The sequence below is a fragment of the Melanostigma gelatinosum genome (genome assembly GCF_949748355.1).
Source record: "Melanostigma gelatinosum genome assembly, chromosome: 9".
NCBI classification, from domain to species: domain Eukaryota; kingdom Metazoa; phylum Chordata; class Actinopteri; order Perciformes; family Zoarcidae; genus Melanostigma; species Melanostigma gelatinosum.
This window is the reverse complement of record NC_136642.1, coordinates 4,686,080-4,751,941: the sequence shown is the minus strand read 5'-3', so window position 1 is coordinate 4,751,941 and position 65,862 is coordinate 4,686,080. Positions and strand designations below refer to the sequence as shown.

The 65,862-nt window shown below is 46.3% G+C and overlaps 1 protein-coding gene across 1 annotated transcript; it reads right to left on the bottom strand.

The window, feature by feature from the left end:
• Positions 1-10,001: 10,001 nt before the first annotated feature.
• satb1b (SATB homeobox 1b) lies at positions 10,002-55,138 on the bottom strand. Its single transcript, XM_079275055.1, has 13 exons — positions 55,085-55,138; positions 53,681-53,919; positions 50,761-50,937; positions 49,733-49,859; positions 45,682-45,730; positions 39,152-39,263; positions 37,973-38,050; positions 34,729-35,225; positions 32,433-32,645; positions 29,311-29,385; positions 28,647-28,802; positions 14,357-14,566; positions 10,002-12,700 (listed from the first exon to the last, which is right to left on the bottom strand). Exons 2-13 carry the CDS (start codon positions 53,892-53,894, stop codon positions 12,086-12,088), a joined length of 2,523 nt encoding a protein of 840 aa, XP_079131181.1. The 5' UTR covers positions 53,895-53,919; positions 55,085-55,138; the 3' UTR covers positions 10,002-12,085.
• Positions 55,139-65,862: the final 10,724 nt, after the last annotated feature.

The following is a 65,862-nucleotide window of genomic DNA, read 5'->3' as shown; positions in this document are numbered from 1 at the left end:
GATCTGAATGCTGTGAAAGTTGGCGTGCACGCAGAGGTCAGGTCGGTTTTAGTATTAGTCTCATGGGTGACGCTTGACACACTGAAGTGTTGATTTCAGACAAAGAAACTGAAACAAAGATTTGAATCTCTGTTGAAGGTTGATTAAATTGATGGTTGGACGTCGTGCTCCCAAAAACGTCTTAGTCCTTAAGAAGTTCTATGAAAATCAACAATTCAAACTTTGACATTCTGAACCAGAGCCGCTGTCAGACACTGATTCTGAATGGTTACTGGGTTCATCCGTCTGATAAAGCTTGGCTTTCAAACAGACAGCATGTGTCTGTTTGTTGGAAGGAAGGAAGGCTTCGCTATACTATTGCAGAGTGGAGATTTGCAAATATTTTTGCATGATCCTCGCAGCCTCGTATCTCCACCAGTCTGCTGTGTGTCAGTTGTGTTTATATGGCTTATATGGCTGACCCCTCCCTCCATCACAGCTGCAGGTCCTCAGTCATTAGATGATTCAATTAGATGAACAAAAGATCTGCTGGAGTCTACACTATCAGACAAGTCATCATGAAAGTGGAGCTCGAGAACAATCTGTGACTCCGACCATCAAATGTTATGTAAACTACATTACAGACTGGCATACAGTGCGATGAGTAAACCCAAATAGATACTCAAAAGTATGCTTAGTTGTACATTGTTGCACTCATCAGAGTAGAGATGTCACAGCTGAAGCTGTAGATACAATCAAAAAGTAATTTGTGACCTTTTGAAAGTCCTGAAAGTCTTATTTTCGATAAGAAAAAAAAATAAAGTCAACAAAAATTCCACCAACCCATTGCAATAATTCAACCCGTTTCCGATATCTTTAAGATGAAAACAAGAAAACACTCACTCGTGGGGTTTTTTCCTGTCAACACGAATGGACAGAGAGCTTTTTTTGCCCCTATTTTTCCTTGGAGCAAATGAGAACAGAGGACACGTGAACCCAGAACTTTATCTCACATCAGCGCTTCGCCACCATTCCCCTCACAGCTGCAGCCATGCTGCCTGAACGCACACGGAGACAGAGAGAGGAGACAGTACATCGTTTGTCTCCCATCTTATATACGACCTGAACTGTGACCATAGGCTGAACATCAGCTCCTGTCACCATCTCGTGTATTTATGTCACTAAAACAACCTCGTGAAGTGATCCGAGCTGACTGATGGTGCTTCTGCTTTTGAAGTGTTGCAATGTCACGACTGGCCACAAGGAGCTCTGCAGCACATGCATTGTGTGCCACAGTGGAGCTGACAAATCAAAAGGTAAACCTAAATAAATCTATTGTTATTAACCCGATGTAATAATGCTTTGTAGGGAGCAGCATTTGACCCTTTACTTCTGGGTCAATACAATATTATATATAACACTAGAAACCCTTTCGAGTCTGCTTGAGACCGACCAGGCTGTCAACTACGTCAAATGTGAACCCATCCACGTCATTATTGGACGAGCCAGAGAGTCCACTAAGGAGTGGAGGGAGAGGTGGCGATTGGGACAACGAAAAACAAGACTTTCCCTCGCACACTGTTCGTGTCCGATGTGTGAAACGAAAAGTTCGTTATCTTTTACTGACGACGACGTCACTACGCCACTGAGTCACGTGACGGTATGTCTAATCAAGGAGTTTTGTTCCCTGAATCCAACCACGACCGACTTGCAACGCCAATCGTGCACGAATCTCCTGCGTAAAAGCCGAGAAGAATTTTTTGGTTTCCCCCTTTTGCATTTTGTTTTGTTTTCGAGAGCGCGTGGCAGCTCCGGGGAGACGGACCCTCTGTTAGCGGAACCCCCGCTAACCCCAGCGCCGGGAGTCTGATCCCGAGGAAGAGTTCTACTTCTGTTGCTGGCTGAATGCTATAGTTGCTACAGCTAACCGCTAACTGAAGGTCTGTCTCCTGAAGCCTCCGAACAACCTTCTCAAAGCAAAGTAGTCGTCTTGTGGCGGGGAGGACGAAACGAATCCACTTTGGATTTAATCAAGTGAACAATTATCAAAACGGACTCAAACCGTATCTGGTATCGTGGTATAAGAAGACCGTTAGCGTGCTAATGTCTGTAGACGTCTTTGTGACATAATGTCAACGCTGTAACTTCTTCACATTTTGTTGATAATGTTTCTTTCATTATTTTAATGTTTTGAATTAATCGTTTGGCCAGATCTTTCGCACTGACAATACCATGCACACTAACTGTGCTTGATCTAACCCTTTATTGATGCTCTCTTGAGAGAGAACTCTTGAAGATTCATGCATCTTTTCTTCACACATTCCCCTAAGATTCTAAATGAAAACGCGGGGATCGTTACAAGAATTTAAGAGAAAGATCTTGCGGTTTAACCAATGCTTGGTGCACAATATGAGTTAGCAAAGGAATCGGAGAGCTTCTTTCCACCCGTTCGTCCGTGAATAAGTTGAGTTGTAACGCAGAGTCGGAGGTAGATGCTCATATATGCATTGGAACAATTAGGGAAAAGGTATGATACCTGAGGATTTAACTTCTTTTCCCCAGAAATAAGCCATTAATTAGCAATAAACAATTTCTCCTCACTATCTAATTGACATCACATTTGTCAAGATACAGTTAAAGAGACTGCTTAATTAATTAAACATGAAATAGCACCTTCCCTGAGTGTTTGAGAATACAGATGTAACCCTGGATTTCTTCTCTTTTTTTCTCCACACACCTCCACCCCACCCTGTAAAAAAAAAAAAATCCAGCACCAGATTCGATAAGATTTGTTCTCTTTATCACTTTAATTAGCACCTCCCTCCTGTCCCCTTTGCAAATGAGGGCTAGGTGGGGGGGGTTTGGGATTTGATGACTTAAAATGCACACAGCTAACGAGTTATTCATACCCTGCACAGCTGTTAAGGCAATTTAACTGCTTCTTCTCCGTTCTCCCTTTTTTTTTTTCTTCTTCTGATGCTTACTTGTCGAGGAGGGAAAGGTGGCAAGAGGCCTTGCAACTGCTCCATTATCTTGGAAGAGAAGCTCTCTGATTCAAAAGAATGGCCACAATTTCCATCATTCACCTGTAACAGTAGAGATTTACGACCATTCACATCTCAAAACTTGCTTCTTTCCTGGAACTTACGACCACTTTTATGCTGCTCCTGCCCACGCTGTGAAGAAGTAGGTGTTACGTAGGCAAGCGAGGTGTTAGAAAATAAATAAAAAAAAGCCCCACACCTGACTGCTTTAAAGCTGTTCCTGTTCAGAGCTATGAGCACATTTCTATGCACGCTGTATACTTGCGTGCTCCACCGTTGCCCATCTGTCGCCGTGCAATTATGATCAGAGTAAAAAGAAGTGCCTGAATGAAATATCCGCACCTCAGCTCCCATGCAGATTGCCGACCAGGACGTGTCAACTTCTCCTGGATCAGCGTGCACGTGATTGAAAGATCACAACTCACATCTACAAACACTGACACAGACTGGCACGTTTTACTTAAATCCACTGAATTAAGTTCAATATGGTTCAAATATTGCAAAGGTTCTACATGGTTTAAGGACATTTAGGAATATCAAAGAGAAAGAGCGAATTGGATTCTTCTCCTTCTTCTTTGGGAATTTTATTGGAGAGACCTTTCGGTGTGCAAACCTCCAAGGAGAGGTTTGTGGAAGAGAGAGAAACTGCCATATTTTGTGAAAACGCACACCTTAAATCCACCAGTTCATCCGCTGAGATGCGTTCAGCTCTCCGCTTTTTAAAATCAGCCTAAAAACTGAATATATTATACACAATTCAGACTGATAAGTGGCGAGGCACTTTGACGCGCCAACGGCCTGAAAATCCGTGATGCAACTTTCGCTGTCGAGTCTGTTTTGGTCAATGCATAAGTGGAACCATTGTGACAAGTGGCGTCTGCTGAGTGGTGTTGTTCATCGATGAGTTATTGCTTTAAAATGAAAGTGGTAAGACAGGTTTGGAAAAGGAAAATGGGTTCAATTAGCACTTCAAATAACAAGAGGGCACTTCAGCTAAATTCCTAGAAAATGCACAACAGGCCGCGGACTCAATAAATAGAGATGAGTTGATTTTCACTCTTGTTTTTTCTCTCCCTCTCACTGCAGGCTGCACAGTCAGTTATGTATAAATCCTTACAATGAGAAAACCAACACATATTAATATTTTAGCTCATGCTGGACTGAATCTTCTATCCCTAAACTAAAATTGCTTTTGCAAAGACCTCGCCTTGTGAAATTCACTGCAACGATCTACTTCCATGCTCTCCCGAAAAGACTAATAGTCATCTGTGAAGTATTTTATCCGTGGCTTTAAATACAGGGCCCAGTGAATGGGGGGGGGGGGGGGGGGGGGGGGCCTTGGTACAGACTTTGAAGATAACGGCATTCTTTGGACGCTCAGCAGATCCATCTGTCCGTTTCACAACATCATGCTCTTGAGATGCTTGAATTGTAAAGAGGTGGAAGGTGTGAGCGCTGCGGAGCCACAGCCGTGTTGTTGTGTCTGCCTACGAGCTTCAAACTAAACTAAAGCTGTTATTGTCTGAGACGGAATAAAAGGCCAGCCAGAGGTGTCGGCCAAACACAAATACAAGACCTGGAACGTGAAGCCGGTTAAATGGCCGTGATTTTTTTCTTCTCTGAGGTGATGAGGCCTGTATCTTACAGGACTCATCCGACTAGAAACGCTGGGAATCGTACTGAGAATTACAAGGTGTTAATAATCAGGATAAGACAAGGGCATGAGACACTTTTTCTCTCCAGGAATCAGCATCCGTAACCACGCGAGCGTGATGTTACGAAATGAATGTGATCAGAAGGACGGATTCAATCCCCCCTGATTTGGTTTGTGTTTAATCTTCTCCTCAAAACCAGAAGGAGCATGAGGAGGCAAAGCAACTCTGTGATTAATGTTATTAATTTCCACACCTCTAACCTTCTGTTTCCGCTTCTCCGCATTCAGAGGTGGAGTAACCATGTTTTTTTATTTTTTTTGAAGACTGTTTGGCTTCCACCAGGCAGCTCAGCAGAGGAGAAGTTTCCGATCTGCATCGGGGTGATTCCGCGGAGATTGCTATCATTAGAATAACTTTATTAGGCTTTCTGCTGCATTTCCTGTTTGATTTACTGAGCAGTCCCAGGGGCTCATGGGTAGGCACTTAGGACTCCGCTTGCACGAGCCAGACCTGCCGATGTTGTTCCGCAACAACCCGAGTGTAACGTCCCTATTAATCTGGAGCTAAACGTAGCAGAAACATCACCAAGGTGCTGCCCAATAAATCTCTTTCAGGGACTTTAAATGCCGCATGTGCACTTGTTGGTGTGTCAGTTGTTGGTGTTGACACAGAGATAACAACCACTTGTGGTCCTGCATAGGATTATGGGTATATTCAGGGTATTTCTCTCTCGCTCTCTCTCTGCCTTACAATGGCGTGTTGTCTAATGGCTGGAGTGTGAGTCCAAAACAAATGCATTGAGAATAAAACTTTGTTTTATCTCGTCTTGTTATCGGCGTCACATGGGACACAAAACAATCCGCACCTGGTTTCAGACTAAGCTTCCACTGCTTCACTTTGTCTGTTTTTTACAGGCGGCAAAGTGAACCCGATGCTTCATGTCTTAAACCTGCATTCACTCTACTGACCACCAGGGGGCGACTCCTCCGGTTGTACAGAAGTCTATGAGAAAATGACTACTTGTCACGGGGCATGACGGTGAACTCAAACGCAGACCAGAAGTAGAGTGAAATGGGAATTTAATAGACACTTAACTCAGAACATGAACACTACAAGAACACACAGGGAATCGACAAGAGACGAGGGGGCAAATCCAGCAGGACGCGGCAGGGCAGGCAGACATGGGGGAGCAGGAGCAGACAAACAATGAGCGGCTGAGAGACGGGGTTTATAAGGTGACTTGAACAGGTGAGGAGAGTTGTGCTGATGAGGGAGAGCTTGATTGCTGATCAGGGATAGGTGAAGGGAGTTGGACTGGTGCTGAGGGAGTGAAGCTAAACAAAGACACACAGAACACACAAGGCAAAGCCTGATCGTGACTACTTCTCTCTTGATTTATTACCTCAGTAAACATGAGTTTATGTTCTCAATCTCTAGTTTCAAGTGTTCTTCAACACAGCATGATGTTCATTTCGTAAATTATGGTCCATTTAGAGTCAAACAGACCCGAAGAGTATGCTTTAGGGCGGGGCTTACTATGATTGACAGGTCGCTACTAGAGCCGTATACGGCGTCTCTACGTCACTCTTCCGCATTCAAAATATGGTGACTTCCGTTTGTCGGTTGCAAAAAAACATGACAGCCGTAATCCAAGATTGAGACGTCAAAATCGCCAAACTCAAGGCTTCAAAACAGCAGTCCACAAACGTCATGATGACTTCTTAAACACAGTCTATGGCCAAATCCCAATGTCCCCCATAAACCCTCACACCCTGAACCCTCAAGGACTTACTGACGTCACCTGGTAAGTGGTTGAGTGTGGGAGACTGCGAGGGCTTGAAATGGTGCAAATAGGAACGGGACAGCCCTTTGCTGCAACATATCACGTTAAAACGACAAAAAATATGATGTATAATCGTGTGTATTTATTTTATACTTCATACTCCCTGATGTGAACGTCTTCAGGCTCTTTTCTCACATGATGAGAGGTAACTTCATATCATCTATTTACTCGTTTTTGTCAAAACAGCTTCAATGACTAAATCAAATATTTGATGTGGCACAGAACAGACTAGAAACCAAAAGCATGACACAAAGACAGTCAGTGTGATTCAAATTCTAATTTGATCCAGAAACTAAACAAGGAGTTGAATCAGTAAAGGCAAACTTAACCAGGCAGGGGGCAGGCGAACGAACCGGTCTATAAACTGGGCTGATGAGTGGGGAATTGGAAGAAGGTGCGTAAATGGGTGGGGAAGGTCAGGTGGTTAAAAATGGTGGCAGGAGGGAGTGGCTGCATGTGGGAGCACATGCGAGTCGGCAACAGAGCAACAGAATGAATGCAACGGCAAAGAAGAGCTCAGCAAAATGTCTTGTTCAGTCTTTCTACCGTTCCAACGATCACCAACTCTGGTTTGGTCAAAATGAACCCATAACGCAAAGAGTTACATGTGAAAAGAGATAGATGTTAATCCTTTTTACGAAAACGTGAATTTTACCTCACTGATCGTTGTAAAACACACTCCATAAAAACTTGATAGGAACAAAACAACTCATGGAAACAGTCTTTGTCTTTCCACTGTTCCAACAATCAGGAACTCTGGTTTGAAAGAGAGGCAGAATAAGTAACAAAGTAAATAAATAATCAGTGTAACAGTTTCACTGTATTCTGACGCGACCAGGAAAAAACCCCGGAAAAGCTTCTTGTCCACTGTCAATGGCAAATAAGTTCATTACCTATCGCGGGTTTCCCCATGCTTTAAAAAATGGCATTTTTGCACTAAGTTTGGTGGAAGAAGTGGAAAGGTGTTGTTGTTGTTGTTGTTGTTTTTAGCTCAATCGATCTTGATCCCCAGGTCTGAACTGTTGCACTCTTGATTCTGCAACATAATAGTGCTAAAGTTCACTTCAAATTTCGTGCACTTTCACATTGCACGAGCTCCTGACAATTAGCTTAATGCTTAATTAACATGAGGCATTCATTGATTTAAAGCCTAGATTTAAAACAAGATTTTCTCCCAACCTGAAAGCTCACAAAAGGAATATTCAAGCTACAAAAGAAACCGTGAAGAGCAAATATGGAATCAGCCAAAAAATAATGAACCCTGCATAAATAGGAAAAAGAACATCTGTACAACTGTCAAGACTCTTATAGATTCTATAAATAAAGTTTAAAGCTGAGATATGTTTTATGGCGTGTTAAGTTATGTCACAGATTTCCTGTTGATTTTCCATCTTACAATAGAAACGGTTATTCATTTCCTCGTCCTCGTGATTCTATGACATTCCTTAACTAATTGTTGAATGTTGTATATCAGGCTGATGAGTGCTAACTCTGGTTTAAAAGAACCACATGCGACAGATTATAACCCGTGAGGGACGGAGCCCAGTTGTGAGGCGTTCCAGTCCTGGTTTGCTCAACAGCGAGACACTTGACAGCCTGGCACAGCCACGAGTTTCAGTAGTTAAGTGATGTACGACACAGGCTGGGAATAATAAAAAAGAAACACACACACACACACACACACAATACAATGCTCACTTGAAATCTGGTTCCACGAAGCCCAAACTCCCGTTCCTCCAGTATTCCCTCTCGTCATCTGTGAAGCGTTGATGTGCTCTGTTGATTGACATCTTCATGACTACTCTGGGGGTTTGCGTTCAGCCGAGCGGGAAGTGTACGTTCTTTAAGTGTGTCCATGCTGCAGATGTGCATCCAGGAAACAGGAAAACAAACAATGCAAATGATGGGAATACCTCATGCCTATTATAAGTGATGAAAGTTTCGATCACGTATTTCGTGAGCTGTTTTGTTTTAAACTGTCGCTTTAGTTCTGTGTCGGTTGAGCATTTTACCAGAGCTGGAAAAAGTACATTAACAGAGGTACTGCGCTTTTCAGGTACTTTACTTGAGTATTTTCATTGTATACTATTTTATACTTATGCTCCACTACAGTTCATATTTTAGAAATATGGTACTTTACTTTCCTGCATTTATTTGACAACTCTAGACACTGGTTACTTTACAGATCAATATTTTACAATCACAACACATGTTGAGTTTATTAATTAAGATTTATTAACGTTTATTCCTGCTTTGACTACCCTTTAAAACGTTATACAATGTATTATCATTAATATTACTATTTTGTTCATATCATTTACAGTTAACTTGAGAGAATGCAGAATTTTTCTATCAATAATAATTGTATATTATTTCACTAAAATGAGGCAATTGTATTTTTTATGATTGAATATTTCACTTCTCAACAGATGATATTCGATGGACTTTCTTGTTGCTTACATCGGTCATTGGGTTGGAAGTGAAGCTTCACGAGTCCGTCACCCTCAGCTTGCCTTTGCATCAATTGGAACTTTTAAGTGGGAAACGGTTTATTTGCTACGACATTAACAATTTCTACAAATATCACAAGAAGATATTGTATCTATTTGATTTCAATTTTTTTTCAAAAGTGGTGTACCGCGGCGCGATCCGGCATCATCGCTGAATGCTTTCTGGGAAACTTGTCTTGTGCAGCCTGCTAATTTAAAAAAAAATAAGCAACAGCATGAGAAGCCCGCGATAACAAGAGTCAGTGATTCATCAGTCACCATTCTTGTCGTAATTATGATTTCTATTTTGACATCTGGGGAAAGTCTTTGAAGTATGTTTGATGCCGTGGAGAGCCAGCGAACAGCCTAATGGAGACGGAGTTTACAAACTGTTGCCAGTCTTCTCTGAGCAATCACCCGCGACACCCACCCGCGGTGAGACTCCAGCGTTCAGCACAAAGCTGGAGCTCGTCATCCGCCAACATGGAGCCACATGTGCTGAAAACTCTTTCAAACTGGATCTGTGGATGCCGCTTTTTTATTTTGCATTCTTTTTTAAGGATATTTCACTTGCTTATTGAGGTCAAAACTTTTTAAATAAAATTTTGTTCCCCTCAACAAATCCTCAAACAGAGTAGCATTGCTATCGGAGAGTATTAGCCATCTGTGTGGAAAACCCTTTTTCTAAGTGTGAGGTAAATACCGCTGATCCGTCTGAACACAGTGATAATGAGGAGGAGCATTACGCTGGAGCTCCCGGTGTTTGTCGGTGCCTTCACCTCCGTTTGTCGCTTTGTAAACGTCAAAATGAGAAAGCGACGAGGCACATTCGTTCTACTTTGTCACGTGTGCGGTTTTTTTGTGGCGACACACCAGACTTCACACTTTCATGCACGTGTATGAATTCTCTTTCCCCCTGAACACACACACACACAATGTTACACTCTGGCTTTTTTTTTTATTCATGAAAAAGAAAAAAAAAAAGAGCAGAACATCAAGGGAACGCCGACCCAGACTGGCTGGCACATATCGCAGGGTGTCATTAACAGGTGAGGGTAATCTCCTAAAGGTGCAGACACCCGGCCTCACCTGGGGTTCACAGCGAGGTCACGACACCCGAGCAGTGTTCTCTCTCTTAACTCCCCGCAGAGGGCTTCGCCATCACAGGTGTTCACACCTCACATTGCTTTATTTCAAGATTTTCACAGGCGCCTCAGATACACTCAGCAGTAGAGGAGCCCAGGTACAGTCGCTCTGACAGGAAGGGGCACGGCAGAGCTTTGATTTGTACGGCGAGCTCTCTTGCACAGACTTTCAAATATATTTACATTAATAAACAATCAATGATTCATAAGATGTGATATTTACAGTTATTACAAAGAACGTGTTCAGTGACTGCGGCTGAGGGAGTCAGTCAGCGACTGGAGTCGATATCTCTTAGCAGTGGATTTAAAAACAATTCACATTGTTTCATCTTTTGTCCGCAGAGGAGAAGAAAAAAAGAAAAAGAATTCCCACTCTGGTGCCAAAAGGAGTCTGGTCAAGTTAATGCCAAGAAATCTGTGGTACAATACAAACAGTTTAATTGTGTAATTAACAATCAATAACCACTTCTAGTTAGAACATTTCTGCAGAAAGGAACCGAGAAACACTTATAAAACAGTCGTAACAAAATAACTGGTGTTCTCCTTGAAATAAACTGATAAAAAAGAAACACTTTTATACAGAATATTTATACAGGAATAGCTTTTTGAATTGGATCGTTAACCAAAGGAAGACACATCGCAGACATCGATTTTCACACAGATTGCATATGTTTTTCTCTCTAAGGTGTTCTATAGGTTAGTCATTTTACCTAAGCTTATTTGCATGATAGTAAAAATTGCATACAACATTAAATTGTGAAGCTTGTAGCAATGAGTTGCTCAACATACAGCACTTTTTTTATAGGCAACCTTTAAAGCACATTTCTCCATTTAAAACGTTTAAGACACTTTTTGTTTTTACTGCCCATCGAAATCACATTTATAAATAGAAAAAAAGGTCTGTGGAGTGAACGAAAAAAAAAAGAATTAAGCTCTGCGTAACAAACTTAAAAAAAAAAGTAATTACATCAGAAACACTGCATGAACTGCAAATAAATAATGTCGGACAACATAAACGTTTCTAACGGTGTGGCAATTCAGAGAGTTACAGTGACAAAGGTTTTGCAAAATAATCTAACATCGGCAGTGCCGTATAGTACAAGGCATTTGTTGGCATAGTTTCTTTAAGACTGTATCTTTTCTTTTCTTTTTTTTACAGTTACAATATAATGTCTATATATATATATTTATATTTCCTCCCTAAACAAATAATACGTAAAGACTGAGCGATCCTCGGAGAGTCACCTGGGCCGGGGATCGCGTTCCAGAGTTCGGAGAGATCCATTTTTAAAAGAATAACTAATCTGCCAGCAGGCTCCAGACTGGACACCTCAGAACGAAGGCCGTGTCAACCACTTGGTCCTTGATTTCATTTGCTGTCATTATTAATATTATTATTTTTTAAATCCAGTTAAACATCACGTACGTAAACACCTATCAAAGTCCTAGCAAACTCCGGGGGGGGGGACTTTTTTTTCTTTTTCTTTTTTTAAATATAATCAGTAGCTGAAAAAGATAAAGTAAGTCAGTGTAAAACAACAGACATAGAGTGCAGTCAGCAAATATCCACGGCAACATACTTAGAATATTTTTTTTGTGCAGATTATTTAAATGATGCATCAGTCTTTACAGTGAATAATACAAGTTTTACAAAATCCAAAAAGTAGTACTTGAGTCCGAGATGGGCTTTCCAGTGTGTGAACGCGTCACATCGTCGGTCTGCAACAGATGTGTGTTTAGAAACGCTCCTCGTATAGTCCGGACGCCGTACTGATTAAAAACACTACTTTTCTTTATTTGCAGTGCGGTGGTTCTGTGTCGGCCGGAGCGTTTTGCATTTAGCACAGCCGTCAGTCTGTGTGTGTGTGTGTGTGTGTGTGTGTGTGCACGAGAGGAGCTCTCAGTACATGTGCAGTGGGGGGGGGGGGTTCTACTCCTTGGCCTCGTGCTCTGACTCCGACTGGGCCTCCGCGCCTCGGGCCAGCTGCTCCTCGATCTTGATGGAGAAGATGGTGCTGTTGGTCTGCGTGCTGTCTTCCAGCTCCTTCAGCAGGTCGCTGCTCTCCCTGAAGTCCGTCAGCTCCTCCTCGAAGGCCGGGCTGCTGCTGCTGCTGCTGCTGGTGTTGGTGGTGGTGCTGTTGTTGGTGGGCTCCTTGGGCGCCTTGGCCGGGTGATTGATGTAGAAGCGCTGGCTCTGGAAGAACTTGATGATGGTGAGCTTGGGCAGGTCCAGCTGGGCCGACAGGGTGTGGATGGCCTCCTCGTCCGGGTACAGGCCCACGTCCTGGATGAAGCTCTGCAGGATGCCCAGAGCCTCCAGGGAGATCTTCCCTCCGCAGGTGCGGGACTTGTTCATGCTCCCTCCGCGGCCGCCATCCTCCTCCATCTCCGCCGGGGAGGCGGTGGAGGGCTGGCGTGGCGGCAGACGGGGGCCGGTGCAGGGCTGCAGTAGCTGCAAGGGCTGCTGGGACAAAAAGGGTTGGGAGGGGTGCTGGAGGGACAGGGAGGGCTGATGCTGATGCTGCTGCAGCGACTGGGGCTGAGCCTGCGGCAGGAAGAGAAAGGAGACGGGGATGTTATCAGTGAACACTTATCGGCGCCTTAATAAGGCCTTTCAATAAAATCAATGGAGTTGTGAGGAGAAACGGGCCCCGCTGTGTGTAGAACACGCACTTGGTTGAAGGAATTCTCCATGTAATATCTCATTCAATGCAATCAGTTCTGCAGATATGAATTTTTTTCCCGTTTTTTTTGGTGGTGGGAGATTGTGCTTCTCATTGTTGGGGTAGAGGCAACACACACACACACACACACACACACACACACACACACACACACACACACACACACACACACACACACACACACACTCACATGAACTCAAGAGACGCACTCAGTGGGAAAATGGCCTCTCTATTATGGCCTCCGCTGCTTATCAGGCTCTATTGCCAGGCAGCGATAAACAAGATCGCTGTGCACAATTCCCGTCGCGATGGTCTGGCTGATTGTCCGCGGGGTGAGAATGCTATCGATGGCTTTCACTCCGCCGTCAGACTCCCGTCAGTGTAAACACACGACACACTGCTCGTAAAATGCCTCATTGTGTGGCTGGAGAGGGAGCGAGTGGGCAACTCGTGGTCCCCATTGACCCTGCGAAATGGGCGCTCTTTTATTTTCATTTCTGAGTCAGACGCTGTGGAATAGGTGTTTCGTAATGAAGTTTGCAAAACAGCACTTTGCAGGGACTCTGCTTGCCAGCTGCTTAAATGCACCCAAAGATGTGATTTTACTGTACCAATAAACCGAGCTATGATAGTTCTTGTTGAGCAAATGGGAGCTAATTTGGCTAATGCGTCGCGTTAGTGAAGGAGAGGCCCGAAATATTTAAACACGAGTCTCTCGTGGACGGTGTAAAACTACACCATTAAATCAGAAATAATCCTATTTTATCAATCTTCTGTTTGCATGCAAAGTGTGCAAAAAAAAACTTCCCTCGTTCCATTTCTGCTGATGTAACTGATTTGTAAAAGAAATCCTATTACCTGATTTATATCCAGTAAATGGCCGCCTCTGTGAAACACTGGCCAAGTAACCAAATAACGCTGTGGCTCAGAAGTTTTATTGTGCTTTATTATTATTTAATTTTGAGCGTCAACCGAGATTGTGTTCTATTTTCTACTCATCGAGAAGACGTCTTCCTATAAAGCAGCTGTTAAATCAGTTCAGGCTAATCTTTGCAAATGGCTTTCGCTGAAACGTAGCACATTGTAATTGTTGCAGTGTTTCTAATTAACAAGTTCATAGAAAGTGTTATTTCATTCAAAGTCTTGAAAGATTTGTAAAAATGAAACGATAAAATGTAGGTAAAATACATTATATATTTTGGATATGGTCCAAAACCAAAAAATATATTCACTTTACAGTCACACGAGGAAAAGAAACAAATCCTCACATTTGAGAATCTGGTGTGTTTCTGTGTTTGTATTCATGCTTCCCGCATTTTATTCATTCATTCGTTTGAGTTGCGAGTTGGGAAATAAAATCAATCAAACTACTAATTTGGCCTTCAGACGAGAGGGAACTTCAACATTTCCCAAAGAACTCTTGCCTGTGCCATAAGGTTGCCTGGTTCAAACCCATGTTCCAGAAAGCCGTCGCGGCCGAGTGCCTTGCCCAAAGGCACAAGCGGCGTGGCGCTCACCTGTGGCAGCTCGGCGGAGATGTGCATCAGGTGCGTCGGCCGCTCGTTGTGGTGCTGCTGCTGCCCGGCGCTGCTCTCCTGCTCGTAGATGGCGTCCCGTTCGACCTGGCAGAGGCTCAGGAAGCGGCGGATCATGGACAGGTTCTCCCAGAGCGTGCGGTTCTCCGGAGAGGGGTCCTCCTTCCAACGCAGCAGCTCACAGAGCCAACCCTGAGGGAGGGATCAGAGGGAGAGAGCAGGTCAGTAACGCTCCGTCTTCTTTGAGGATCAAATGTGAAAGGAATGTATTATGAATTCATGGTTGTTTAAACTCATAGGCCCCCCGTGTATGGACCCTGGTTCACATGGTCACCCAGTTCTACAGTGCTTTACCTAAGAGGAGAACCAGGTTATTCAATACTTCTTCTCGTGTGAAAGTAAATGTGAGTTTACATCCAAATGTTCTTTGCAAAGTATCAAAAAGAAAAAGATTTCCAATGTAAATCACGCAGACTAAACAGCTGCAGTTAGAAGGCGTGAATGAGCCACGGTCAAGCTACACAGCAGGGAGGAACCAGTTAACTGGAGGAGAAACACACACACACACACACACCGCGTACTGGGAGGAGGGAAGTGACTCCCATGTTTGAAACGCTCCAGCAGAGGGCCATGAAAGACAGAGCTGAGGAGCAGCGAGGGACGATTAGAACAGAGAGGCTTCATTTGATCGATGCAACAGAGGCACAGCGAGCCTGACCGGTGAGGGGAAGATTCAGAAACGATTCCTCGACCCGATTTATTTCAGGATATTTTTCAAGCAAAAAACTCCAAACATTGTCTGGTTCCAGCTGCTCATCCCGACTGTGAGGACATGACAGTAAACTACAACGTGAAGATTTTTAGACTGTTCCGAAATCTTCACTTTTCACAATTGTTTTACGTTTGACAAACAGTCAATCAATCAGAGGATAAAGGACAGAATAAACAGCCAAACATATTGATGTATATACTCCATGTTCTATGTGTGCATTTCATTGTGCGACCATGTGTTGTAAAATGAACCTTGGAGCGATATTCGATTTATTCTTTCATTCCCGTACTTGCGAGTGCGTTGGTGTTGTATTTAAAAGTCTTGCTAGAGTCAGGACGTCTGGTTTGAGCTTTGGTCGAGGTCTCAGACGTGTGTTTGTTTGTTCATGGAGCTGAGGGACCATCTGAGGATTCACGACTGTACAGACAGAAGGGCTCAGCGGGGGCTGGGTGACGTGGTCTCACAGCCTCAGACGTGACGACCCAAACCTCAGCAGAGCAGAGTGTGAGTGTGAGTGTGTGAGTAAGAGCGAAGGGAAATAACACACTGTAGTGCTGTGTGGGAGAGCGAAGAGGAGGTAGAGGATAGGACGGGGGGGGGGTGAAGCTACAAGAGAGCTGTAAAGGGACAGAAGTGGATGAAGAAGGACGGACGGCCGCGGAGTCAAACCAGCGAGGAGGAAACACAGCGTCAAAGAGAAGCATTGAGGTGTGTGTGAGTGTGTGTGTGTGTGTTACGGAGGGCTACTCGCTCAGCCGGGTAGTCTGTCCTGGCGCCGTGACAGAGCGGCGCTGTAATCTCCCGGCCAGTGAGCGGCAGCACCTTTCATTTCCACAGGATTACACCGCGCTGCTGGTCCGCACACACACACACACACACACACACACACACACACACACACACACACACACACACACACACACACATACAGAGAGGGCAGAGCCACGCCGCCACACTGCATGCAAGAGATAACTCAGCAGTTTGGTTGTCCCCTGTTCCAACTCCTCCCATAAGCCACATCAAACCCAGGAGGGGGGTTTGGAGGAGATGGGGGAGAAGGAGAGAGAGAGAGAGAGAGAGAGAGAGAGGGGGGAGAGCGGGGTAGAGGGGGCCATAAAGCCTGCGTGCCCACCTTGTTCCTTTGCCACGTTTATTGTTGCGTTTTTAATTTGCATGCAGAGGGATTTGGACGGCGCTCCAGTTGGGCTGTCTGTGGTTTCAGCTGATTCGGTAGTGCAGGCGAACGCGAACACACACGCACGCACACACACACACACACACACACACACACACCGCAAAGAAACGCACACAGACCACCACACACCATCTTGTCAAAGCCAGAGAAACTGTACCCCGGCCCAACGATGGAGTAATCCAACTCAAACACTCCCAAAACCAGCAGGATTAAACCCAAAGTAGCAGAGCCAATCAAACAAAGGCACCACGTGAACTCCATTTCAATGCCAGGAAGTCCATTTGATGAAATAAAGTACGGAGTTTATCAGTGTGAATGCTTCGTGTCTGTGCTCTACAGTTTGTTTTTTGAGCTGACATGCAGCGAAACGAACACACGAACATTTGCGTCACGTTTTTTTTTTTTTCTCCTCATGTGATGCACGTCAAACAGCAGTTAGCGCTGCTCCCGGCCAGCACTGTGGACAGTGGACAGTCAGCATTTTCCATGGCAGTTTCAAGAGCTTTGTTTGTGTTTGTCTAATTGCATTGCTTCCACAGGCCAGGCAGAGGCAGCGGGGATAACGAGAGGAGAGAGAGAGAGACAGAGAGACGGGGAGGAATAGAAGGGAGGGAGCGAGAGAAGTTAGCAATCTGACTCCCTCGTTGTCAGTAAACTTTAAAGGAAAAGAACCGGCGTATTGTGAACGGCATAAAACTTCATTCTTCCACAGTTTGAAGTAGCGTGAATACTATCTGATGAAAAGCTTTACCTCCACATCCAAGCTCTCCCTAAAGAGCGAGTAAACCAACAAGGCTTTACGTCCAACATGGCCACACTGTTGCAAGTCTGTTTTTGTCTCCCCGTTTATTATTTAATGTAATTTGTCGAGCCTCTCCGCCGCGGCCGACGAGCACTACCCGCTCTTGATTGGCTCGTGGAACTTGCTGCCAAGTGTTCCAACACAGTCCAGGGAAAAAAAAATAAAATCTAGGGCTCTTCAATCTGGCGCACTCTGCGTTTTGTTGAAGATCATTAAGGGCACTCTATAAATAAATAGAACAGGTAGCTCAGAAGAGGCCCAGTTGTTGGCCAACAGAGAACACACTCGCCGGGCTTCGACTGCTGCTCGGTAAACCTCATCGCGTCGCAGCTTAACCGGCGAGGCAGCGACGGGAAACTGACTGTGATGCTTGTAAGAATCACTCAATGTTCACCGATTATTTTGTGTTTTTACACAGATAGGAGGTAAGGTAGTCAGCTCACCCTGTCAGACAGCCAGAGAGTAAACGAGCGTCTAGTTAAGAAGTGAATGGCCAGGATGCTGTTATTAATTACACCTTAGCCGTAACAACTTCATCATTTTGTGGATTACTTTGGACTTTAATTTATAGATTTTTTTTTTCCCCTCTAAAATGTTATCTCGTGTGTGTGTGTGTGTGGGGGGGGGGGGGAAACAGACTCTCGAACACAGTTTAGACTCGTGCTAAATTGTCAATCCAAAATAATTTAGATTCTTCAATAAGAAAATAAAAGCGTGAGGATTTACTGAACGTCTTTAGAACGTATACACTGTTGGTCAGAGAAAACAATGAGTGTGAAAACGTCACAATTTTACACTAAATCATAAATCAACCAAGTCAAGAAAAATACGAGCAGGTTACTTGATGATGAATATAATAACTGCAGCCCCTATTGAGGCCATTCATGGCAGAAATCTCATGTGCGAGACATTTAAACACAAGAAACTACTTCAGTTTGGCCTCGTGGAGCGAACCAGTGCAACAAACCGAGATCGCCTTCGTAAATCACAGCAAGTAGTGAACGGGGAAGCCGCTTTGTTTTGATGCGAAATAAATACATCTCTCAGCCGAACCCACAGATGCTGCAAACAGGTTCATCGGAGCAATAAGCACTGACAGGCGAAGGATTATCTTGCTATGTTGGCACACACCTGCGACAATATTGCACAATAATCCGCCGCCTCTAGGTCATCGTTGCTTAAATATTAATTAGTTTCAAACAACGGGACTGGCAAAGGAGAACCACTGGCCTTTTCTCTTGTTTTACAGCGGACACGGATCTGACCGGAGGCTAATGGGGCTCCGGGGTCACGAGGTGCCAAATTAAAAAGGGTAATAAACTCTTCAGCGGGCCATTGTGTGGCCCTGGTATAAATAGCAACCGGGTGTGCTGATGAGAAAAAAATATTTCCCTCCCAAACACAATAGTTGAATTCATGCGCGAGATTCACCCGGCAATGCAATGCGGTACACGCTGTATGTGAGTGCTGCAGTCACAAGCTGCCAATAAGCGCATAGGCCTGCTCTGTCAGAGAACAGCATGGTATTCACCGCCCAACCCGTCCAACCAGCGAACGACCGCTGCAAACAGCCAGCATGGCAGCTCAGGGATGAGCGACTGGCAGGCAGGCAGGCAGACAGACAGACAGACAGACAGGCAGGCAGGCAGACAGACAGGCAGACAGACAGGCAGACAGACAGGCAGACAGACAGACAGGGTGTCACACGGCCTGGCCAACACCTTCGCTCTAATCTCATTTGCTTGTTATCAGTCCCATCAGGCTGACCTCGGCCACTGCAAAAATAAATAAATAAAATAAGCCAACAGATGTCCATCAATTTGCCATTTGAGTTTATTTTTCCCCTCGTTCCTCAGATTACTGCGTGACCAGAAATCATGCTTCAGTTTGCTGCCACGGTTTCAACCCCCGAAGCAGACTATATGCCAGTGTATCGAGTATCGATTGGATTTGGACAAAAAATAAAATAAATGAAAATCGGATCAGATCAGATGACGCATCAAAAAAAAAAGGAAAAAAAAATCCCAGATGAAGACATGATTGGTGCCTTTGTTGGCGGGTTGGAGGACAGGACTGTTTCGGAGGCAGCAGACAAACCTCTTCTGTGTCTGAACAAGGGAGGGAGCTAAAAGTAGGGGGAAGACAATGCGTTGTTGTTTCTCCTCCTCCTTGAACCTGGCAGAGGCCCAGCACTGGCAGACAACACGATGCAGATAAATGCAGCCGATAACACGTTTCTCCTCCCTGAGCAAGCCAAACTGCCGGCTGCACGTGGCGCCTTCACCCCGCAAGGTAACGTGTGCTGTGTTGTAAAAAAAAAAAAACATTAGGCCACGGTGGACGCCCATCTGCTGACGACGAGTGTTGAAACCTTCCCGATGCTCGGACATATGCGGATCTCCCGCAACAATAAGCAATAATTGACAGTGAATTCAGGGCCAGACTTTTTTTTGGGTGGTGGAATAAGTCTCTCTCTGCAAACAGCAAAGCTCTGAGTGACTTCACAAATAATCTGTGGCATACTGTGAGGGCGACGGGGCAACGTTAACGGGGTCAGTGTCATGTGAACAGCACTCCCTAACAATATAGGGAGAACACATTGCGTGCTGCTTTCAACCCAACCAACATCCTATTTATTAGACTGTTAGCGTCTTTATTCAATTTCTTTCTTGAATGTCCACACAGCCATCGGCATCTACAGTTACTTCATACACTGAATGTAACACGGATAACAGGAGCGTTGGAGTAAACGAGCAATAACCTACAGAGATGATTTAGGTGCAATGTGTCTCATTAGATAACGGGTCAGATGAAAAAAGGCCAAAAGAAAAAGTCTATTTCGTCCTTTTAAAAATGAATGCTAGCAAGATTCTTAACCTACTAATCTGTCTCGCTGAAGGAAAGATGGCTGAGCCGTGCATTCGTTACAAACCCAAAGTAATCGCGTTGGCTTTCATTCATTCCCTCGCAGAGAGGAGAAGGTTTGCAAGATCACAAAAAAACGAATTCATCCAGCGTCACTGAGCCATTTGTTCAACAGGCTCCGTGTTCATGAAGCCGTCTCCACGTGGAGAAGTATTGCACTGTTGTTGAGGAGGACCATGTCTACGGAGAACCCGTGATCGCTCAATGCATCACCCACCGCTCACCATTAGGGACGGCAAAGAGAACTCCAGTACTCGACATGGACGCATTACCAGTTACTCAACATATCGAGCAATCAGTTTTCTTTCTGCGTCTAAAAATGAATGCATAGATATAGCCATATGAATGTACATCCATAAAGCAGAAGGAAACATCAGACATAGATAACTCATTCGCTAGCAGCGTTGACATGAGACGTTTAGCCTATTCGTCCTATTAAGGCGTCTGCGAGCTGATGCCGTTTGTTGAGCCGGAGTACAAGCTTCCACCGCGGCAAACAACAACCACGAGAGTGAAGAAGACGGAACTTCGTGAGCGAACCTCGGTAAAAACCGATCTGCAAAGAGCCGCCCCAAGGTAGCCATTACTCGTGGACAGCACTCACCACAGAGTCATTGACTGCCACTTGCCATTTCATTCAGAACCGGGAGTCCTACGGACACGCGGTTCTGATGACCGGCACACTGCACCTTCTACAATAATGTAATCCGAACAGAAGGTGTGAAGAGGTCAAATAATGAAAACGGTTAAAACAGAAAAAAAGGTTTGGACTGAATTTAGGGCTGTTTACCATATGATGATCAAAGAGTTGAATTTATTGTTTCATTCACCGATGCATTATTCTTTATAACTTCGCCATCTGATCCCGATTTACACGCTGGTCTTGAGTATCCATGAGGAGTCCTTCTACCAAAAACATGGCTAAACCGGACACCTTTTTGAAATTACAGATATGCCCTCCGGATGGTTGATGACACCGAGCTGCTTTTTCTTTTTATCCGAAATCTTTTGAAGATTAAAAAAAACCGAGTCATCTTAAATCATTTGAAACTCGCCCTTTAAAAAAAAGAAGAAATACTCTTTTATTGTTAAATCATGTTGACGTGACTCTGATGTCTTGTCAGAGTGGACGCTTTCCAGATCCTGGGTGCCAGATTGTGTCACCATCCTCTTTTGTGAGGATGTCAGTGGCTGAGCTTTAGGGGAGAAATGTGCCAGTCTGAGTCATACATGCCAAACAATTAATCTCTATTCGAGGCGCGACACGGAGAAGTCTTCGCCAAAACTGTGAACGTTTTCTGAAGAGGGGGTCGCGACCTCACCAGATACAATAAGCGAGTCGACAACAATAACAGACTGACGGCTGACACGACACACATTGTGGAGGCGAGGCATGACTGTGCAGGAAACGGCCCTCTCTGTGTCAGCGCTCGCTCCCAGAAACAATACCGACCAGTTCTTGTGTGGCGGTTTACGTCACGGCTGCCGAACCAATAAAGTGTGCGGGGAATTTTCGAGCAACCAAATAGAGGCAGATGGAGCATAAAGAATAACCAAAGGCAAATGACCGGTCCATCTGAAATGGAGCACATTAAACATCTGTGTGGTTGCAGCGTTTTCCTTTTTTTCCCTCCTTTCTTCTCTCTAGCTCTACGTTTTGTTCTTTTCGGCGAAGTTCTTCACACACAAACGCACAGAACACGGTGACAATAGTGGGGAGTTCCCCGGCGCTGCTGTAATCGACTCGTGTTGGATTCTCAGCAGGGTAAGTGCCTTGCTCAAGAACACCAGTAAAAAGACCAGAGAACACGTTCCATTTAAATCCGATCAAGAAATTAGATGCCAGGAATGTTTTTAATGCTCAGTATTGAACAATCTATAAACATTTGCAGGAAACAAACCTAAATCCCTTTAGATATCAGCGGGTATCACATATTAGTGAAATCGTGTTCTCTTTGCCCACTAAAGATTTTTTATGAGTACAAAATGGCGGAAAATGGAGCCGCTGATGATGCTGCAGTCCATGTGCCTCTTCGTAGCAAATATTAGTATTGTTGGAATTGCACCGTAATCTAGTTTATTCTGGTGGTGGGCTGATATTTGGGCGGCAGCACTGTCTGCACAGCAACACTCAATGTGCAAACACTGCTCTCCCACCACAAATTTACCTCTTTTTTTATTTATATATTTTATAATCGTCTCTGTTCAATACAGCGGAGGCAGATGGAGGATGAACGCACAGAAGACAACAAACACACTGAAGATGAGCTCGCGATAAACAACAACGGCGGCAGAATTACAAACACAGAAAGCACCTACATGCAGTCTGACTCCACCAATTATAAGGGCTTGATTGAGATTTAATTCAAAGCTTGGGCTTAATTGCTAATATCAAAGCATAATTAAGCTGATAAATCATGACTGATCTTATTGAATTAGGGATTGAAATAGCAGAGAACTTGCAAATTGTCTATGTCAGCTAAATAAGTCTTCTTAATTGGCCTACAAGTTTGCTTCAGATACTAATGAAAGCGAACAAATTGTGCAGGTGCGCTACTCGTCCCTACGAGTCAGACATGTTTTAAATAATAAGAAAAACTGTTTTCTTCAAGAATTGAAGGTAACACGAGGTGAGTAATTGATACACAAATGGTCATTATTATTATTATTATTATTATTTGTGGCCTTTAACCAGTTGAGCTGTGAGAACATTTTGAGCTCCATCAGCCGTCTCACAGAGAATATCTGAAAAGGGATCAAAATCAAGTGCACACAAGCACCAGCGTGAGCACTTGGATAGCTCCTAATATCTCCCCATGCAATTCCCCTAGACTCAATCTCACACACACTCCTGTATGCACACACACTCTCTCTCTCTCTCTCGCTCTCTCTCTCAGCCGGTGGCTGTAGTTAAATTGAAATATTTCCCGGCGTGTGTCAGAAGCATGCAAAATGATAATTATGACAGATCTGATTAGGCGGGCCGAGGCGGGCGGCTCCGGGCTGCAGGTGCGACCTTGTGCATTCCGGAGTGTGTAAATAAAATGAATTACAAGCGTAGGGGGCGAGCGGCGCGTGACACAGGCGCGCACGGGGGGGACTCCCACGGGGGGCACCCTAATGGAATATTTTCCCCGAGTCTAATAATACAGTTGGTATTGACTTGAGGTAATTAGGGGGATCATTAAAGCGCTTTTCCCGGCGTATTTGCCTGCCTGATCAGATTAGCGGGAATGGGCCTCAGAACAAGCCCTGTGTGGTCTGTCAGCAGGAGTGGAGACAGTGGGAGAGGGTTAGCTGCAGAACATTTGCAGGAAAGAAAGCGCGAGCACAATACTGCGCCTGTCACTGGGAGCACTTGCTAACAAGCAGGCCAAAGGGTAAGGGCTGGTAAGGTTAGGCATGTGGCCAATAGGTTGAGCCCCGGTTAGGCCTTGAGAGCTACGCATAGCAAAGGGCTGGTGAACTATTAGCAAAGTGCTAACTCAGTTAACTGGCTAACACCTGCTCCCCGGTAGAAAACATTTGTCTTGTAATAAATCTATTAGAGGTGACGAAGAGACAATTTGAAGTGCTGACAGTCGGGGCAGATTCCTAGTTTGGACCCCGAAGAGGAGGAGGAGGAGGAGGAGGGAGTGGGTTGCGCAATTGGAGACAGATGGGGTGAGAGGTGGCATGTAAGGCATAAGTGAGAGAGATGGCAGGAGAGACGCAAAGTGCTCTGGGCATGCTCAGTGAGACCCCGGGGCTCCCGCTAAGAGGAGGAGGGTTCTATGAAACAGGCAGCGGAGAGAAAACAGGCTGGTGGGAATTCCACTGTCCATTAAACAATAAGGGAAAGGCTCATTTCAGAGGGAGGGGGAAGACTTACCGTTTGCAAGATAATTCATTCGCTAAATTAATTATTCAGACAGCTGGGTCTCCAGTTCAAGAAATTGTGTCTTTAATAATAGAGAGGATCTGGCCTCGCCTGTTTCCCATGGCAACCTAATAATCAAGCAGGCACAGGAGATAAATAAATAAATCAATTAATAAACAGGCACGGCCCTTTTGGGTCCCTTGGGGTTGCGATATGCTCGCTCTGATCTGCCTAATTTGAGGGAGAGAGAGAGAGAGAGAGAGGTGTGGAGCTGTTCATCTACAAAGAAAAAATAAAGAAAAAAGACACCTTGACGCCATCGCACAGAAAGTACAACTTATGAAAAGTATTCCAAAGCAGATCCAGATATTAAAAGGTGTCCGACCACGTCTTCACTGCGTCATGTTTTGCTGTACTATGATGTCACTTAATGCCATTTGTAAACGACTCTCCGTGCAAAAACATGACTTCTAACACGCCGACCCCAAGTGGCTTCTCAGTAACAGACAAACCTCTGAGCGGCCACCATCCAGAAACAGACACCCAAAAGGTCAGCCATCTGCCCCTCTTGTTCAGCAGCCATTGGATGGAGCAGAATGATAGAAGTGGTGTGTGTGTGTGTGTGTGTGTGTGTGTGTCGTTGGTCTGGTTGGGCGGGTCATGCGCTAAATATCTGAGATTAAAAGCTAAGAAAAGCGCTCAAGCCCCCATAAAACATGTACGACCAGTAATGCGATTCAACCCCAAACAGGAAATAAGTCATTTTCCAAACATGAAGGAAGCAGCTCCCGTTATTCTGTCACCCTCCCTTCCTCCTCATATCAGTGTCCCCACCCACTCCCCCACCTCTCCAGACCAACAAGGCACTCACCCCCCCCCCCCCCCCCACCCATCCTCCACTCCGGGGACTGCCGTGCCAGGCGGGTGCAGGGTGACAGATGGCATACACCAACCTCCCCCCACTACTGCGCCAGCCCCCCCGCCCGGCCCCCCCGGTGGCGCAGCGGCGGACCAGATCAGTGCCATTCTGTCTCATTAGAGCCTGGCTAATTAGCGTAACCTCTTCCAGGGGAGAATGGGCGATGTGAGAGATGGAGAGAGAGAGAGAGAGGGCGGTGTTGGTGCGCTCTGCACTCTTCTGGTCATTGAGGAGTCTGAGGGCTTTGAGCCCCGTGGCGCGCGGGGGCTCCCGGGGTGCTTGTTTTGTGACAGCAGGGACTCTGATTTTTCGCCCGTTGCGCAATTCCTCCCAGGAAGTGTCGGGGATGTTTGGACATAAAAGTCGTGTCAAAGCGACGCCCCCCCCCCCCCCTCCGACCCCCCCGCTCAGCTCACCTCCAATCGCTCATCTGAGCATGAGCCGCCCCCTCTGCCGGGCTAGCCGACACAGCGAGCCTCCCCTGAAAACAAAGCACAGTAGCCTGCTCGGTAGCCGCTCTGGCCACTACTGCGGCAGTGAACAATGCGGACATCAACTCCATCCAGATCATAGCTCTCACCTCCGCGGGGCTAAAAGCAAACGGGCCTGTTTGGCGAACAGAGCTCCTTCTGGCAGTGTCCTCGCTGGATTCCAACCAGTAACGCACAGTTGTTTTCTCCAAGTCTGACATCTCCCGGAGCTAAATGGAAACGGAACATTCTTGGAGCGTTCGATCAGTTTGAGGCCTTGAGGAATGGAGCATGAATAATGATTCAGATTTTATTTCATCAAAGCCTGGGTGTAATATCTGTCCTAATAAATCAGAATTGCTGCATGGATTACTTAAAAAATATGTATGCCCAGACTTGAAGTGAAATGGCGACCATCAATCTGATGAAGTAATATGGAATGGGTTAGATTCACTGCTCTATAGTTACTACTTTGAATATGTGGCAGTAAAAGAGTGATTGAAATGCAACATTGAATATGTGAGGGGGGGCAGAGGCCTGCAGTGGTTACGAGCCCGAAGAGAGGACGGGATGGCTGCGTTCCAGGAACCCCCTCAAACACACACATTCAAATGTGCCTTCACATAAACCCGTATCTAAACGCCATACACAGAAATACACACAAGTAAGAATGCGCTCAGTGGAGCACGCACCAATCAGTGAACAGCTTTTCTACCCAGGGCACCACTGTTGCCTTTGACCTCCTCCAACTCTGCATCTCTTATTTCTCTGCTCTCAAGATCTCCCTTTGCTCTTCTTCTTCTCTTCTCCGCTGCATCAGCCGTCTTTCTGTGAACAAGGGCAATGTGCGGCACACATACACCCTCATGCTGTACAAACGGGGGTGGTGGGGGGGGGGGGGAGACTGGTACCAATGGATTCTGGTCACCTGATCCTGTGCTTGCGTAAGCATGCTGGGAAATCCTGAGCTGAAGAGGCTGAACTGCACGCCGAGCTGACGGGACGGTGCCAGTGCCTCAGTGGCGAGGCCTCTTCCCTTCCCCCCCCTGCGATTATTTCCCTGGACCCCATGTGGGCATCCTGCCAGTGCGGCCCATCCTCCACACTCGTCACCAGCCACATCCACACTCAGTATACCAGCAGTCTCTGCTGGCACGGCACTCAAACCCAAAGCTCGGCGAGTGTTGTTTTCTTCCTGCGCGGCTGCAAAACCTCTCTGGACTTAAGCTGTCGTTTACAACGTGTCGTTTAAAAAACACATTTTGCGATTGTTCCTGGACGACTGATTCACACCACAGGAAGCTCACGAGCAATTAACACCCAGTATCGTAGCTCTGGTCACATGAAGTAATCGTCTCTTTAGTTCCAGCAGAGGCACCGGTGCTTTTAACAAGTGCAATCTAATGTGCGACCTTAAACACCTTAAAACAAGACCACTTTATGAACAGTAGTCATGGCTGCAACCAACTCTTATTTTCATTTTCGATTAATCCACCCATTATTTTCCAGAATAATTGGCTGGTTGATAAAATGGCCAAACCCAAACATATCTAACGTTCAATGATATAAAACAGCAACTGAGAAACAATGACAAAAGCTACAAATACCAACGTTTAAGAAGCTGCAACCAGCAAACAAACCAGAACTTTTGCTTGAAAAGTGACTCAAATGATGATCAGCAAAATAGTTTCTGGTTCATTTTCTGTCGATCAACCGGTCGATTAATTCACTCGTAATTGTTGCAGCTCCACTGCGATCAACATATTATAACAATGGCTTGTACGAGGGGAAGGGACAAAAGATACAACGTCGAAGAAGAAGACATTTGCGCCCGTAAAGATGGTCTGACGCCAATTCTGGAAAGTTAAATCACGACAGAATTATCTGCCCACAGCTACACATAAACATAAAACTACAATCTTGAAGCATTTGGGATTTTCGAAGATTTTTCGAGGAAGCTGCGAGTGAAAACTGGTGCTGGTCACTGATTTTTCAGGGTTTAGGGGTCCTGATGGGGAGGAGCAGGCCCGGCCTGGCCTGGCGCTGCCGGTAGCTGTGGCGATGCCGGCTGGGTAGTAAGGGGGGAGACCAGCTGCCCGGGGAGCGCCCATTACGAGATGGAGCCAGAGATAAGTGCTCTCCCAGGCCCCCTTTCACAGGCATAATTAGCACACTTCTTATCTGCTGCTCAATTCACATTCACACCCGCCTGCCATGAATGGAACGTGAAAGAGAGGCAGAAATCGGGAGGAGGGGGGGGCGACGAGAGAGGTAGAGGGGGCAAGACAGAAAGACGGGAGTGAGGTGGAGAAGGCACGGTGGAAACCTGTTCCCAGACAAACCTTCATTTGAGAAGAGGGAGACATGTGCGAGTCAACGCCTCCTCCCTCTCCCCCCTTTTCTCTCTCTCCAATCCTTCCAAGGAGTCTTTCAACTCCTTAACAAAAACAGTGGTTTGTGCATCAAACTGCAATTTGGTAAAACAAAGCTATCTGAGGGTATAATCATCCTAATCAGCAAGAAAAAAATAAAGCCTTTGCAGATATTTCTAGATTATTCCGCCCTTGGTGATCTATTCCCCCCCCCCCTCATCGTCTTCATCAAGCACAATTGTGGAAATCTTCCCAACTCCTCTGTCAGACACGTGAAAACCTTTAATAATAACTCCTCAGTGCTACATTTTAAAATTGCTTTTAATACTCAGTTAAATTGGTGGTGTGTGTGTGTGTTTTCCCCCTCCCTGTTTCCAACACACACAGGCTTGCATTGTGTGAGCGCTTTGCTCTCTGGGAGAAGATAACAGGGGCCCATCGTCTTACTGAACGGAGCTCATATAAACAGGTTTGTTTGGTGTTGAAACACTGTCGACTGCTAAACCTCCAAACCCACAATAGAGAGGACATGTGTCATTATGTGGGTGAATCACAGCAGCGATGCACTGGGGCAAGTCTCTCTCCGGGCTGGATGGATTTCGACTTCTTTGCCTTGAACTGTACGAATATTATGATGCTATATGCATCTAGTATCAATTTCAACGCTGACATCCATCAGCCTCTGTGTCAACGCATCAATACTGCTGCAAGAGCCACTTTACAAAAGATGAAAGAAGTTATGATTAACAGCATTCACACGTTCCTCAAAAGGCAGGTTTGTGGGTGAGTGGGCTGGATTTTGGATATTGAACAAACAACCATGTCCCGTTGATGAAAGAAGAAATACAGCTCTTCGTATTCTGTGAGTGTAGCTTGAGCAAGTTTTCTGGAGGAAGACAATGAGAGAGAACAGCGAAGCAAGCGTGGTCCCTCGCTCAGGGTGCTGTAGTGTCTGTACCTGGCTCTTGGAGGCGGCCACCTTGGCGAACAGGGCCTGGGAGACTTTGGCCCTCTTCATCTCCTGCTGGATCTCGTCGTAGATGGTGGAGTTGATGTTGAGGACGCAGCTCTCGGTTTTGCCGTTCCACTCGCTGGGCAGAGGCGACGGTTTCACCTGGTGAAAGGAGTGGAGACAAAGGAAAATCACAGAAAAATCCCACGCGTGTTTCATTGCTAATACTTTGTCAGGTATTGGATTCTTCTTTGTATTTAACAGGTTTTGGTTGTGTGTATGGAATGGATCACGGTACTCGACCTGAAGATGTTTTCTTTTAATATTATCAGAGTCATGTGTGACAGTTAGTATGCTAAATACGGTGCATCTGTCACTGAGATTTGTCGATATTTTTCCACAGGTTTTGATACCAAATTAGGATAAAAACCCCGAAGAAATCTGTCTACATTAAATGTAATTAAAATTAGTAATAGTGTAAAATAAGGTGGTATTAGACATTCTTTACAAACGAAAACTGATAAAAATGCAAATATTAGCCTTTCAAGATAATAGCAATTAATTGCATGTTGGGAGATAATAAGCCTCAAGTGTGTGTATCGTCTATGACAATGTGTGCATTCAGATTGGTGGAGGTGGAGAGGTGAGGTGGGTGGCGTTATCTGCTCACAGGGGAAAGGCCCACGGGGATTCTGGGATTCCAGTCCTCGGGCCTCACGCTGTTACAGTCTTCCCTCCGGGGCTGCTGTGTCGGGAACACAACACAACCGATATTTGCTCAGGCTCACACGGGGAAAAAAAGAAAGGTAATCTGGCTAAATACAAGCAGACACACACACACACAGGAGTGTAGATTACACCCACGCTCGGCTCCAGCCTTACATTGCTCAAAAACACTGAGATGTGTCGTGAGGAATGTTATTATTCTCATGTCAAACTGGTGATTAAAAAATAAATGCAAGTCAAGTGAAATCAAATCATCTTCATTCAGCGGCTTGTTGCATCTTGACAAAAATCCTTTGACAAGTTAACAAGTATCCTAATAAAAGCATTACCCACCAACCATTAGCCCATGAATCATTCCATACGAGCCCCTTTGAAAGGAGACGGCGGTTGGGTACGAGTACGAGCGCATAGCATTCAAATGAATCATAATAACACCAACAGCTACTAACTCACGACGCACAGTCTGTGATAAAAAAACCCAGATATATTCAAGTATTTGTCTAGACGCCGAATACGGGCTCCTTTACGTGTCAAAGACAATCACGTAATCCTAATATTTGTGGTGGAACCGGAATGCCGGAGCGTTTCTGGGCCTTTCATCTCGACGCGGGCTCGCCGGTCTGAGCGGCGGGTTACCGTGTCAAGCCAATTGTTAAGGCCGGGACATGCGCTAACTGGCTTTAGGGGAGTTGTGCCGACCCATCAGCGCATGTGAGAGAAACATACCTCTGCATCTGTTTTTACGAGGCCAATAAAATCCCTCCTCTGTCTCGGGCTCAATTGCCACCCTGGCTGATTTATGTGCTTAGATTCACACCGCACTGCTCCATAGGAGAGGCTGGCAGATGGCCAGGTGTACGAGTTGTGCGAGCGCGTGTGTTTGTGAGAATTGCCTTGTGTAGCAACGGGCCTGCATGATAAATGTTGATGGCTTTAAGTCATACAGGTGAAGTATATTAGGGCCCTCAAGATATTCTATTGCTGTGCCAACAGGAGTATAAAAAAACCCACAAACTTGAGTTTTGGGTCTTGTTTGAAATAGTTTGTACGTCGTGTAGCAGTCTCTGTGTTTGTTGTTCAGCCGGCAGATCTCTTTCTGTGTTGCTATGGATGTCTACAGCTCTGGAAGCTGGTCCCAGATATGCTACAAGGATCCTTTTCTGTGGTAATTCACCTGATGTGATTGATGAAAATCTAAAAGCTCATAGGGTCCAAATGCCCATTTCTGAATCTGAGATGTTGTTAAAGACATTTACAGTCGGAAACTTATATCAAAATAATGTTTCGCCATATTTGCTGAAACTATAAACTAACAGCTCTTCATGAGGCAGATAATCTGTGGACAAATCTGGTTCCTCTGACTAGTTCTTCCAATGGCATTTGTAAGATTCTGCTGCGCCCGAAGGAAGACGACCAATCAGAGCCGAGGAGTCTGTAACGCAGCTGTCAATCACAAGCGCACACTCCTTTCACACTGATCAAATAAGAATCAGGATTATGTGACTGCATTGCCTATTTCTCACCTCAAACCTTCCCAGGAGCAGATTTGAGTGACTGTTCCAGTAACTCGTAACTGGGTGACAGTCTGATTGGAGTTTGTTATTCTTAACAAAGTTACAGTCTGCAGCTCTGACGGTGGGTTATTACGCCAAACAGAAGGTTCTTGTCTGAAGGCCCACGCTCTCACTCTGAATGTCTGTCCTGCACTGACACAGCCTCTCATTGTAAAGATGAGCTGTGAACTGCGAAGAAGCCCCGTCGAAGCTCAGCACCGCTGCTTCAGAATGCCACTCTTTCTTTGCAGTTTTGCAACAGACAGCGGCTGGCATCATGCTGAGCAGTTTCACGGGGGAGGTTTCCACTTCGGAGGTGTGTGGGCCTGTGCTTCTGTCTGTCTTCCCTCCTCGGCGACGAATAAAAAGCCAAATCTTCCACCGGGTACAGAACAGAGACGGCCTTTGTCGGCCCCTGTCACTTTCAGACGCAGCTGAGCGCTCTTCAAATGGGCTTAAGTGGTAGAAAGTTGCCACATACCTTTCAAATGACGGACACGGATTTACGGCGAGGGTAGAAAGTTGTGCTCCGGTAGGCGGCGATTTAAAAAAACGGCGGACTGACTAAACGACGTTTGATCTTTCCTGGAGCCCGTCGCCGCTGAGAGAACTCTATTTGCACAAAGGGAGGGCAGCTAATGCCGCCTAATGCGCGGTAAAAGGTCAGAATTAGCACAAAAAACGATCCATCATCTGTGCACCGGCCTCACCTGTGTGGTGAGGGGCGGGGACGATGTGGGACTCGTTTACATGCGGGGAGAATGCAAATGTGTGTTCTCTGGTGCGCACGGTGATGGCACGAATGGGCTGATATTTACGACACGTCTTCTCCAGACGGGTAGCAGCCTGATACAATGGAGGGGAATGTGAAGAGTGGCAGGAAAAACAATGTGCCGGGATGGCGCTCGTGTCCATGCTTGCTGTTGTCACATGTAAACAGACATACGTTTTACACTCTAATAGAAAGAGTAACCTATTGCTTAACCTATCGTAGTGACGATGAAACCTGGCAGGTTTGTTACGTGTGTCTGGGTTAAGTCCAGGAAATATCCAGCTCCTTAAAAACACACCTGCATACTTGTCCTCTAAGCCTGACCGCATGTAAACACACTCACTGCTCACAATGTCATGAAACGGTTGACAGGACTAGATCTACTCACACATACGGGTTCTTTTTAATATATATTGAACAAACGCAGTCTTTGCTCCATCTCCAGCGTAGAGATTTGCATTTTGCAAGTTAGCGAGCTGGCAAACTGGAATGGCATGCGACGGGCCAGTTTGGTAACAAGTTTGTACTTCCGAGGATTCTTTAAATCTGCCTTCACCCCGTGACGTAAACTGAAAATACGACTGTGAACAAACATCTTTTTACGTTACGGTTTCATCCGATTCCTAATTAGCTCTGCCTCAAAGAAATTAAACTCCAGTCTCCTAATTATGTCCTTCTGAGTGATAATAAACGCAGGGGTACCACAGAGAGACATGCAGAGGGAAGAATTAAACCCGTTACCTGTACAGGTCGGATGGGCGGCGTGCTGATGAGCGGGGGGGCGCCCATCGCCGAGGCCGCCGTCAGGCTGCGCTCCCTCTCGTCCTGGTAGATGCGGTCGCGCTCAACCTCCGGCAGCTGCAGGAAGTTCTGCATGGCGCGCAGGTTGACCAGCAGCGACTGGGAAGCCGTTTTGGGGTCCTCCTCCTTGCGGAGAATCTCGGACAGCAAGCCCTGCGTGGTGGTGGTGGTGGGGAGGGAGGGAGGAAAGAGGAGGGAGGAGAGGGGAGGGGAGCCGAAGAGAGAGTGACGGGAGAAGAAAGATAGCAGCTTCCAGAGAGGAAAACAGTCGGATGGAGGGGGTGAAGCAAGGAGAATAATCACATTAGAGGATTCTTAAACGGTAAAGGAGAGCCGTGAGTGTAGATGGAGACTTCAATGACAATGGAGATGACACTCTGATACCCACTTTAACTGTAAACTAAGACGAAGACTTCTTCGTCTCCTGATTTCAGTACTTCCCTCATACCTTCTCTACGGTTTCTCTCTGCCTTCCATTATATATATAATATATGTATATGTTCTCTTCTGTTGGTTGGCAGCACTTCATCGACCCTTCATTCTTGGATGACAGAACTACCGTTGAAACTTTTCTTTGTGGCCTTCAGCCCTCTGCTGCATGTGATTTTGCAGATCTTGGACACATTCTCGGAGCGGCGTGCCGCTTCCGATAAGAGCCGCAGCTACTCGCCTGGAATGTGAAAGTCTTGTGCGGCGGGCAATCAGTGTATCCTCTGTTTACTTTTCAAAAGCGCTCAATTCCATCATTACGAGACGCCGGTGACTCCATTATCAGAGACGTGTGATTGGGCCTTTTCATCAGCTCTTGGCCACACACTGAGCAAACCATCGCTCCGCTTCTCTCGCCATCAATAGGTGTGATTTGGTAATAAAACAAGGTGATGGGGAAAACATGCTCACGCTTTTATTTCTATTTTTTTCAGAGCTTGCGAATTCTTTTGGGGAAGGAGCAGAGCTGCGAACATGTGCTTGGTGTCGTTATTCTGACTGTTAAAACTGTCTGCATTCTTAGTGTCTGCGTGCTTATTACTCTTCGCCATCGACCCTTCTCTGTCTCTCTTTTTGGTCAATTAGTTTCCCGAGTTTGTTAAAATAGAAACTCTGTTCTTCCACTTCGTCTCCTCTGATCCACTTCCTGCATCGACAGCAGCCCCCTTCATGTCAACCCCCTCCTTTTATTAACGCAGACTCGTGGAAAAATACACAAGCCTAATAAACAATCCTCCAAAGGCAAACTCTCCAACGGCACATTGGGCTGATTCCTCATATCAGCCACAGATAAGACTCCGTTAGTGTGGGAGCTCGCATGAAAACTGTCTGACACACACACACACACATTTGTTCTTGGGGTTGCTGTACGTTCTAATTCTGATAGATTCTTATCAGTTTATGTTCCTTTATTTTTCATACACAGCGGCTTCAAAGCAAATGGAGTTGTGATGAGGTTTGTTCACCTCCCTCCACCCCCAATCTAGTGCAGACGGTACGTCTTAAGACATAATCGCTGCCTTCTGTGTGTGTGCGTGTGTGTGTGTGTGTGTGTGTGTGTGTGTGTGTGTGTGTGTAAGGCCTCTGACTATGAAGTGAAACCACATATTTTGGCAGGGAGAGAACACACGCCATGACCGCGCCCGGGTCTTTTGCATCATGGCAGGCTGCCAGCTGTCTTGAAGTACAGTAAAGGTGCTGGATTACTGGGCTGAGAATTATGAATGAGATTATGAAAGATTCAAACACCAGGCCTTTCTTAGTAGAAAAAATACCAATAATAAGTGAAGTAGTTTTGTAACTTCCTTGTTGTGACGTGTTTCCTCATCCAACAGGTTGTTGGTGTTGGACAGTGAGGGACGCACTTCAAGTGTTTTTGTGCCGTTTGATTTCAAAAGTTGACACTCTGTCATTTTAGTGCTTTTAAAAGGTACTGACGTACTCCAAACTGACAGACTGGGACATGAAATTAAATAAAAATCTATTTTAAAAAAATGATAGAAAAAACTAATCATCAATCAACCTTAAATGTGCATTTATCAACGTTGATCATGTTTCACATGCCACCTTTTGCCAATTTGATATGAATTTGACTGATATTAAAGTCCGCGACAAACGTCCGTTCCACTGACCAAATTATTGCAATTATTATTATAGCAGAAAAAGAAACGAGGCTTCGGACTGAATGAGCAACTTTTACGTTGTAAAAGGCAAAGAGGTTCCCTGTGAACTGTACCGCGCTCCTCACCTGGGTTCTGTTGAAGGCCACGCGGGCGAAGACGGCCTGTGAGATGCCGGCCCGCTTCAGCTCGTCCCTCACCCACTGGTAAATCTCGACGGACACCTCGGTGTTTGAGGACACCTGTGGCTCCATGGGCTTGTTGTGGGAGTTGCGGTTGACCGGCGGGTGGTTGAGGTACTGCTGCGACAGCGACTGCTGCGCCAGTAGCCGGTTCACCGCGTACTGCTGGTTGAGGATCTGCGCCATCACGAGCTGCTGGTTGACCAGCTGGGGGCTGATGGGCGTGGACACCAGGCCCGGGTGGTGCATGCCGGGCATCTGGGGCTGTCGGCCGCCGGTCTGACCGCCGTGTTGCGGTGGGGCGTGAGGCAGCGGGGGCACCGGCGAGGAGGGAGTCTGCTCGGCCGTGCTGCCGGGGATGGGCTGCTGCTGCTGGGAGAAGCCCAGGTGGTTGTGGCTGTGGTTAGAGCCGGGTGGAGAGAGGTCGGACAGGCCGTCCATCTCTGCAGGAGGAGAAGAACGAGCGAAGAGAGGGCAGAGACAGGGATAGGGGGAAAGAAAAGGATCAGTTTCAAAGTCTTCCTCAAAGACCATAAAAGACAAAACATCACTGGAGAAAGTGCCGGTGGCTCCAAAAAGGTTAAACCGTAATCTCAGAAATCATCGGCTTAATGTCACCAAAGATCTATAATCAGGGAACCAGATCTGCTCTGCATCAGATCAAACTGTGACCTCACGTCAATCTCAGCCTGTCAGCTGACATTTACTTTCATAACAAACGGAAAGGAAAACATTTTGGCAGTCAGCACACATTCATGAATAGAAACCCAAACTACTAACATGAATATACAGAGGTGTAGTGTGCTATTCCTACCCAGAGCTCTTCTCAGGCCTCTTCCCCCCCGACCGGTTGTGACACAGACAGATAAAAGAGCCTCGTTGTGTTTTGACCTGCGTCTTCCACAAGCCATGCCTTCGAAATTAAGTTCAGATCATCTGTGGCCTCATCATGTGAAGAAAATAAAGAATCTCGGCGAGACAGTGGAGTGTGTGTAGGTGTAGGTACAGGATGCAGTGAGGAAGGAAGCACATGGGAGGGTACAGCGTACAGCACAGTGTGTCTGAGTGAACCGAAAAAGACAGGACCTGAACTGTCTGTAAGACAAAACGAAGAAAAGAAATCTCTGTGCCGTCATTTAATGGCGTTTTGGAGATTTTTGCGGCATCTCTTGCTTTGGGTATCTTTAAGTCCATAATGGCTGCCAGGGAATATTTTAAGACGGGTTTAAATGATGTGCTTAGAGGATGAAAACAATGATTTAACATTCAAAGTACTACCCACAGCGAAGTGAACGGCTGAAATGTTTTCAGGTTTCCGCCTCTCTTTAAGGAATTCCGCATATGCCGAAGCTTTCTGACCGGCTGAGTGAGTGAGGGGGCAGCGTTTAAGGACTCATACGGCTGATGGCAACATTAACACCTCAGAAGTGCGCTGCGGCCTTCACATCCCACGGAAAAGCGTCGCATGAGATTGTGAAAAGCGTAAATTGCTGTTGTGGGGAAGAGGAGGCGGGGAGGGGGGGGGGGGGGTCTTCAACAAGCTGAATTTTTCAGCAGATGAAAGATTAAGTGCATGGATGTTTTCCAAAAATACCCACAATAATCGTGCGTTTTGAGCTGCCTGTTTCTTAACTGTCAGCGAGCACAAAACACCCGGCCAAGACGGGTCTATTCAGCGTTTGTCGAAAACAAATGATGTTGGTGGGGGGGGAAAAAACAAAAAAACAAAAAATAAATAAAAAATCTTGGTAAATAATCACATCTCTTCCCATAATCCCTGGCATTCCCTGGCTCTGATGGTATGGCGTTTCTATTCACTCATATGCGACTGTGTGTGTGTGTGTGTGTGTGTGTGTGCGCATATGCTTGCTCGCACGGACTGCTGGGGGGCATGCTCACAAACACACAGGCACACGGAGAGGCATTTCCATGCAAATTGAAAAGAGAAGGGGGTGACAGAAGAGCATGGCAGGCCCTGGGAGGAAAAGGCTGCCACAGAAGCGGGAGTCCTCGTGTGGAATCCTGCCACAAAAGAGCCCCGGATTAAACACACAATGGGAATGGGATGTGGGCTGAAGGGAGGGGGGTGGGGGGTGAGAGAGAGAGAGAGAGACATACAGAGTGACCCAACTCTCTTTCTCTCTCTTGCGTTAGCTTCCCTGCACCGTGTTCGCCGGCGGCCCGGCTAACATCACTTCAGCTGGCAGAGCGGCAGGGTGGCGTGCCAGTACCTGCGACCAGGTACTTATTCCCTCGACTTCGGGCGCAAAAAACGCTCGCTTACAAAAAAAAAACCCGCAGCGCGGTGAAGTAAATGCAGAGTCACATTTGACACCACTTGACAAGGCACAAAGGGATCTCTCTCTCTCTCTCGCTCTCGCTCTCTCTCTCTGCCCCTCAAACTTGGCATCTCACCAGCTCTTTCTCTTCCTGCTCGGTCTCTTCGTGGCCGTGCACAGCAGACAGCAACCCGTCATGAATATTGAGGTCGGGGGGGGGGGGGGGGGGGGCACCTGAGGCTCGTGTGCCAAGGTTTTCCTGTGAGTTTGTGTGAATACATCGTGAGACGTTAGCGCTGCTTCCGTGTTTCGTAGACGTCGGTGGATTTGTTCTCGTCAGGGACTCGATGTCCCCGGAGGGAGCGACACGAACAAAAACCCAGTTTCTGCTTCTTAAAGCCAAAAGGATTGAGCACTTAAATGTGTTCCAGATGAAAAGAGACATTATGTGACGGGTGTGACCATGATGGTGGTTGAAAAAGTGAAGGTAGGATTGTTGAACTGAGTGTGAGCAAACAATGCAAAGAAGTGCTTTTTCATTTCGATGCGACTTTTAAGTGCTATTTGGTTTTTCGGATTTAGACTTTAATTGACATTGAGTTTAGGTAAGAAGACAAGTAAGTCAGTAAGATTAGGTACTAAGGAAGGAATGTAGCTCCTCACAAGTTTCTTAAATTACCGTGTGTGTGTGTGTGTGTGTGTGTGTGTGTGTGTGTGTGTGTGTGTGGGTTTACGTACTTTTGTCTCAAATCTATCAAAATGCGTTCACACTGTGGCGACTGGGGTTATGGTAACTCTCCAAGGAATTAATTCATGTCAGTGTAAGGCCCTTCAGAGTGAAATAACCAAGAGTGTGTGAGTGAGTGTGTGTGTGTGTGTGTGTGTGTGTGTGTGTCCATGTTGCAACATACCTAGTGCATTGGCACGCGGGCTCTCACGGAGGACACACGTCCCCAGGTAGCCCTCCAGCTGGGACGGTTGGCGCATGCCTGCACAGCCGGATGGTAGGGCACAAGCACACACACACACACACACACACACACACACACACACACACACACACACACACACACACACACACACACAGAGTTGTGAGGATAGAAACACAGGGTAAAAGCTTCCTACTGTACTTCTCTCCCACTCCAGCTCAGCAGAAATATGACATTTAAAACACCAGCGTCACCGAGGACGAACCAGCAGCTGAGACGGCCCATTTGTTTTTTGAGGAGTTTAAAACCACATCGAGAACAATCGTGACAGGAACGTGTAGGAGTATGAGAGAAAATACAGCCGGTCTGGAGTAAATAATGTTTCTCGGCATATGCTGCCACTTCAACAGACGCAAAAAAAAAAGCAAAAAAAAACATCAGATAAGATATGATCACAACACGCTATTTGCATGGAGGCTGTGAAAACATTTTGATACAATATCTCATCTGTCATCCCGGCGAGCAGTGTTGCACTGGCAAAGAAAAGACAAAAAAAAGCAGAAGATTGTTCAACGGATTGTTAAAGCTAATATCACAACATTACGCTCCCTCGCAAACCGAGCGGCGTTCTGCTTAATCAAAAGACATAAAAATAAAGCGGCATTCTATCTGTAGCTGGGGTGCTACTAGTATCACATAACCTCATTTCCTGGCGGGTCAAAGGGGATTTTTTCTTTGCGATAATGTAAAGCATGCGTCGTCGGAGGGTTGATAAGAAAATCTAATTGAATTTCAGACTAGGCGGTGGCCGGCTGAAGTCATCGCTGCCTTTTGTCAAAGGAATAGTGAGGCAAACAAAAAGATGAAACAGTCAGAGGCCTCAATTTGGCTCTCGCGTTGCTGTTAGTTAAAGCAATAAATGGATAAATCAGAGATAACGCCGCGTTCGGCTGCAAAAACTGTGGCGTAATCTTGAGTTATTAGATAACAAGATAAAAATGTATTTCTGCTTCATGCAACAGCAGGAAGACAAAGAGACGGTTGGTTAGGGAGCATATTGTAATGACGACTGGTGTGTGTGTGTGTGTGTGTGTGTGTGTGTGTGTGTGCAAGGAGACAAAAGTGTGAGCGCCATACTTTGCGCCCCTCCGTTTTGCTTACCCATCATATCTTTTGTCTTCTTGAAATGTTTATACCAGCGCCCAAATTCCTGACACTTCGCCGCCGACACATTTGCATAGTAAGTGCTGTTCACAATGGAGGAAATCATACTCTGAAAGAGAGAGATTGATTGAGAGGGAGAGAGAACGAGAGAGAGAGACTTTAGATTCTCATTGTGGAAAATGCAGACATAATATCAACGCTTGTGAAACATGCAGTAACACTGTAGCTTGTCAAAACAAATAAAAGATAGGGACACGGTAAAAAACCCAGCACTAAAAAAAACAACAAGAAAAGCAACTGAAAAGTAGCAGACATGCAGTCATTTTTGGACCTCGTCCTCTAAAAGGTGAAACAAATTAAATCAAGCAAGGTTTTATCTGTTCTTCTTCATCAAATGCCGTTGAGTTTGTCGGAACATTTCTTTTTGTTATTTCAGAGCGGGTAAATTATGAGGTCAACCGAGTCCGTTGACATCAAGAGCAGACGGCAGGAATATATATTTCCCTTCAAAAGGCGAGAAGAGAGCGGCTTATTGAATATCAGCATCTGGGGAGTCGGGCGATGTAAACAGATAAACCTCTTTCATTTTCCAGCCCTTTATTTACACAATCTGTTAAAGACAACGACTTCAAGCGGATCGAGGGCCGCACCGAGCGCTCTACGTTTCCTTCCACCGCCTCGGAAAAAAACACAACAAAGAGGCGATATTTTCCTTCCCCTTCCACTTTCATTAAAATGAATGTTTTAACACCTTGCCGGCCTCCGGGCGAATAGCGAGGTTGGTGCGGCAGAAAATGTTTTTTGATTGTTATAAATATTCAAAAGAACCAAACCATCTGTTTTCAAATTACAGGTATGCCATCTTTATCATTTTCTATAATATATGCGCTTGGAGGATGGCGGAGGGGAACCTTCTGGCGGAGCAGCGTGGCGGTACCGGCACAATGAGCGGGATGATTCTGGTTCTGCAGCCTTCCTGCACAAAGGGAGGGTGAAGGACGGCAGCTGTGCCCTGAGAGAGGTCGACCGACCTCTGAACTCCCGACCTCTGTTAAAGCTGCGTTACGCCAGGACACTACAGAGAAATCCACCGCAGTTATTTTCTTGGCCAATTTGGGGTTTTGGATTTTTTTTTTAAAGTCAGACCCACCGCTTCGGATTTTTGCCGTTTCCGATTCTTTTTCCTCAGAGCTATAATGAACGGTAAATCTCCACACTCACTTTTTTCATCACCATCCCAAAAAAGAATCAAATGATTAGGAAATAAAAGATTGTAATTTTATGCTCTGATTAAAAACAGCTCATATAATGTAAAATATAATATGCTGGTTCGAGTCAACATTAGGAAGTTAATGTCCTCTCTAAATCTATATTGCTGTGAAAATCTCTCCTTCAATTAACCGTATATATTCAAGGTTTTCGCCAAAAACACAATTCCATAAGATCTTCTTACATCTTGATGACGCTGTAATTTAAATTTAGCTCAAAACTCATTTTTACTGAATCGAGCTTGAACTCATCATAATGCAACCTCCGGTAACGTCAGCTGTTAGCTCCGTGCTATTGGGCAGAAGAGCCTCATGCACGGCAATGAATTACAATAAAACAAGTGTCTGATGAAGTTTTTGAGGTTGTTCGTGTCTTCTACACTCGCGCTGAAGAACTTCCACGGCGACAAAATGTTGCGTGCGTTTGCCTGTGACGGTACTGCCTGTGCCGCTGTGTGCCGGCACATGTGTGTAAACGCTATTGGCAAAAAGAAAAATCCTAAATATGAGACTGATCGGCCGCTCAGCTGAAAAAAACAGATGAAAGCGCTCCTTGAGTTAACGTATGTCCGACCAGAACACACCACAACACGTTAAAATGTGTCACACGATGCTTTCAGGAGGACCGTGATGGACATGCTTCCTTTGTCACACTGTAGCAGGAAGAGGAATCTGCTCGAGGTTGAGCTAAAGCCAAAGCTAATCAGCTTCAAGCGCCGTTTGTAACCAGCTTCATGTGACACCTCGCCCTACAATCAGTTACAGGACGGACGTTCGTGGCCAATAACACGACTCAGCAGTTTACACAAGCAAGAGCTCTCAAAGACATCGACTGTCTCGGCTGCAACAGCAGTAAAATGCAACAAAGAGGAAATAAAGGCAGCTGAGGAAGAGTTCTATGCGTTTGCGGTTATTTTCCAGCAGAAGTCACAAAAGACTCCACCAACCATCGTGGACGTGACTCCCACCGTACTTGCTGTGTAGTCGGGGAGAGCACCAGCGGTTGCACTTCGTTACGCCTATTCAAGCAGTTGGGTGGGAATTTGGGCAAACCACGCTGTGGTGCATTATGCCGCCATGAAGACAAGAAAAAACAGGAGGGTGAAGAGGTCTGCATTTGGACTTGCACGGTATAACAAAGCAGCCTTTAATAGCTCGACTGAAAAGACTTCATTCAACGAGAAGCGCTGATAGAGTTCAGGTTAGGGTGAGGAAGTCAGAATTGCCCGGATTTAAAGGGTCATACATTTATGCATGAAGCAGCTCCTTTCTTTTTGGATTCGTTATTGGCATCAGAAAATAACAACTGCAACCTTCCATGGTCTTAAAAGTGATAATTCCTGTTCATTCTTTATGATCAGCATAAGTCAGTGTAAATAGGAATGAATGGTTTTCTTGGGAAAAGTGAAGCAGCGAACCACATCTCCCAGTTTAACCTGCTTCTGTTAGCCAACTCCCACATTGATTGAGAGTAAGAAGAGTTCTCCTTTAAGTCGGTGGGATAATGAACTCCTCTCCTCCAGCCTGCCATGTTTTATTTACAGTATATCTGGGCTAAGGCGGCTCCAGGCAACAAAACGAGAGACCTGCAGAACACGGTGTGCCTCTCTCTCTCTTCCCATCTTTCTCTCTATCGCTCTCGCTCCCTCTTTCTCCGCCATCTTTGACACAGATGTTCTAATAAACGCTCCTCATTAATCAGCCCTCTCCCTCAATACATCACTCTACCTCTCACAGGGGGCCCGGCGTGTGTGTGTGAACGAAACAATACACACACACCTATTCTCTCTCTCTCTCCCCACTGCTCTGTCACACACACATGCATACGCACTAAGTGAAATCAAGCAGATAACCAGAGCCTCTGCTGCTACTGCGGTGCCAGCAGGAGGGCTGTGCTGGGGCTTGTCAACAGGTAGCATGGCTGTGTGTGTGTGTGTGGGCGTGGGTGTGCGTGAGAGTGACGGTGAGGGTGTGTGTGTCCGTGAGCATGTGTGTGGACCCTTTAAGTGATAGCCATCTGCAGCACAGAGAGCTTATCAGCAAGACCAGGAAGTGGCACAGGGCTACTATCGGTCCCCAACATCTACTCCACTCCCCATCATGGGAGACAGGAAGAGGGAGAGTGTGCGTGTGTGTGTACACGTGTACGTGTGTGTGTGTGTGTGTGTGGAAGAGAACAGCGGTGCAGCAGGCAGGTACTGTAGGCACCCAGCTGCCAGCGTTAGAGTGTGGTGCACACACTGGCAAACACACAAAGTACAACCCCTTTAAGAAGACAAACACACACGCCGCAGCTACACAAAGGCACACATGCAGAGTAACACACGTGCACGTACACAATTAAATACACACACACACACACACACACACTCTCCAACTTAGCCTGATGTCTTGAGTCAGCTGGGGAAAACGCGCATCTCATTTGCAACACTGCGCCTCGTCTCTCGCCAACATCTCATACAGCTCAATTATGGCACATATTCACCTCAACTGGGATGACCCCCCCCCCCCCCCCACTCCTCCCTGTAATTTAACACACACACACACATGCACACACCAGGTTGCCCCTATGGCTGCCGAGGTGGTAAAGGCCCGCTAAGATGGCATTTTGATGACTATTTGCTGCTATGCAACGCAGCAGCTGGTGCATCAGGGGCCGCCCAGTGAGAGCGAGCAGGGGGTGGGCAAGAAGAGGTGGTGGCAATGGGAATGAGTGGGGTGAGGTGGTGGTAAGGGGGGGGGGGGATCTCGTTTGTTGCCATAGTTTCTGCGAACACGGGCAAGGGGGTTGCTAAGCTTGGTAGCAACCTCTGAGAGAATACGTCTGGCTGATAGGAGGCAGAACCAGGAGAAGTTTAAATCGGGCGATGCATCCCCGTGTGAGTCTTGAAGCTCGCTCAGAGAGCGCGAGCGAGTACATTTTTCTCAAAGACTTTCCTCGTGCCATTTGTAGCCCAAACACACAAAAGCGTGACTCGCCCCTGCTACAAAAGAAGTCAAACTAAATGTGTTTGACAAGACCCCGTACAAAAGCAGCATTTCACAAAATAACCCCCTCCCCCCCGCTGCCCTTGCCCTCCCCGCTCTGCCCCCCCTCTCTCTTCAGAGGTGGGCTAATTCTCTTTCACTCCCTCATCTGTTGACCTCCCTTTTCTGTCTGGGATTACGCAGAAGAATATCAAGGAAGCACTAATCCTTAAAAGGTGCCAATCGTCTGTTCCCGCCTGCAACGCCCCTTTTCTCCTCCCACTCATTTCACTTTTTTTTTTTTTGGTCAAGTCAGAAGCCTCAGAGGGCGGGCCAAATGCGTCCTGGCTTGTCGCCTCCTCATCAGACGACATGGTGACATCACTGGTCCCAGAGCAGGGGGTCCGTGTGTCGGGGGCGTCCCTCAATCGTGACAACCGGTCCACTAAACCAGTCGGGTTTATGAGCTCTACGGGGTGCAGCAGGCCACATGAAACCCCCACAGAGTAACAGATGTCAAACACCATCATGGCAGCCATGTTTGAACAAGGCAGCTACATGTACAGCATCAGGGTGTGGAGTGACCGCACAGCAAAGCTGCCAGTTTCTCTCTTGAAATAACTTAAAATCCGGTTTCGTATTTTGGTTAAATTAGCTGCCTTACAAACAAACATGACAATAGAATAAAGCGATGAAACAATATCCAGGCAAAATGAAACATCCAGGCTTAGATTTGGCTCATGCAGACGTATGATTGGACTCTACAGTAAGCACTGAGTGTTCATACTACGCTTTACAGTTACGCATTCTCTAGATTGTGGTTTCAACTGTTTACTAGCAGGGATGCACAACAACGAGAGCACAAGTGAAGGGCGAGACCACATCACACTGCAAATGGAGACAAAATGACGTGTTACCGGTTTGCAGTGACTGAAGCGATACCGAGCATCTCTGCGTGACAGTAACTGTAGGAACATTTAATGCCGTTTAGATCTGAATTCAGGACCAAATTGGCTGTTAAAACACATACGAGACCGAAAGCAACAGATTCCGTTCAAAACATGTCCAGGACCTTCTTCCATCCTCGCTGGAAAGCTAAAACAACCTTTCGGTTTAATTTGAGAAGTGTGCGTATTTGAAAGTAGTGTGAGGACGAGCGTGCGCTGCCCGTGTGTTCGATCCTCTGAGCGAGCGCGCGCTCTCCTCTGAGCCGTCTTCACATATGGACCGTAAACAGGGTGATTACCAGACCGGGCTGGGCTGCGCCTGAACGCCACCCAGGGACTCTTTACATCATCAGCGCACTGCTCATGCCCGGCTAAACACACAAACACACACGCTGAGAGCAGCCGCTCACACACACACACACACACACACATACACACACATACACAGCGCAAATGAGGGTCTCCAGGTGACCATACGGTGGCCTGGGAGGAGAGCTGGCTTGGTACTGAAGGCACCTACGCACACGCTCCCATCTAAACACACACACGGGCGGGCAAAACACAAATAACGCTTTAGCATACGCGTCCCGTGCGTTCATGCGCGTTTCACAAACATACTCCAGTGAATACACACGGAAGCAAGCGTGTCTCCTCTGCACTGCGAGACGCACACACACACACACACACATCGTGGCCCTTGTGAGAGATATACTGCCGTTTCATTCCATTCACTCCAGAGCTGCCTCCATGATATACTGACTGCGCTGCCTCTTAATACGATATCTGCGCTCGTGCTTTCTGTACAAAGTCCCAGCACACAAACAAAAACACACAGAATACAACACCTGACATGTGGACACATGTCTGGCCTGAAATGTTGAGAATTAACTAAATGGAGGGGAAAAAAAGAAGAAGAAACAATCCAGATCGTTCTGGGTTTGGGCCAATGTTTATCCAACAATAACCATACGTTCAACAACACCTCTGCTTTTTGGCTGCCGATGCATTTCAGTGTGTGTGTGTGTGTGTGTGTCGGGGGCGATAAAAACAAAAAATCATGCGGCAAACAATTGACAACAAGCCATTGATTCAGATTTTCTATGCCGGTTCTCTTTACCAATCGATCAAACTCAGGGCATTTGACAAGTACAGGATAAAAGAAAGTGGTGATGGAGATAGGGGTGTTTGTTTGTGTATGGTAGCAGGGGGGTTGGGGTTGGGCGTTAATCTTTTTTTTTTTTTTTTAAATAAGCAGACTGGGCTTCAGCACCTGTGATAAGGGACATTCTTTAGCCAGAGAGCTCTGATTCATGTCTTTGAGTAACTCCTTGAGGGCGTTTCTTACTGTAGAGTGGCTCCATTGCTCGGGCGGCAGGTCCTCCAGCTTAGGACAACTGTGGAGAGAGAGAGAGAGAAAGGGGAGACATGCGGGGGTGGAGGGGGGGAACAGGGAAAGATAAGATAAGGGGGAGGAAAAGGGGGGAGAGAGAGAGGGATGTAGAGGGAGAGGGGTGAGGAGAGAGCATGAGAAACAATTCAGATGGAGAAGAGACAAAGATGGAAAGGAGAGCCAGCAGCCCCGATGGTATCTTTAAGCAAAATGATAAAATACACAGGCCACAAATTCAGCAACCCAATATCAAAACGATTTTATCTGCATTGTGAGCGCTGGACGTTCCCCTGATATATGGAGCAAACGGGTAATAACACCAATCTTTGAATCTGGGAATGAGTTTGACCCAACCGGCTACTGATTCATGCGGCAACTTAAGGGGAAGTTCTCCTGCAGCATCCTCACCGCCACACTGCAACACTTCCAAACAAGGCTTTCGACTCATCCTTACATTACATCCTCGATTATTTTCATTATCGAGTCACGATAATCGATACGTCTCTGATCAGAGAACAGAGAATAAACATCATCACATGTTACCAGAGGCCAGAAAGACGTCTTCGATTTGTTTTGGAGCAACAGTTAAAACATCAAAGATATTCAATGTATAAAGATGTGAATCAAAGAAAAGCAGCTAAATCCTTAATTTAACGATTATTGGTTGATCTAAATTGTTGATTGATACATGTTCAACTGATGCCGGCGCTACTCAAGTGTCCTGCTTAAGAACTGGCACTTTGGGAACAAATAACTTCGCCCAAAAAGCAGAGGTTTAAAACAGTGTAAAATACATGTTGATGGAACTGGAACGATCAGACGGGCCGATCGGTAGAGACAGCGAGAGGAGACCAGAGAGACGGAGAGCTGAACACACGAGCTCACGCTCATTGTTTTTCTTCCTGCTGCAAGCGCCCCTCCAAGACAGACAGATTTCATTTGGCGCATCAAGCAGATGCATCTGGAGATCTCTCTCTCTCTCCCTCTCCCCCTCTCTCTCTCTCTCTCTCTCTCTCTCTCTCTCTCTCTCCCTCTCCCTCCCTCTCCCCCTCTCTCTCTCTCTCTCTCTCTCTCCCTCTCTCTCTCTCTCTCTCTCCCGCTCTCTCTCTCTCTCTCGCTCTCTCTCCCTCCCTCTTTCATATTCTCTCTCTCGCTCTCTCTCCTGATTGTTCTGATTAGTTAATTACTTTATACAACACATCTGCTGGATTGATGCATGAATTATACATCAGCTGCATGTGGCGACTATTATTTCGTGTTACTTCTACCTTCCTGGCTCGTTGTGCTCGGCGAAACAATTTAAGGTGTTACTGGCTAGATTTCTGCGGCAGTCGGGGCGGGGGGGAGGGAGGGGTTGTTTGAAAGGGATGGCGGGGTGGGGACAGAAAATAGGGGGGGGGGGGGGGAAACAAATACAAAACAATAACAATACTGACAACAATATGCAGCAGAATCAAAATAGATTTATAGATCACATGGAGATTGGCTTTGACGTCGGCTGGTGCGATGGAGTCGTGTGCCGCAGGGATTCAGCTCTACCTGAGAAATATATTGACACGGTGGGCGTGTGGAGGAGCTGCGCCGAGCGGCCAAGTTCGCATCGCGCGCGCGGGACGTATATACACGTTAGACGCGTTGTCGCACTGTCGCCGAATTACTTTTTCGTAGAAACCTGCCTCCGCGCTCGACTTGACAAGGCGAGGGAGACGTCGAGCGGAGGGGCGATGGGGCGCACGAGCACGTGAGACGGCGCGTGTCCATCAATCTGTCTCAGTGGGCGTGTTGGAAACGAGCAAGGGGGCGACGGCAGAGTGGGATAGTAAAACAAAAAAAACAAAAAAAAAGGATGCGCGCAGCGGTCGGGGCTAACATCTGCTTGTGAGAAAACACACAGCCTCGCACACTCGCTCGCGCACAAACAATGGATTTTCCAGAACACCTTAAACTGCTCCAGCAGCTAGAACGCCTCTGGGGAGAAGGAAGTGAACGAGAGGCGGGAAGCAGGGAGAGACGGAGAGGAGGTAGTGGAGAAAGACAGCTATCCGTGCATTCAAGGCTAGCACGCCGGGAATAAACACAACCTTCTGTATTCTGGCTGGTGGACGTGTTCACATCAGGCAGTTGTGTGTGTGTGTGTGTGTGTGTGTGTGTGTGTGTGTGTGTGTGTGTGTGTGTGTGTGTGTGTGTGTGTGTGTGTGCACTTCATTGGTGAAGGTGGGTGGTGGCGATGGCGGTGGGGGGGGGAGACACAGAAGGAGAGGGGAGAGAGAAGGAAGAGAGAGAGGCAGAGCGAGATAGAAAAAGAGTCGGAACAGCAGCTGGCGCAAGCCTCCACACCAGCGCCACTTTGTGTGTGTGTGTGTGTGTGTGTGTATGTGCCTGTGAGCACATATGAGCCTGTTTGCGTCCGTGTCTATAAATGCTCGTGTGCTCTCGCTGGGTGTGTATAAATACGCCGAAGCCTCACTCCTACAGAGTAGCATTTAGCATACAATATGGTGAGCGATGGCACAAGGCAGCCAGCAGTGCTCAGTGTGAGAAGCTTGTTAGTCTTCATCAGCACACGCGATGTAGATTCAGAGTATAATACTCTATATTTGGCTTAAAATAGCCGGTGCAGCCGGGTTTATTTATGGAACGATTTTCAGGTGAACAACCGTGTATTCATCTGCTGCAGAGTCATTTTTAGCCCTGCACAGTCTCCAGTTGCCCGTTGCATTCATTTGATTCATTTTTATGAAAAGAGCTAAAGTAGTGCTTCAAAAACTGTTACTATCACACGTCATTCTGCAAAAAATGCCCGTGTTTTCTGCACATTAGTTCACATCACTAACCATTTAAAGGTAGAGCAGCTAGAGGAGACGCATCTGCTGGATCGCTCATCAGAGTACAAGCTACGTTGTTAGCATGGTATCTGCGTACGGATAGCAATTTCTGTGTGTGCTAACTGGCCGCGAGCGATGAAAAAGCTGAACTTTTGTTGGTCGCCATCTTTCTGTTTATTCCTGTCACTGGGCTTGAAAGCGATTGGTGAAGTTGAAATCAGGAGTCATCGATAAGATGTCTCCTGAAGAAGGTGGCAGCTTGCTTTTGACTGTATTGTATGTCATTTCCAGGATATAAAACTTTATAAAACGTGTGTTTTCTGTTCAAAATGTTACAAACGTGGGAACACAGCAAGAACAACTCACGTCTGTAGCGAACAGCTGATCGGTACGTGCTTTGTCTCTCCGTGACAGGAGGAAGCGCTTGCTGTTGGTACACGGCGTCACTCTCTCTGCGGTGTTCTCTGACATCGTCACGGTTGAATTATTCAGCTTGACCTGAAGTTACGTTTCCATTTCACTGAACGACAGTGACTTTGCGTGACTCTCCGTGTGAGGCAGACTGCTGTGGTACTACATTTTCATATTCAAATATCTGTTTTCATATCTTGGTATTCAAATACAGATTTGAATGTAGAATATTTGTTGACGGCCCTTGTGCCCATCGCGTGACGGTGCAATTGACAAACAGATCTCTGTGTTTCTTTAGCCCCACTAAACGAGGAATTTTTCAGTATTCAAATGGATTTTTCCTGGGAAATGGTCAGTCTGTTACGTGTGTGTGTGTGTGTGTGTGTGTGTGTGTGTGAGCGTAACAGAGCTATTCTCAGTATCAAACACACAGAGGGTATCATCAGATTGGCACCAGCCTCTGGGCTTACAAGACATGCTACGTGTGTGAGCGTTGGAAGCAAAGACTAACAGGTGAAACTCTGCTTCAGTGTGTGTTCAAGCAATCCAATACCTCTGCATGTGCGCGTGTGTGTTTTAGGTTATGACACTGCACTTTAGTGGGCGGTAGTCAGATAAAAAAAAATAAAAAAACTTGTGTGAACACCTACACATATCTGGGATCGGTACACATCTGTGCGTTCATGTGTGTTAGCTTCTAGTGTATACTGTAAAGGGAAACGTGTGTGTGTGTGTGTGTGTGTGTGTGTGTGTGTGTGTGTGTTTCTTACCTGTGCAGCTGGATCTTAAGCGTGACCACGTGGTAGACGTCCTGCAGCATGTCAGCCACTGTAGCGTCCGGTGCGTCTGTCACGTATGACAGGGGGACGGGGTTCCACTTCCCCACCTGAATCATACCTGGATGACGGGACACGTGCACACACACACACACACACACACACACACACGAGATGTGGACGGACAATGGACACGAGACGAAACATTAAAAAAAAAAGAAAACAAGAGAGCACATTAGCACAAAGTTCATTTTAGCATCTTGGCTCGATGCATATAGCTGCTTAACTACAAATAATGACTTTATCATTACCCAGTGCCATAAACACTCTACATATACTCTACAATTTGTCCCTGAAATCACAACATCCATGCCACAATTTCTCCTGAGACTACCTTGAATTCAAGTGGCAGCCCACACCTCGAGGAAGTAAACTTATGGTGTACTAAGGTGTGTGTGTGTGTGTGTGTGTGTGCGCTGCAGTGTGATGGACAGGCTATAATAAAAGAGCACGCTAAGAGGCACCTTGAAACAGCCAGCCACCCTCGGCCAGCGTGTGCTCAAGTGCAATTAGCGGACCCTTTCCTCCACCTGCCCCTCCCACCCACTGAGTCACTGAGTGTATATAAATATATATTGTACGAGTGTGTGTGTGTCCTACTCACTTATATGCACAATACGCAAATGTAAACATTTTAGAGTGTACGCCTGTGCATTTAGACTTTATACATCCCTGTGGGAATGTGTGTGTGACCCCCCGAGAGACTTGAGCATCTCCTGTCAGGGATCAGTGTCAGGATGTGCTTCTGTGGCTTCAGATCTGCTGGCGGGAGGCTATTATGGTCACACGGTGTGTGTGTGTGTGTGTGTGTGTGTGTGTGACAGAAATATGTCGGGGAAACGTTGTGGAAAAGCCAATGAGCATTAAAGCGATCAAATAAAGGAGGGGAAGAGAAGATGAGAAGTGGTGAGGGGAAATGAAGAGACGGTGACGGGCCGTCGACGAGTGACATCATCGGTTACCTTTGGCCTGGGCCGCTGAGCTGTGGGAGTAGCCCAGCGACAGCAGGGCCATCTCGATGAGCTGGTTGAAGAGCATGTCCTTGCGCACCAGGACGAACTCGGCGTGCTCCTCCTTGCTGTCGAAGTCCATGGGGTTCTCGTAGTGCTCGACCACACAGAACACGGGCAGCATGTTGCCTGAGGGACACACGGAGGCGTGAGAAGTTAGAGAGCCGGAGGCTTCGCATTTCTCCACCTGCAAACTTCTGACCTTCAGCTTTCAGGGGACGAGATTAATATTTAGCGCCGACGATTGAGTTACACTTGAGGTTGAGCGCCGAGGGGTTTGTGAGCGGTGTGATTAGATTGCTGCTGAGTGGAAGTGCTGGACAGAAATGAACTAAAGGATGGGTTTGGACCACAAAGGCATTTTTCATCTTTAATGGGGCGGTTTCTATCGAAGCCCTCACCTTTCTGTCTCGATGCCAAACACTCGCATCAACGTGGGGAATCAGACGCTCCTTGGGTGCACAGTAACCTGCACAGTTTCTGAGGCTGCATTTGTTTTACCTCTCATTTGATGTTATTTAGAAGTGCTCTCTTTTGTCATGTAATTCCCAAGTGCTTTTCCCATCTGTAATCCAATTTCAAGACGTGATCTGATCAACTGCTGGAGGATTCCTTCCCGCAGTCGTCTTTTCTCGCTCTAGGTTTTAAGACGATGCCATAATATTACAGAGATGTTGCACGTATGGGCGGTGTGAGTTTAATAAGTGATCCATTATATCACCTTTTAGCTCAGTGTGAACAGCAGCCACAGCACGATTTCCACTCCTATGTCTCCTTTTGGCACAATTAACTGTTTCGTTCACTATCGAGGTTCTCTGATCACAGACTTTCCTTCTGCCTGCCAACCAAATAAAATCATCTTCCCATGATGCAGTGCTTCAAATCCCGTTCCACCTCCGCGCCCCGAGGTTTACTCGTCCATGTCAACAGTGGCTCTGCTGTTCGGTGGAATGAGCAATCCTTGTCCAAAGCCTGGCAAATGTTCTGCAAATATCACCGATATGCCTTTTTTTTTTATCTTAAAATAACATCCCGGCGATGTGAGAAAGTTTAAGTGCGAAGGGACAACTTGGCCTTTTGAAGTCTCGGTTTGAATGAAACAACGGCGGAAAATGCTGTACCTGCAGCTTCCTGTACGACGTGAATCCTTCACGGTGTGGCCCGATACCTCTGCCTCTGCCTCCACTCTGCTCTCACCTCAACACGGACATTTATCGTCTATGCCGATTAAAACCACTCTGTTCTCATATTTTCCGATCCCAGGAATTCCAGAAGATGCACACAGCTCTGGCAAAACAATCAATAAGCCGACAGATGCCAGGGAATGTGCTGAAAGAGCTGCTTTTCGCCTCCCCTGATTTTAATAGATAAAGATCTAACAATAAAGACTGCTGTGTAGGTTCATTTGGGGGGGGGATCAATACCGGCTTTGTCTCCAGGGAGCCCAGCGAGGGCTGCGGTAAATATTGTTTCGGGCTCGGACACAATGCCCACTGTGAGCCTCTCGGCCGCTTCGCCCCTTTGCCCGGGGAAGAAAACTCGGCAAGCGTGAGAGGAGGGCAGAGCGACGAGGAGGCTTTGGGAGGGAATCGGGGCGTCGTAGGAGGCCGAGAGGAGCGGAGATGATGGAGGCGAAAAATGAAGCTCTCTCAGCTGGAGTGCGACGCGTAGATTAAAGGAGCGAATAGGATAAACGGCCCATTGGAGGACACTCACACAGCCACATTCCAAGAGTTCCTGAGTCCCTCCTGGCCAAAGAAAAGCAAACCAGCCAAACAAACAAACAGAAGAGCTGCCAAGTGCTACGACAACACCGAAGCTGCAGGTTTCAAACTCATTTCCAACCCACTGAGAAGAAAACATAATCATAAAAAGCTTCATTTTTCTTTTTTTTGGATCGCTTTACCCGCCGCGTTTTTCACGAGACGACACCAGTTTTATTAAAAAGCTATGTCATAATCCCAAAGTAAAGGCTCCCTTTAAACAAGAATGGCTCTTAAAGGACTGAAAGTTTCCCTTAATAAACAAATGTCGGAGCGGGAGGGCTGCGGTTGGAGAGAGAGGAGCGGTGACACAGCGCTATATAGCCCGACGCAGGGATAACTCTCACAGTGCTCCTCTATTAGCTGTTGTCTGGGCAAATAAGTGGGAGTGTGTGCAGTGTGTGTGTGCAGTGTGTGTGTGTTGAGAGGACCAAAGACACATTGTAAAAAGGTTTAAGAGTCTTGGAGAGCATGCAGGGTGGTGGTGGGCAGAAGCTGGTGTGGGACGGGGCGGGGGGGGGGGGGCGGTATTTAAGGTGCATTTAAATAGCTCTCCTCTATTTACATGGTTTATTATTCTCGTACTCATACACACACACAAAGTTAGTTCAGCTATATCTGTTTCATAATTAGTTTCTACGGACTAAAAAATATATTTATTGTCATTATTTTGATTTATTTTTGGTACCACAACGATTATTCTTTTTAATCAGCAATTAATCAGCTGATTATTTTCTCAAATAATCGATTCAGTCTATAAAATGTAAGAAAAATTGGTGGAAAAAAAGCTCATCACAGATTGCCATATTCATATTGTTCATATTGCCCCGAAAACATTCCGTTTTCTGTCACATAAGACGAAGAAAAGCAGCAAATCTTCACATTTGAGAAGTGGATCAATGCATGGACTACTTGTTCCAGCTCGATCAGAAGTAGAATCCAGGACGAAGTCTTCAAACTGTCCAATAAACGGGGCAAAAGCCCAAAATGTACAGTCATAAGACACGGAGACAATCGGCAGATCTTCACATTTGAGAGGCTGAAAGCAGCACGTTGCCGACACAATTATGAAATAGGAACACACTCGTTCTTGTCCTCCCCTCTCTCACCTCTCTTGTGGCAGGTCTTCAGCAGGTGGCCGGCGGGCTTGTACGGGACCCCGGCGAGTTTGGCCCCGGTGCTGCCCAGCCTGGCCCGGCCCAGTGGGCTGCCGTTCTGCTCCAGCCGGGGCAGCTTGGCCGGCGGGGCCTTGGCCTCGGCCATGCTGTTGACCAGGTCGGAGTTCTCCTTGCCCAAACACGCCTCGCTGAGATGGTCCATCATTCTCAGCGCCTCTGCTCACTATCACCTGGGGAGGAGACGCAGCGGGAGACACTCAGCTATGAAGCGATGAACACAGAATCCTTTGTGCGGGTGTCACCGACGTGATGGGACGTTTTTATAGAGCCCCCTCCAAAAAAAAAGTGCTTTAAGTAATTGAAACCTCTGAGAACGGACCCATTACGGCAATAACTGTCAATTCGCTTCAGTTATGGCGACTCGGGCCACGGTGACGTTTTCGTGCCGCTTGCAATGTTCCCATTTTTCAACGCATGTATTATGTATGGGCGTCCCACTAGAGATTCCCATGCGAGAGGGGGGCAAAAAACAAACCCTGTTTTTTGTTTTTTTAGTGCAAACACATTCATTTGCTGGGAGATTCCACTTGAATGAATCCAGTGCAGTTCAAGGAACAAGGTTCTGCTGCTGTGGCGCACGCAGAGATAAGGGGGAGAAGTGAAAAAAAAAAAAACGTAATTCGGTTTCTGAGTCACTTCGCGTGGCTTCACATATCGTGACGCAGCTCGGGGAGGAAGGGAGGCGACAGGCCGCAACGTCACTGTGTCACACAATCAGCTACATGATGACTTTACAGGTGTGAACTTTATTTTTAGATGTCGCAAGTGCAGAGCGATATTCATGGGAAAGCTATCAGTTTCCAACTTTGTGATGGGGGGGGCAGCTTCTGGAAACTTCAGAACACACAGTTCAACTCATGAAGACAATAACCAAAAAAATAAAAAGTTAAAGAAAAAGGACAAAAGGAGATATGAAGAGGAGAGAAAGATGGAGCCCACAGGTGCTTTAATGCACGGACACAAAGCTGAAGCTATTGATTTGAGGGCTGAAGCTGACAATTCCCACATTATTTGAACTCCCTGGAGTAAACTTTTTAAGATTTGTATAAATCAGGTTCTGCATGCAGGTTAACACGCCATGCAGAAAAAAGCCCCCCCCCCCCCATCCCCATTCAAAACATGCAATGAGGCAAATGATTCCCCACAAATAAGAGGGGCCATAAGGACTCCAGACCCACATACAGTCCGGATCCAGGTCAGGATTTTAGAATGACCTTAAACACACACACACACACACACAGGAGCAATAGTTTAAATGGACACATCACCCCCCTGAAGAGATGGTTAAAGGAGGGGAGAGGAGGGCAAGTTGAGTGAAAAATCTTCCAAACCAACCTGAAACGCAGCACTTCAGCACCGAGGAGCATAAAACACCGGCTGGAAAACACGTCTTCTCCAAGTTTGGCCAGGGTAGTAAAAAAAAGAAAGAAAGAAAGAAAGAAAAAGGAGACAACCCAAAACAACTCCTGCTTCCCGGTCTTGTTATCTCTCGCGCTCGCTCTCTACGCGTGCATGACAGCGAACGGTTATTTAGAAGAAGAGGAAAAAGAAAATGAAAAAAGACGCTTTCTCCGGCTCTTCTCCGACTGGGAGGCGGTGCGAACAAACAACAACCCGGGTCTGTGCGAGAGACGACGAGGTCGAGATGGACCGCGATAGGCGAACATTGGTAAGCGGTTATGTTCAGCGTGTCTCTGTGCGTGCGTGTGTGTGTGTGTGTGTCTACGTGCGTGCGGTGTCCGTCAGCCGATTCCGTCCGACTGGGAGGAAAAAAACGGCCACGGGAACCGTTACAACCGGCGACATTTAGCTACAGAAGTGAGTCCATCGGTTACAAGTGAAGGCGACTTCTTCTGCTTTAGTTCGCACCACAACATCCAGATCGCTTCATCGGCGGCAGCCGCGTGAGCCGCGCAGTTAGCAGCCGCGCGGTGGAAAGCAAAAGAAGCACCTCGGACACAGTTGTAGCGATAAAAAAAAATAAACCAACAACCCGCCGTGCGAGACCCAACGAAGAGACGGACTAACGTACCCAAACACGTCGGCTTAGCTGAGATTTGACTGCCGGCTGACTGAGACAGAGAGACACGTACTATTAGTAATAATAACCCGACAGCGGGATCTCGCTCTCGCGCTGGAGGCGATGTGTGGAGACGATATCTGCGGACAGTCGGAAAACAGGTTCGCTCCAAATAAAACAAGGAGAGGGGGGTCAAAAAGTGCGGGTTTACTTTCCGTGCGTCGTGCGTCAATAAGGCTGCTCGTGGATGCACCGGAGCGCTGCCCCGCGGTAGTGATAGTAGGAGGTGTCCTGTTGGTCGGGGATTGGCGTCCGGACGGAGCTCCTCTTTCTTTCTCTCTTCTATCGCCCTCTCTGTCTCTCTCCCCCTCTCTCTCACTCCGTCTCTCCCTCTCTGTCCCCATTAAATTATTAGTTGTATTGACTCATCACTCCCCCCTCTCCTCTCCTCGCTGCTGGTGCTGCCTGTGCTTCGCGTTCCCTTTTCTCCTCCTCATTTCAAATGGCGTGGTAGCAAGAGGGGGGGGGGGTGTTTAGGAAAAAAGAAGAAGATAGGAGGATGTGTGTGTGTGTGTGTGCGTGCGTGAGAGAGTGTGTGAGGAATAAATAATCCCCTAATAATAATAATAATTTTAAAAACAGAGGATTCCTCCGCATCTCAGGCCAAAAAAGTCCTAGCGGAGACAAATAAAAGTGGAGAAAGTGGACGGAGAGAAATCACACGCACACACACACACACATGCATGCACACACACACTGAGAGGAACGCTGGTGCGATTTCCGGCTGTGCGCGCAGGAATTTTTAATCAGCTTGATTAGAGTGAGGCGGTCCTGCATTTATTACCGGGTAACACACAGATGCTCGCGCGAACACACACACACCCACTCACACACATCTTAAATATTATATATTTAAAATATACTTTTGCCCAGTAAGTAGTTTTTATTTTACTAGATATTTTACATTCATGATTTGGTCTGAAATAGCTGAAGTTAAGGGGAACTATTTGACCTCCAGTCAGTTCTGAGATAAATAAAAATTAATAAATGAATTATAAACATCACAATAAACTAAAGGGAACCCAAAAATACATGTTGCATTTACAGAAAAGCTTTCATGTGTCCCCCAAACACCAAATTGAATAACTTTTGGAACATATAAACAGTTTGCTTGAAATGTTTTTGCATGTGCAATGAGAATACAGACTGTCTCAAGTCTTCTTCTTCTTTTAACGAGTTTGTTACTTACTTCCTATTATACATATATGTTATGAATCAATATCAGAAATCACAGATCAGTAAGCCCAAAAGGGGGGTAATATCTTTATACACGACTTCATTTCTTAGACAAGGACTATAATACAAAAAATGGAATATTAATACATTGAAATAGGTATTCATTTATATCTTGAACGATTAAAAGACCAGATCGTGGCAATACTTTACACATTTAAATATGTATGGGAAATATAATAAAATTCATATATTCTGACACAACATAACTAGTATGCAAAAGGTTGGTTATTTCCCTTTATTTGCATATAATACAGGTCAGTGTTGCTTGGGCCTAGTGTTGATGTTTGCTTTAAAAATAAGTAGTTTAACCTCTTATAACATGAATTTAGGTGAGATGTCTCAACACTTCATCCATTCACACTATATGTTCTTGTCAGCAAACAATAAGACTCAAAGATGGCAGACATGTCCCATCTCACAAACTTCACAATACTGGATCATACCAAAATATTTGACGAGCTAACCTCTGTTGTCCCAACACAACCCCGAGCTGTCAAAGTGGAGGACGACCTGAAACGAGGTAAGAAAGAAAGAGAAAAGGAGGAACGTTCAGAAGCTGCAGAGCGACTCCATCTCTGCAAACAGCCGCGGAAGCTGGACAGTTTTGCTCAAGTTGCCGCGTGAGCTATTGTCATGATTCTGTCATTACTTTGGTGAACCCGTCACTGCTGCCGGCCTTTGTTGCCCTCGAGCAAACTGCAAAAATATCACACCAGGTAATCTCTGTTGACATTGTCAACAAAGGACCTGACATGTTTGTGCTTAACCTTAAGGTGGCTTAATAACAACTGCTTCTCTCTGACTTCACGAGCAAAGCTCGGACTGATATCAGGTGGACACACACACACACACACACACACACACACACACACACACACACACACACACAAGTGACTATAAATGCACCGACGCTGAGGTGTACATGTAATTCCATCTTTCGGTTGTGTGACGAGCAAGAGAGGTAATGGTGTGTGAGGCAAAGTTCATTGCCGAGACCACGGAGGAAATGCTTTTTTTTTTTTTTTTACACATGCTTGAAATGCACCGATATATAAATAGTATGCATGATGAAAGCGATGACACGCAGTACCAAATAAGTGTTTGTTATTCACATTGCTACCATGCCGCAGCCTTTTGTCTCCCGAGGTATCTTAACGCGCAAGGCGGGGGGCTGACGTGACCCCCCCCGACCCGTCTGTCCGACGTCCACATCAAACAGACAGACAGGCACGTCTGTCCAGGTTGTGTAAGAACAAAAACAGGAAACCAACAGAAAACAGGAAGTCTGTGTGTGTGTGTGTGTGTGTGTGTGTGTGTGTGTGTGTGTGTGTGTGTGTGTGTGCCCAATCACGACTACAAAGCCAGAGGTGTGTCGAGCCCGCAAGGTCAGGCGCGTGTGAAATGCTTCATAACGCTGCTTACTAATAGATATTTTCTGTGTGATGGTTCATCGTCTCACACACAAAAGCTGCTGTTTTCACAAACAATGCAACACCACTCGTCAGCTAAAACCACCGTCAGGTGACGCCGACAGTTGCAGAAACGCCACGGAACAACTGTGGAGAGATTTATGGAAGACGCTCGCGGCTCAGTTTGAGAGGAAAAAAGTCCCTTTTAAAAAAAATTTAAAAACACTGCTGAAAGTGGATCAAGAGATCAAAGAGCCAATCACGGTAAGAAGCGATGCATCACTACGTAGTAGAAACGGTGCAGTTACACACTCATTCAAAACTGCAGTCGTGACACCGAATCTTTGTTCCGCCCACCGCCCATGTGAGGTCAAAAGTTTGCTCATTTCAAAACGTCCACAAAGAGGTGCATTAAATAGTCACCGCAGAAGCTTTTAACGGAAAAAATACAACGTGAAACTCACCTCTCGGACCTGAGATGGAACAATGTCTTGAGATATTGACTCCCAGTCAGCGCGAGGTGTGAGTTTTTTGAGGGGGCGGCTGCATTTTGAAAAAAGGGTCTCAGGTCTGTGGGTTTTTCAATTTTTTTTATATATAAACAGGAAACGGAAGAGTTGTTGAAACTAAGACCCCGACACGTTTGTATTCACGAGCAGAGGCTGCTGCACAGATTCAGTGATCGGTTCTCATCTTAACCATTCTCGGGGTTTCAGTGAGCTGCCAACACTGTGTACTAAACACAGCTGCGGTGTGCCGCGTGGTTAAATGGCTCTGCTATGTGTGTGAATAAAAGGACCCCGACTGTGGAGTAATTACTGCATTTCCAGAGATTCATTCCGACACCAGATATCATTCAGCTTCAGAAGAAACGGGACAATAATTCCCACAAAGTCACCGCAGACATGAATGCAAAAGTCAGGAATGAATCAGGTTGAAGCTACAGTCTAACTCGAGCTCTTCTGCTCCACGATCGGTGCATCCAAGAGGATGAAATCCTCCTGTTGTCTTATTTTAGAAAGAATTTTTTTTATTTTGAAATATTGAGTATTTCGTCTCTGAAAAAGATGTGCAGCGTCTTAGACTGTGCTGTTCAGGTTCACTGTGATACGTCGCAGCATGAATCACACAGACAGGCTGCAGTTCCCCCCCCCCCACACACACACACACTCGCAACCCACCCACACCCAAACCTCCTCAGCAGATCACTTTGCATCACCTGCACGGCGTCGCTGCACAGCATTCTGCATGTTGACATGTTTTACATGATGTCCACCACAGCTCCCGCTTCGCTCTGTTTTTTAGATTTCTTTTTGCGTACGTGTGTTGTTGTTTTTTTCCTTGGCCGCAGATAGCAGCGTTCGGCAAAAAAAAAAAAAAAAAAAAAACAGGAGCGACGGTGAAAGCAAGCCATTGTCGGCAAATGCTCTTTTCTATCTGGCATGACGCAAGCAGCCGCAGTCATTTCCACTGCGATTGTCGGGCACCATCAGAGAGCATCGATAACCCCTGCCAGGCCTTGGCACCGCCAACAGGTGCCGGCACTGCCAGATAGGTTGGCACTGACGTGGCTGCGAAAAACCCTCTGACATCCAGAAGGGCACAGATTTGCACTGAATGCACCACTGAATCAACACTGCTGATTATCAATTAACATATACCGTTTTGTATCGCACAGAAAAGAGGGGAAAAATGGTTGTTTTTTCTAACCACAGGAAGCCTGTTTAAAAAATACTAACCGTGTGCCGTCATAATCACGCGCTGAATACAGATTTAGCTCTGTTCAAGGTGGGTTTTTAGAAGCCCGTGCGGCTTTGTGTCGGGCAGATATACAGTGCTCAGGCAATTGTTCAGGCAAGATTTTGTGCCTGTTGGCTACATTTGTGCAGGAAATGACAAAAAAAAAAAACCGACACCAGGAACATGACAGACTGGATGTTAAAATCGCAACAAAAGACGCCTCGTATTTAAATGTCAGGAGTCATGGCATCACACCGCAGATAGATTTCACCTGCACTGCGTATTACCACAGGTACCGTGTGTTTACGCCATAACACACTTATCACAGCTATCGCATCTGGCCTGCTTTGCTTTTTTAAACCGCGTGTTCGTGTCTCAGGAGGAATTAAACGTTACGTGTCTTTAAAACGGACACCAGTAATCAGCACACAAAGAAAGAACATAAATGAATCAGAAAAAACGCATCATTGTTGGCTCGACGCGGAGAATTCTTCACGTGGCGTGTCAGGCGAAGCCGGCGCCATCGCTTCACTGCACGTAGGTGTTGTGATGTCTTCATGCTCGCCAATTGTGATGCTTCTAATGGGCATTAATCTGATTATTTGGATTACTAATACAAATTAGTCTGAGCGCTGTCACCGGTTCGACTTTGAGCTCTTTTCTGCGAGTGCCTCCCACAATGAAAACACACACGCAACGCAAACATAATAGTATTATTAGAGGCTGCAAGGGATTTAATAATGTGTCTGGGAACGTGTCAAAACACGGCAGGCACCAGTGTGGGTGAGCGGATGAACCTCGGCGAGACACGAGGGTGACGTGAGCGGGAGGAAGTGTACAGTAGACGCCGCGCAAAAACCAACAAGCGGCTAAATGAGTCGCGAAAGAGACGCAATCAATCTGTTGTCGAAACAAAAGCACAGAGTTGACATTGTGTTTTATGCGTTGACGGTTGTCTTCTTTGTATTTTTTCATTGTGACTGAATTGACACAAATGGGAGGCTTTTGCCTTCAGAGCCGTTGGCATTTTGTAGGTCACTATGTGGTGAAATGAGTTGCAAGATGTGTTACAGACTCCAGATTAAAGTGGCACACAGTCCACGAAGACAACAATACTTTTGTTTTCTGCACAAAAAAAATCAAATCTGATGATTTCTTCAAGCACAATGCGTCATCTTCTCCGTCCCCTGGAGTCTCACTCTGCTGGCTGTCTTCTCAGAAACGCGATCGCTTGCTTTCTTTTCAAACGACTGATCTTTCCGCACAACTGTTGCACAAACGCTTCACTTCCACAAAGAGTTCAGGGTCGAGGCGCTTTATTAACGCTCCCTCGCAAGACATCTGAGGACCACGAGAAAGTGCTTAATCAGTCGCTGCGAGGTAAGCACACAGATAGACTAAATATTCCACGATGAACACATCATCCGGATCAAATTACTTTCCTGTTCTCCATTAGCCTCTCGTACAGCGAGTGTGGCTTTCAATTACTCGCGGAATAAGGTGATTTCTGCATTTCTCATATGTCCGCGCCTCCCGTGTGGGAGGACGGGGGAAAAGAGAGAAAGAAAGAACAAGGTGGGTTGTGGGGGGGGGATGTAATGAACTGAGCGTCGACTCCTAAGTGTTTAATTGTTTTATAATCACATGGAGTCGACAGAAATAGAAGCGGAGCGGAGCGGTCTGCTGACAGGAAGGCCTTCACGCCAGTCGGGCCTTCAAAGGGTCTTGGCGTCGCCGTGGAGGACGGTTTTTCTTTTCTTTTTACGGTTTTATTTTTCCTCCTCAGTCTGAAAGACAAGCAGCGCTCCGCTCTCACATCGTACGTCTCCGCTCTCGACACCCACCCCTTAGGATGTGTGGTGTGCACTGTACACAATGCGACTCCCACGCAGACACACGCGCATCCGCTCAGGGGCGGCGTGAGCGTGCTTCGGTGCTGGAACAAGGCCTCTGAGACGCCTCGGGCGTCGCCAGGTCGACGCCGGCTGTGACTGACACAGAGCCGGGTCGGTTCTGGCTTTTTTTGTCGGCCTTCTTCAGAGGAGTGAAGCTTCAAATCTTGCATCCCTCGTCTTATTTATCAGCCCGCCCTCCCTCTCTCGCTGTCTTTATCAAATCACAAAACCAAATCAGTCAGAGAACAATCAACGGGCAACAGAAGCAGGATTTTCAAATAAATCACTTTTCCGTCACGGCTCGCTGCACTACGGTCATCACACGACACAAATAATTAACCTCTGCCTCGTGGATTGCGACAAATAAACAGCTAACAGAGTTGGAAATACAGAAGTGTTGTGTGTGTGAGAGCGAGAAAGAGATACTGAAGGTGGATCTGTGGCACCGAGAGGAGGAGGAGGAGGAGGAGGAGGAGGAGGAGGTGAGAAAGGTCGCCTGGGTGAAGGGCACGGTGCCCCGGCCTTGTGGGGAGTGTTAAAAAGAAACGAAGGCAGGTGACGGGGACGGTGTTACTCGCCTCAGTGTGCGAGAATTGGAGCTACAGTGCTGAGATGAAAGCAGTGATGGGATGCGAGCGTGCGGGGGGGAAACGGGCTCTTAATATGGAGGCTTCGGCAGAAGTACTGAATGAGAGGTGCAGACTTAAGGATGTGGCTCTTTGTCTACATATTTTTCTTTGCATATTTAATCCCTTGTCAAAGGATGCATCATCCGTCCTCTGACGAACAAAACAGTTGATAAGGCAAGGGTGTGTGTGTGTGTGTGTGTGTGTGTGTGTGTGTGTGTGTGTGTGTGTGTGTGTGTGTGTGTGTGTGTGTGTGTGTGAGACAGACAGAGAATACAGTATCTGTTGAAATCGTTTCATTGGAGTATGTGGGTGGGTATTAACAACCTGATCTTAGCGGGATGCGCTTTCCTCTAAATCGCTCTTTTTTTTCTTCTTCTCGCCGAACAAAGGATTCAGAAAAACCGACAGATTGGATGAAGACAAGCATCGGAATAAAAGACAATGAGGGTTTTTTTTTGTTGTTGTTGTTGGTTTTTTTCCCAAACATAAGATGAGACTTGTAATAATGTGATTTGTGAATCGTTAAATAAAAACTTAGATGTATGTGCTTGCTGAAATTATATTTGCCATGGTGGCATGAAGCGCGCTAAACAAGAACAAATAAAGAGAAGACAAAATGCAAACATAGGAGGGATGTCATTTCGTAAAAAAAGCGTGACAAAACTGAGATGACGGACTTTGGTTTCTTTTTTTTTTAATCTCCCGGGGACGACACGCCAACCCTTTCAACGACGAACGGGGCTGATTGTCAGGACCCAAAAACAATGGGACGCTTTTATCACTAAGCCAAGGAATCTGGATCAACAGTATGCAAAGCATATGCCAAAACAAATGCAGTCAAACATGTTGGGACAACATTACACCCCCCCCCCCCCCACCAATTTAGAATTTTTATAATAACTTTCCAGATAATGACAAAATGAGCTGTAACTCCCGAATCACACACACACACACACACACTCACCCAGGGTGGTATGTCTGCAACTGTCTTACGACATTTTCTATCCCTGGAATGCAGCATTCCTTATTAACACACCAGCCATTTATTTTTCCAAACCAGTTGCAACATGTCACCCAAAAAAGAAAAAAAGAGACGCTGGGAATCATTGTCATCTCGCTGCTCTATTAGCAATCATAACAGAGCTATTTGATACAGAGGAGAGGTGGGCGGAGGGGCGGGAGAGCCACACATTAAAAAACGAGACAGGCCTCTTATTTACTGGCGACAGTCTAATAAATACATTTGCTGGCAGCTAAACAGGTATTTACTCTGCTCCCTACCACAGGTATAATTTCACTGTTTGCTGAGCTGTTATTTTGCTACAGAGATAATTATCGAGGTGGTGAAGAAAGACGATTAATGGTTTTGGGCGAGCTATCGGTTCTCAGCAAAGTGAGGCTCTGAACTCCCAGCACACACCCAACAAGCAAGCGAGCGAGGGGGTTTTAAATCGGCATCTTTGGCTGCAGGGAATTCATAAGCGGTGCGTTACAAACGTATACAGATTTCTTTTTTTTAACACCTTCCCCGTAAGCAAAAAAATAAATAAAGTGATGATTCTGGTCGTAATTCAATTTCAAATGGAGGCGACGAAGCTTTCTTAATGTCATGTCAGAGTGTGGCCCGTGCAGCAAAAACAACAAAAGACATCACAGCTCTCCGATGAGCAGACTAATTGGTCTCTCGGGGGTCACGGGGGAAACTTTGTCGTCCGCTCTCATCCGACAACCGGCTCTTCGGCGTCTCACCTGAGAGCGAGGTGAGAGGTTTCGCTGGCGACACACCCACACACACACACACACAGAACTCGCCGCCCGCTCCCGTATTACAGTTTACACACCGCCGACCTCACAACCTGAAGGGACAATTAAAGGAGGTCGCGATGCAAAAGTGTCACCGGGATCTCACAAGGGAAAGCCAGCGAGAGGTCCCTTACTGTGTGTGACCCTTGGGGTCCCTTTGGGGCGACCGTGGCTTACTGGGTAGAGAGGGTTGTCCGCCAACCGAAAGGTCACCGGTTCGATCCTCGACTGCACCGTGTCCTGTGTCGAAGTGTCCCTGAGCAAGACACTGAACCCCTAACTGCTCCCCGGGTGCCTGTCATTGGCAGCCCACTGCTCCCTACACATACAGGGATGGGTCAAATGCAGAGAATAATTTCCCCACTGTGGGACTAATAAAGGAACGTTTCTTTCTTCTTTCTTTCTTGATTTCCTGCTACGACACTACTACTGTACAGTAAATGCAACGTGCACTAGTTTCGATTAGTTATAATGAAAACAAAACGAAGCTCTGAGGAGGGGGGGGGGGGGGCGAACAAAGATCAGAGTGCAACAAGGTAAAAGCTGTAAGTCAGAAGAAGAAAGGTAGAGAGGTGGAAACGCTTCGGTGTTTTCCGAGATCTCTTCCTGATGGTTATTGTAAGAAGCGTGAACGCGACATTCAAATGAATTAATTACACACTAATAAGCTGCGACAGATGTTGAGGCTTTTTCTGCTGGATGTGTGTGTGTGTGTGTGTGTGTGTGTGACCTGGCACTACCACCATCCTCACACGCTGATTCTTATCGCTGCTGCCAAACAAGTTTATGTGGAGACATTTATGACAGGCATCGGTGATATTAGAGCCTTTTTTTTTGTGCCACTTTCTAACAACCACAAACTGATTAAGAATGAAGAGTCAGAGCCGAGGAGTAAAACCGAGAAGTTGTCTTTCAACGCTTTCAAGCTGCCGTTGAGTCTTTCGTCTTTGTCTGAGGACTTTTACAAGAATGGCAGCCCGAGACAGGAAACGGGCTATGTGTCATTGCTGTCGAGGGCATTGACCAGATAAGCCACAGCACCTTGAACTGCCACAGATCTGCAAAGATTAAAGGGACAAAGCACACCGGTTGTTGTGCCATAACCTGTTTAAATTGTATTTCCCCCCCCCCCCCCAACACAGAGAGGTGCCATGCTCGACCTCGAGATCGCACGCCACGAGATGACACTTACTGACGGCTGAGGATTACTTCGGGACCATCGCCCTTTATTCATCCCATCAAGTTTCTGATTTCACGTTAAATTCTACACCAGATTTTATTGTGATTTTTCTGTGCACTTTATGATCATTTTCAAAGAGCA

Excerpts from the sequence above, each read along its gene's own strand:
- satb1b (XM_079275055.1), bottom strand. The coding sequence starts at position 53,894 with ATGATGGACCATCTCAGCGAGGCGTGTTTGGGCAAGGAGAACTCCGAC. Across the intron at positions 50,938-53,680 it reads GAAGACCTGCCACAAGAGAG|GCAACATGCTGCCCGTGTTC; the intron begins GTGAGAGAGGGG and ends TGTGTCCCTCAG. Across the intron at positions 38,051-39,151 it reads GAAGACAAAAGATATGATGG|GCATGCGCCAACCGTCCCAG; the intron begins GTAAGCAAAACG and ends CCGGCTGTGCAG.